The following is a 63,182-nucleotide window of genomic DNA, read 5'->3' as shown; positions in this document are numbered from 1 at the left end:
CCCACCTGAGGCCTCTTGGCTCTATCGGCTACCTTTGTTGCAAGCTAGCTCAGCTTGCCTTGGGTATGATTTGCATTCTGTCCAGTTACGCTTGGGCTTTAGAGACGCCTGGTTTGGAAACGTGGCCATTGAGCCGACTTTTCTATGACACATTGGCGTTACTAAATGACATCGCTGAAATATAGCTGAAGCGGTCTAGGACTTAAATTAGCGTCAAAACAAACCCGAAGCAGGAATAAAAACCGCGAATTTTTGCACACCAAAGTCCCCGCGGAGGCCTTCACCTACATTGTTAATTTTGTGACTTTACATGACGCTGGAAATAACATTTTACAATGCGCGGAACATCACAATAGGCTCTGGAAGCTGTATTGACCGAACTGGAACCATTTATCTTTTTTAAACACATCAGGCTCAACCGTTGCTCCTCCAAACATTCACTTGACCAGGCGCGTGTTCATCTTTCTTTTTGAGCTTTCAGACAGAGCAAACGCAAAACGTGACTGCTCAAGGCAGACACTGAGGATGCTAACGTCGACGGCTTGATTTTACATTTGATTTCCTTGGTGCGCATAACTACGCTGCAGACAGAGCCGTTAAGAACTGATTTAGTTGTTCAGTGTGGCCATGGTATCACGGCTGCGGAACTATGAATTGGAAACAATGTCAAGGGTAGAACAGCCGTTATCATGCGTTTCAGGACAGGTCGGCCGGGTCTTGGGTCTTCCACTCTCGTCTCTCGGATTTTGACTAACTTGGTTACGCAAGAAGTCAATAGCGTTGTACACGCCATTGACACTTGATCAGGTACTTCACCTCAAACATTTCGGATTTGCAGCTCCCAACAGTTTCGTGCTGAGCTGTTATGACAGTAACAGTAACAGTAACACAAGTTATCTCTCAGCGGATATTCATATTTTTACTGTTGCATATGGAAGGCCATGTCTTGAGCTGCTAACAAAGATATTACAAAAAGGCGGCATTTGACACGGAAAAACTGCTCCCTAAGCGCTTCAAGACGACACCAAAATAAACCTCGATTTTTCGCGATATTAGCGGAGATTCGTGGACTGCGCGGTGGCGCAAGTGCAGATGCGTTACATCTGTCATCGGTGGGCTGTCAACGCACATCACGATGTACTTGCCTTTATTTGCCGGTCGACCTCCATGGATCTGTCTGAAAAGGTTCCATGCTGCGATTTAGTGTGTCCATTCCTTAAATTTTATGTCTCGTTGCAAAAATGTTCCCTCGCTGGATTTTAAGCATTCAGGAAACATTGGCCACATCTCGTTTGGTCTGAAGCTTTGATCTCGGTGTGATGACCACCTACACCCTCTGCAGACAGTACCAATGCTGTGGCTTCTATTGCGTGCGGTGCGTAACTGCCGTATGAAACAAACTGCCGTATAAAGTCATTCACATTTCACAACTGTGACCTGTGCGGGTATATGACCTACAGAAGATCATTTATTTCGTTAGCCGCACACGCAATGTAAAAATAATAGCAGACAAAAAGACAACAACAGAAAACGTAATCGAGACCGTTTATGTATTCATAGTGCGATGTTTGGATAACAAACAGGTCACATAAACTTTGCGCAACAATAGACCTAAGGCCGTCGTTTTCATGAGTCAGTAGTGTTCCTCGGCTTGCCTAATGACGATGTAATGATGGATCAAAAACTAGAATCGCGAGCTATACAGATAAAAACACGGTATCAAAACGGAAGCTTACATTACCTACCAAACGTGTCTTGCCGTTCCTCCTGGCTGGGTCGTAATGACCAGCCAGCGTTTAGGGCTCGGCAGGAGTAGTAGACGCTGTGCTCGGTGTCGTTGTAGATGCTGTTGTAGAGCTTGTCGTGGTTGAATCAGTAGTTGTGCTTGGCATGGTGGTCGTGGTTGGAGCGGTAGTTGTGCTTGGCGTGGTGGTCGTGGTTGGAGCAGTAGTTGTGCTTGCCGTGGTGGTCGTGGATGGAGTAGTAGTTGTGCTTGGCGTGGTGGTCGTGGTAGATGTAGGCGTAGTGGTCGTCGTTGTTGTAGTTGTGCTCGTAGAAGAAGACTCCCTCTCCCTGCTGTTCTTCTTCGGGCGACATCTTCGCTGCTTGGAGCGTCCTCCGCGCCTCCGCTCCCGGGACTCCCGGGACTCTCGGGACTCTCGGGACTCCCGAGACTCTCGGGACTCCCGAGAGTCCCGAGAGTCCTCATCAGAGTCCACCGGCGTGTCTCCGTCTTCTTCATCCTCGCAGCTTCCTCGCCCTCGCTCGCGCGAATGCTTTCTGCGTCTTTCCTTGCTGCCGCGCCGGCGCATCGGCGATCGTCGCCGCCGCAGCTCCGCCCCCTCGTCTTCGTCTTCGTCTTCGTCCTCCACACTGTCGACCTGCAGGGCGCCTGCGTCCTCCAGGCGGAGGCTGAGGTCGGGCAGGAAGCGCCGCCGTCGCTCCAAACAGCCGTCGGCTCCGGGGCAGAGGGCTGCCGACTTCAGCGGCCGGGCGACGCCCGGCGCCGCCAGCGCGGCCACCGTCAGCAGCAGGCAGGCACTCAGCACGGCCATCTCGCCTCGTCTGCGGACCACGGCGGCCGCGCGCCGTTTTACGGGCCACCCTGGCCCAGGCTCTCCGACTCGGCTGGAGGTGGCGGCGAATGCTGTCGCCGGCCGCCTCCGGTGCCGGTTTTTCCGATTGCCGCAGGCCGCCTTCGGTGCCGGTCTTTCCAGCTCCCAGCGCGACGTGAGCAGGCACCAAGATGTTAACAACTCAGACCAGAAGGTTGAATACTATTCCGCCCAGGCCTGCATGTGGCCACGGCCAGCCGGTGCATGTTTGCACGTTTGTTATGCAGTGATGGTAACTTGGCTCTTGATATGCATCAGCAGTCTTCGTCCCAGAACTCTCCGTGCTTGTGATGCAGAAGGCGGCGATGATCTCAGGTGCAAAACTGTCGACCACTCGCACGAAGTTCACGTAAGCATAGGCCTCTATAAAGCCACGAGGACAGTAATGCTAGATGCTGTACACTGTAACCGCACCATGATGTCATGGGCCTCGTAAGAGTGAGCGGATTGCCTTTCGCTGGTGGTCTCGGCGGCAATTCATGAACCCAACCGCATGAACCCATGAAGTAGCATTATCTGGAATGGGGTGGTGGACACCCAGGGGATCACAGGGTCTCTATCCTACCCTCGCCTTATTCAGAACCCTCATGTGGGCTTTTTTGACTCTAGATTGTGATGTAAGCACATCTTCACCCCCAACCATAAAACCTTAGCTCACACCTGTCTGGAACTATGACTTTGGCTTTACCGTAAATCACATATCTCAAATTAGGAAAGCTTTTGGTTTGAAGTTTGCCTTCGGGTCAGGTGCGACCGTTCAGATTTACCGTTTGAGGTGAGGCATTATTAGCGGATCTAAACAATGTGGCAGCTTTGGCTCCTATCCCGCAACTGTACCGCCTTCGCATGGGCAGTTAAACATGAAAAAACAGGGAGTTTGTAGGATCTATAACGCCTGAATGCTGCAGAAAACTTTAGACATCTGTGAAAGTTTACCTCAGTCTCTGTCAGTCGGTTGTTTCTGACCTCGCCAAACAACCTCGACAGTGCAAAAATACCTAGACCGTCATGGGTACGATAATTAATGAAATAAATACGTATGGGGTAATAGCAAAAGGCCTGAGGTGTGGCTCTATCTTGGTCTCATATCAATATCATGAACAGCGTTCGTGTTAAAAAAGAATGTTTCATTTGTTTTAGCCTTTCTAGCGCAGGACTGAGTGGCCTGAACCGAGAAAGACTGAGGCCTTGAATCATTTATCGTGTTTTGCCGTGCACTGGACTAACATCAGCAAAGGGCGATACGGTGTTTCAAATTAATATAAAATTGACTCTTTATATTAGCATTGCGAGTTTTGATGAACTCTCATATGCGTTACGGCATAAGAGCGCCGGCATACACTCTCACCGATAGGAGTGCTATGGCAATAGTGATACGCGACGTTACCTTTACTGCAAAAGCTTACACAGACCAGGCATAAATTTCTGGTAACTTGATCTTTGTGCAGACTTTACTTATACGTAACTTTGCTTATTCTGCAAAAACTTACACACAAGATGAGTGCTACACGATAGAACGGGTGCTTTGAAAACTCATATACGTCATGTTATTTTCTGAAAAACTTAGAAAGTCCTTAATTATACGGACATTGCTTCTATTGTATATATATATATATATATATATATGCATATATATACATGCATATATATATATATATATGCATATATATATATATATATATATATGCATACCTATTTAAGACACTAGTGCTACACCACAGAACTAATACTTAAAATAGCTCCGTCTGTCATTGAACTTTTGCTAGCTTTTGCTTTTACTTTTGCTTATGCATCAAGCACTGCAAATCGACAAAACCACGCACCATACTGAACGAACAACTTTTCTTTTCAATTTCTTGAACATTTAATTTCAGCATTGCCAAGGTGGGATTCCTTCATAACCTGTGCATTGTTCATTCACCCTTGACAGGTTTTCACACGCATGTCGCCCTCCACGGCAAGCATTAACAGTAGAGTTAAAGCTGCGTATATGTGAAGACGGTACATTTTTTGCAGTAGAAATAACTAAAGATCTACATTTATTAAGCTTCAGTTTTGTCGCGCAGCACTAGTGTCGCAAATAAGTTTTTTTAGTAAAAGCAATGCCGTGTATAAGCCATGGTGGAATATATTTTCCCAGTGGAGACCATGGCGGGAATAAGCTTTTGAAGTATAAGCTTTCTGATGTACCACTTATGTCGAGTTCAAGTTTTTGTGGTAGAAGTAATGTCTTGTGCAATCAATGATTGCATACGTTTTTGCAGTAGAAGTAATGTCGGGTTTAATTGCTTGAAGTACTAATTTTGTCATGTAATATTAATGTGGCGTATAAGGCTTTACGGAAGAAATAACGTCACGTATAAGCGATTGTTGTATACGCTTTTGCAATAAAGGAACGTCGGGTATAATTTTTTTGTGGCATGCATTTACTAGGTACCACTTGCGTCGTGTACTTAAGTATTGGCAGTAGAAGTAGTGTCGGAGCACTCCTGTCGGTGGGAATGTTTGCTGTAGCAGTAATGTCGTGGAACCATCATATGCCAGCAAAGTTGTTAGCGATGTTATGTGTGAATTGGCGAAGGAATTCTGGATCAACGGATCATCTTATATTAAGTAACCACTCAGAGTATACAATTCAACGCCTTGTCATGTCTTGTGGCACCCGTTGGTACCCGGACATCTCGGGATGTCCGGCTCCGTTGGTCTAATTGTTCACGCCACGCAAGACGTCTTACTTCCAATGTTATCTTCGTGACTACCTCTTCGTAAATTGTAAACTTCCTATCCCAGAGTGAAAGCTGCTGTAAGAAAACACCGATACGGTGTCTCATCTATACCAGTTCAAAATCAAGGCCCAAGACCGTCTAGAGCCAGCTTTCCTCCCCCATTACGAACTTGGGTGCCCCCTTTATAAACCAGGGAGCTCATATTCTGGATGGAGAGTAGAGAGTTGTTTATATATATATATATATATATATATATATATATCAAACGGCCCCTTTCTAAAACATGACACCCGTTTCAAGTATTAGCACGCCCGCAAGGAGGCCAAAATTCCTAGGGAGTGCACCAGGAAACAAACAAAAGGTGGACACTCTGCCGCATAGGCGGATCCTGGGGGGGGGGGGGGGAGCATGGCTCCCCAAAACCTCTGAGAGTATGTTTTGCCCCCCCCCCCCAAAACATTCCCAGAACTTCATACAAGTTTTTTTCTACTCACAGTCTGTTTTAACTTTGATGGTGCGGTATCAAACATTTCTTTCCGTTTCGAAAGAAACTTCACGAAGAAAAGTTAGCAGGGATTCAAATATCAAAACAAAACGCATGTTCATGCGGCTTAGTCATACTCGGCGCAAACATCGTGTCTGATAAGTGCACTGGCCCTCGGATCCCACACCAACCAGCTAGCAACGAACGGTTGCCCCCCCCCCCCAAAAAAAACCAACACGACTCCAGGCTCGATCCGCCCCTGCTCTGCAGACAAGATCCTTTTTCTTGACTGCAACAATGCTGATTCCAGCTTAACTAACGGTTCTTTGAAGGAACATTCAACACCTCAAGCGAGCTCGGCGACCTAGGGGGAGGAGCAGCGATTGCGATGCAAGGTCGGAACAAAATGACGCTCAAAAAACGTTGTCAATGCCTTGTCTTCCAAATGCTGCATGGCGCATGCTAGATACATACATGGAATGGAAACGGTAGGCAAGAAAAGGCAGACCAAAGGCTACAAAGTTACAAAATTGTAAAACATTTGCTTCGAAACTTCTTTGCGTGGATAACATTCTGCGTCGGAATATGCTTTGGCTATTAGTTGATTCATGATCAGAAGGGTGCATCCACCCGGCACAATGTGTTGAAATTCGAAGGTTGGGTGACTGTTTTCGATCTCATTCCATTTAAATATAATCGATACCGAAATTGGGAGTTAAAACAACACTACAGGTCGCGCATTGGCCTAAACACTTGCAATGTTTCCTCGGAAATGTGGCTAAGATCGGACAAGTTTACTTCTAAGTACGTGAACACTTGCTGTATGGGTACCTAACTGACACCATCGTTGGGATAACCTATTCAGCCTTCATTGCATTTGCCTTGGCTAGTTGACTTAGGCTAGTTAGTGTCAAATTTTGCGTATTCTTCGAAATGACGCCCTCATGCATGTGAATATGAAAAACGATTATGCAGACACATGGTTTCCCTAACGGTACTCCGTTTGATAGTTATGCGTCGGCACGGCTAAGATTTCCCTTACCAAATTCATCCGGTACCCCAGGGGTTGTGCCTAAAATAGAGGCCCTCGCGAGCAAGGTTTCACTATACCAATCTCCTCGTTATCCATGCGACTGTTCTCTTCCCTCCGTTAGCAATCTCTAACCTGTCATGACCACGCGTTAACCACTCGTTTCCCTTTTCCAGAAATTTATTTATTTTTTAATGGAATGTCTCATCAACGTTCGTATCCTGCACGCTCCGTTGCATTGGTAATTGCAAAATATTATCACTGGAACGAATGATGTGAAAATGAAGCTTTAAGGAGCAGCATTGTGTAGTTTTTATTTGAGAAACTACTCAACATTTCCCAGACGTCTTGCCCATACCATTTCCCCAATCTGTGAACTACCAGCCCACCCTGTTACTCGCAGCACATGGGTACCCACGTGTTTACCAATTCCATGAAGTCTCACACTCACCCATCAGCCATGCCCTATAAGTTCTACCTACAAGCTTTCCGCACATTTGCATTTCATTTTTACAATACTTAAACTCTACATTTTGGAGAAGTTTCCAGAAAGTCGTTTAAGCGTTCGCCTTCCAGTTCAACCGCCCGTGACGGGCTGGGTTTCAATCCCATTATGCACTTGTCAGTTGCCTGATAACATTGCACATGTCCTCCGGCATGTGGCAAAAACTGCGTCTATGTTCGGGTGATGTTGGAGGGTAGGACGGGCCGTGCCAAGCATTGTACCATTCAGGCTTTCGCCGCCACATTCCGTTTACCCGAAAATCTTCGATTGGACGGTGGGGTCAGCGCTCACGCAACAACTCCTGCTTGATGCGTGTGCTGGTCCTAAAAATGAATATAATCAAAGCATTCGGATTGCGTTTTAACAATGGCATAAATATTTTTGCTAAACGTCCTGGTTTGCGTTGATGATTGTTAAAGTAATGCGCATTAAACTAATCATGACGAAAAAAGTACAAGCGGTAAAATTACGTGGCATCAGTTTAATGTAGTTCCATAAAGTTTGTAAAGGCCATGCCCAGACTTGTGCCGACGCCCGTAGTTCCCCCCCCCCAAATCTATACAAACCCATGTTGTTACCAATTATATTTTGATACCGATGGGTTTGTCCCTGTCACTCAGTATCTCCGCCATGATTTACATGCTGCCAGTCCAATGGAATGTAAAACTCATTGAGAGATGCTTGCAGAAAGTCTGGCCACAACATTACTTCAAACATAAATGCATTCGCCGGCTCCTTCCTTCTAGGATCTGATGGCGTCCATGGAAAGATATCAAGCTCGGAAATTCCTTGTTTAATGGCCTGTTTCTAAGTTCGGAAACTCTATTGACGCCGTTGAGTTAGTACCATTAAATCCCGCTTGGGGGCCTGAGTTCGAATCCCGGTCGCGCCATAGCCCCTGAGCGTTAATATGGCCACTGCGGCCGTTTTGTCTCCAGTATATGTTGTGTGGCGACGTAAGTCACGTCACCTTAAAAAACAAAAAGGAAAAGGGAAAGTGACGCTGTCAACGTTAATGTCAGCTACTGAGTGTTCTTGATCGGTCAACCAACCACCTCAATAAGAGGCACCAAACTAACCATGGCGCATCAAGTTTCTTCGTTTTTGTCCAGGCCGCTCATGAAGGATTTTTTGCCCTTGCCGCTCAACTCGGCGACAGCCGAGAAGCGTGCAAAAGAAACGGTAGGACATGTTTTGACGTTCTCGAACATGTCACGCATAAAGACAATATCTCACCTGTTAGTGCCTTCGTGCGATGCCTTAATCTGCCCGTCAATAGAGGCACAGTTTTTTAGCCTGTTTGTGCGTAAACGGCTACTTCGTTTTGAGGTGTTCATAATCGCACTACAAATATTCTAACGATCGCATGTCATAGTTGCCAAAAAACTGCCCCAGTGAAAACTATGCAAGCAAAATGCAGTCATATTTGGAATAGGACAAAACGTAACCTGGAGAGACAGACAAAGCAACAATGATTTTACTAATTAGAATTACGAAATGTGCGCCAAATTAGACAATAACAGCGGCATAGGAGATGCCATCACAACGCAGAATGAGTGCGATGAAAACCTTTTTGTTCATCGACGTCGATATTATGCCTACGAACCTCGTGTAATGTTCAGCAAAATGCATCAAGCACAGGTTTTTAACTAAGCCCAACGAGTATTTATCCAAAAAAGATAGAACAATAGCAATGTAGCAGTCATAAAACGTAAATTTCAATTCACCTGTTGCGAATGTTATGACAAGTAATTTCAGCCAAAAAACTTGAGCTGCAGTAGTTGAATTTACTGGCTCCAGCTCTTATCATCAGGCGCCAGACACCCTAATCATAATGACACGCGCTTTAACACTCGCCCGGGTGGCCGGTTAAATGCGATGCGCTCAGCTGGAAAGAGGGTGGTTTAACCCCCTAATATTTCAAAAATTGAAAGTTAGAGAAAGAACGCTTACAAAATAGCTAAGCCTGTATGTGAACCGATGTGTGTCAAATTTTGAGGTTTGAGGTCATAAACTTCAAGCATAATAAGATCAAATAAGTTCGAAATCCAGTCAGTATCCGAATCGTCGTTAGACCTCTTCATGCAACCAACTTTAACCCAGATCCATTGTTGCAGCAGATTGAATAATTCCCTATGCCTTACAGGGTACATCTGTTTTGTCTTTACCAAATGATCGGCCGTTCATCTGCCTACAGGCTGACGATGCGTGACGCGGCTACGCCGTACCATTCGGAGGATATCCCCGCGGTGCCCGTGCTTCCCGCCGGGGTGGGAGGCAGGCGACGCCATGTAGCCTCAGCAGCTGAGTGCGCCGTAAAAGCCCCAATGACACACACACACACACACACACACACACACACAACACACACACACACACACACACACACACACACACACACACACACACACACACACACACACACACACACACACACACACACACACACACACACACACACACACACACACACACACACACACACACACACACACACACACACACACACACACACACACACACACACACACACACACACACACACACACACACACACACACACACACACACACACACACACACACACACACACACACACACACACACACACACACACACACACACACACACACACACACACACACACACACACACACACACACACACACACACACACACACACACACACACACACACACACACACACACACACACACACACACACACACACAACACACACACACACACACACACACACACACACACACACACACACCACAACCACACAACACACACACACACACACACACAACACACAAACACACACACACACACACACACACACACACACACACACACACCACACACACACACACAACACACACACACACACACAACCACACACACACACACACACAAGCGCGCGCGCACACCATTCGGAATTGGGGGGGGGGGGGCAAACTCTCGCCACCCAGGCGCGTGCTACGAATGCATGTTTTGTAGGTGCTCCGGACACATCTATGTTTGCTTAACTACCGATGTGGATACGGTATTGCGCATAGAGTTGTGGGATAGAAACCAAGGCTGTCACTCTGGATTCAAAATCCCACCCTTCTCGCGCCCTAGCTCTGAATCTTTGCGTCTGAACAGAAAAGTATTTTGATCCAAAATGTCCACCCTTTTTGATAAATTGAGCGCAAGACTCACCGAGCCAAAGTTACGCATCGAATCACAGCCGAATACCTGCTAATCGCAGTGTAACGGGACGCATTCAATGAGCGATGCCATGCTCAAAATGAGGTGCAGCGCTGAATCCTGCTTGGAGGCATCTGGTTATTGTCGGCACTGTCGGACGGAAATAAATTGCAGACCAAATGCCAGCGGACTCTGTTCAAATATGTTCTGTATTCCGCAAACTAAAAATATATTCTCACCAGTGTGTAGCAGCTTTTTGAACAAATCAGGCTAGGCTTGCCAGTTTATCAAATGTTTAATTTAAGTAAACTAGCTATTATTCTCCGATAGAGTCATCGAGCTTGGTTAAAACGATTGCACAGGTGCCCATGAGCCACCTATCCTTGCCTGACTGCAATTTGCTTCTCGGCCACTTTAGTGTATAGCCATTTAATTGCTCCATAAGTCGGCTCAGCCGTGCACTCTCTTAGACAAGATCACCAGCAGGGAGCGGCGAGGATGGATGAGTTCCTGGATGCAAGCCGTCACGACTCTCAAATTTACGGCAGCAGTTGTGGGCACCCATGTGGCGCTATTTGATATGCAGGAGCACCGGCCAAGGTTGCCTGGCACGAGATATGTCCTCCCACCTGGTGCAGTCGACGTGGAGAACCTTGAGATGTAAAGTATGCACGGCTGAGGCGCCGATGGTGTTTGCACTTGGGGCCCCTGGCAAACAAACTGAACTGACAGTGGCAGGCTCCGGTGGAGGCAAGTCATGGCTTCACAGGATATGGCATATCTAAACGTGAGCCGGCGCGTTACTGTCGTTAACGTCGTGTTTTCCTCGCTGATTCATAGTTTATGGCTGCCATTCAGTTGCTTCATGCTAGGGACAGCCTGCACCCCTTTTAAATTAGAACGCCAGCAGGGAGCGGTAAAAATAGAGGATTTCCAGGAGGAGAACCACCACGACTCGCAAATTTACAGCAGCGCGACACTCGAATTTACTTTCGCATAGTGCACGAGGGTGTTTGAGGCCAAAGATAAGCATAATTGCTCGCGCGTAGCCCTTGCAGGATTGACGTTTTTGTTAACGTCGTGGTTCGAGGATGGTTTTACAAAGGCTATCGTCAATATCGTCAATCGCCATCATTCGCCAAATCAGGCATGCCAAATAGTCAAAACTATTTAGAAATAGCTCATATTTAGCTATTAGAGATATTTCACCGTCAGTCTTTGGGTGAGAAACTGAAACCAGTTTAATTTGCACGGGAACAGATATCACATGCCCAGCGAAAGGTGATCTGAAAATCATCTGCTTGCATTAGCCGACCGTGGACTGAGCGTCGGCAGAGTGTTGGTGGGGTGAAAAGTTGGCTGCACTTTAATGTTTCTGAAGTTCTGTGCTTTTTATCAATTCTAACACACAATTGTTTTAGCTGGACAAAGAGGACCGTTTTGAATGCATGGCATGCCTGATTTGGGGAACATTGACTGATTGGAAGTGAAGTGTGTGAAGCTACCTATATGAGCAAAATTTCTGTTTTCCCCGCGCATTGGAGCGTATGGATGTGTTCACGTCGTGCTGATCTTCTGCATATCACATCTTGAGCATTTTTGAAGGGGCCGCTTCTATGGGGCGACCGTAGGCTAGGGGGGGGGGGACCTTGGGCCAAGGGTAGTGAGAGTGTATTTTTTGTCGCCGATCGAATTTCTGCAGATACCTCTGTCGCCAGCAGCGTAACGCGATACCATATGACAAGAAATGGCAGTGACGTTTATGCCCAGCAGCTTAATCAGAAACCAACGTATCACCAAAACCCTCTTTTATCACCGCAACTTGCAATATCATGTACGCAACCAAAACGTCCACTTATGCAATGCCATTCAACGCGTGCCAGGATAACTGTTGCTGCACAGAATGCAAGCACACCGGTCCTACACAATGGGATAGTTCAATCACGAATGCAGTCTTCTTCCATACTAGGGACGTGCCGTGGCCTCATGATCAAGCTTGATCTACGAGTGGATTTGCTATTCTCGACCGCGAAAAAAAAATCGGCGAAGGACCTCGACAGGCTCTGACAGGCTCTGAAGACATGACAAAATTCCAACCGGTGGCGGGTAGCACTGGGAGATGACGTAAAACATGGGGGCCTCCTCGAGGCTTGTTCTGCTATTGGATACCACGCGCGCCCTTCGAGCCGCACCTGAGGGAGGAACGGCTGAGGCAGGATACGTGTCATTTCTGTATCAGCTCTTACTCTGTTGTTCTTGACAGTACTAAGCCGTTCTCTCCATTTTTCCTTTCCCTGCATCACGCCTTTTCGGTGTAGATGATTACAAGTTTCCGCGCCCAATGACAACCGGTGTTTCCGGGATTCCCACATCTCTCTGACATATGGGAGTCCGATCATGTTGATCACGTCATGATTAACGGGAAACAAGGTCGCAAAAACTTGTGTGTGGGCTACACAAGTTATTTTCTTTTGATTGTTGGACGTGGGAATTTTCACGTTGAAAATCTAACAATCACCAGACGCATGTAAAATATGTGTGGTTGTGACGGTTGTTAACGCATCACGAGTGGTGCCGTGGGCACACCCCTAGTGTTTTTGTAGTGTTCATTCATGTTTTCCTTGCGCTACCGCTATGTTGCTGGACTCCACCTACAGTGACCAATCCAGTTTCAGTCTATGTCGTTTGTGGCTTGTCCTGCCCAGTTCAGCTCAGTCTGCGGATTAGGCCAAAACTCATGGGTTTAACCAATCCATAAACAGTGAGTTGCGAAGTGCATTTGCGAGGAACATTATGCACATAGCCAAGACAGTCGACATAAGACGGACAGGTGAGTAAACTGAAAAAATGGTGTGGGATGATCGGCAGGCAATTTTGAATTCACTTCTGCTATTCGTTTCGATAACGGCATGTTGCCGAAATATCAATGCAGCTTTATCTCAATTTTCTTAGTTTTTCTCTGAGCAAGATGGCTATCGCTACTGTCTTATCTAAATCGATGTATGGCTACAGTTTTAACACCCACATCACATACACAAAATAAATGAACAACTAAAATATCACTCGACTAGGAGTGTGAACCCATGCTCCTGTGGCTACAGATGCATAACATTGATATCTGCTATGACACTCAACATTCACAACCAAAAGGCTGCGCTAAACACAAAACACACAGGAATGTTAAACCAGGCCCTCATATATTCCCGCCACTTCGTATTGCACAGTACAAATCCCACCAAGGCATTACACAAAATTACACAATGAGCTTGTGTAGTGCATATCCATTGCACCACAGTGAGTAGAAAAATCCCCGCGTGGCTGGCTCCGTCTCTGCTTGGCCTTGGCCTTGGCGGCCTTGCGCTTCAGCGCGTCTCTGGCCGGCTGAGTCAGCAGCGGAGGACCAGGCAGCACCACGGCGGGCCGCCGCTCGCCCAGCAGCGCCACCTGCCGCAGCGGCACCGCAGTATCAGTACGGACGGCGGCCAACGACGGCAGCGACAGCGGCGAGCGCGGCCAGCCCGCCGCCGGTCCGGGCCTGCTGCACGTGAGGTGGCGAAACGACGAGGGAGGGTAGGGACACACCAAACGTCATAATATGTAGCTCACCGCTCATTTCTATTTGCGCTCTGTGTACTTGTTCAGCGCTTACGGACGGTCGCGCAGCGTTATTAGAATAACACTGCGGGCGAGATATGGCCGCGTTTGCTTTCTGGAAAGCAAGGGTCCAGGGCCATTGCCACCATGCCTCTGAACTTGGGAATGTTTGACGTTGGTGCTGAACGGTTCCATCAGCCGCTGCGTTGTCATCGACCGGTATCCACTGGACTGGAACGAATCGCACCTCACCGGGCCGCGCGCCCTTTCATTGACCTGCACCTCGGTGCTGGCGACTGCCAGGTACGGCGGCACGTACGCCTTGGCCAGGGTCTGGCCGGTGTTGTGGCTGTAGCACCCGGAGGTCGTGTTGCCGACCACCTGCCGACAGCGAGGGGGGGGGGGTGGCACCGTCAGCAGTAGCGGTCCCCGCAAGAGATGTCTCCCAGAGCAGGCCGTTCAGTGTTTGTTTTGGTCCGAAATGCATAATGCGTGCCACAGCCTCAACGTTGAATAGCTCGATCCAGAGGATCCTGAGGCTAACACGACCTTTCCCCATCTTCAGGATTTACAGCCGTGGCAGCCACACATCTATCCCATATCCCGGTCTGAAGCCTGTTGGAGTATCTGGTCACAGTCAGCTGCGAGCCTGCCGTTGTTAGAGCAGCGATGTGGGCAGCCGAGGTCTGCAGTGGGCATAGTGGTCACTGTGTGGCTGTGATGAATCATAACTTGACCACCGCTGGCCAAAAGTATTGGAATCAAAAACAGCCGACTTACTGATCTAGCTGATGGTGCGACATTTGATCAATACCAATGTGTTGAATCGGTCGGCTGATCATCGAGATGTGTGGTGGTTGATCATAGAAGACGGCATGCCAACAGACATACCGCCCTACTGCAGACAGACATACCCCGCTGTCCGCATTACCAATAAAGTGGCCGAGTCAAATGACTTCATTCGGGTCCCAGTCAGAATGCTGGTGTATTCTCCGAACCTGATTTTGGTTGGCATTCACTTTTGATATTAGAGTCTAAGTCTAAGTCAAAGCACGAATCAGGGTATAAGTGTCCTAAATCTGAGTCTCATCTCCCGGTCCGAGTATTCTGTCTTTTAAACTGTTCATTTCGAACCAAGCCCGAATCCACAATTTTAGACTAATTAGGGAGTGCTAGTTCGACTGACTCGCATCAGATCCCCTTGACAATCAGAACAGCTCACTCGCGTTCGGGCATGAAAAGCTCTCGAGAGCGGACTCAGGTCGAGTCTGGACTGAGTCAATACGCATACATAACTACACTCAAGCATACGCGACACCATACAGCAGACTACACCGAAAGGCTAGTCTAAAACGACTGTTACATAACCAACCTGAGGTCATGGAACTCGCTGCCCGTGCCGGTGATGATGAGGAACTTCTCATCGGGGAGAGAGGTCAGGGTCAGCTCGGCCATGACCTTGCCGCCGGGGGTCAAGTAGTGCGCGACGCAGGTCCTCCAGGTGGCGGGTATCGTGTTCGCCGTGGCGTACTCCAGAAGTGCACGGGCGTCCGAACCTAGGTAGCGGAAGAGGGTGTTGCTGTTCAGACGGCTGTGACACCTGCAAATTCTTGTCAGTTGCGCCGAAGTACAGTCAGGTTGATCTGGGAAGTTCTGCAGATCTGCTATTGCAATCGTTGTGTAATTTGCTCGTTATTTGCGTCGCTACATGTACAAAGTAAGCAAGCTTTCTGTTTCCGTCTTGATCGTTTCCTAATCCTCACGCGTCGCCAAGTCCGGCCCAAACCCTGAAACGTAAAGTCTGTCCCACCCGAGAGGTAGAACTTGGCGAAGGGCGTGATGTCGATGACGCCGACCCGCTCCATGACGGTGCGGCACTCGTCGCCGACCCGCTCGTGCCAGTTGGTGCGCTGGAAGCTGGGCCTGTACTCGGGCTCGGTGCCGGGCTCGGCAAACCACGCCGGCTGCTCCCACCCGGTGTGCTGCTCCATGGAGGCGCCGCGCGCCACCAGCTGCGCGTGAGCCCCGCTGACCCGGCTGGTGGGCCGACTTGCGATGAGGGGTCACGGTCACCGCCGGCCCGCGCCGCCCGCTGGGCATAGGTCGGTGGCGGGGAGGACGCAGAGTGGTGCAAGTCCGCGGGGGGATGTTAGTCTGCAGGCTAAAGTGGTAGCCGAGGTCATTACGTTACCATGGGAAATATGGGATGGGTCATGTAGCAGTTTGTGACCCGCGGGTGCCTGGTTTAATGAGCAACGCTCATCGACAGATGTCAGTAGGTTTTATTTTCAACGTAAATGAATGGCTGGTCGCAGGAAATCCAATCATAGTTAAACGCGAGATGTCATACTTTATTCCGTCTTCCGTCTGTCACTCAACCCGCGACGCTATTGCCATCCGGAGCCCAAATCTAGACCAGAATGTCCCGGTCTGGACCATCTAGTCCCGCCCGGTTGGACAACAGGCTGTGCGGGCTATGAACACCCCGACAACACACAGACGTTACAACGAACATCCGAGCTGTTCTGATTGCGGCAAGGGCAGAGCCGAAAGGCAGCCGGTTCAGCGGGGGGGGGGGGGGGGGCGGGAGGCCCCACGCGCCAGTGTCCCGGATCACGCACCTGCCCAGCGCTCCTCACGCGGCAGGCCCAGCGCTGTGTTCATGCCGTAGCTCTCGCGACACTTGGCCAGGCTGTAGCTGTCGGTGGTCCAGGGCCCGTAGCGGCATGGGTCCACCTCGATCAGGTCATACGGCGGCTCGCCCTGCTGTATCCAGTCGGCCAGGAACTTGCCCACTCCGCCGCCGTGCACGATACCGTACCTGGCAAGTGGCCACGAAGGGGGGGGGGGGAGGCGGTGTTAGGGGCCACGAACACGATACCGTAGCTGGTGATGGGCTCGGAGGGATGAACAGTGTTACGAGCTGTGGAACACGATACCGTAGCTGGGGAGGGGCTCGGAGGGATGAGCAGTGTTATGAGCCGCGGCACACCATGCCGTGCTTGGTGGGAGTTGGAGGTATGAGCAGTGTTCGAGCCGCGGAACACCATGCCGTACCTGGTGAGGGGCTCGGAGGGATGAACAGTGTTATGAGCTCTAGAACACAATATCGTACCTGGTGGGGGCTTGGAGGAGTGAGAAATTTTCGAGCCGCGGAATACAATATCGCACCTGGTGAGGGGTTCGAAGGGAAGAGCAGTGGGTGCGAGCCGCGGAGCACGATACCGTATCTGGCGAGGGTAGGGGGGGGGGGCGGAGGGGTAAGCACTGGTTACGAACCTTCAACATGGCCGGGAAGGCGAGGGTGTGATATTGCATCTGTAAAAAGCCTTCAGTGGAGCAAGCGGTCCAGTTAAGCATTTCATTCGGTAGACGCACAATCCAGTCAGACAACACTCCCAGTCCAAATACAGGCCCAGCATCTTTGGCAGCATGCCCGCTTACACTGGAGCAATGCAATTTGTTTGGGGGCAGGTAACATACAACAAACGTAATAGGTACGCAGCGGTTGTGTGACGGTGACGAGCAGGACTGCTCCGCGTGTAGCGGCGTCTCTAGGGAGGCCAGCGCAGTCGTCCGATGGAATCGCCAGCTAACTGTCCAGCCGAGTCTACTTTACCAACCGTCTGCAATTGTGGCATCTGCTAGTCACCGTCTGCGGAGCCAGCTGTTCAAGGATGTTTGACCGCAGCCTGCCACCAAAGCCAGGACATACTTCCCACGTGGTGTCAGTGTTAGACTGTCCAGCATTTGTCCAATCTCAAGGCATTGCACCTCTTGTTCAAAAATAGCCTCTTCGTCTTCACGAAATACCCGAGCAGCTTCCCTCCTCATGCGCCCATTTCTCACCTGAAGCCGACGGCGGCCCACATGTTGGGCAGCAGTGTGGGGCCCACCATGGGCAGCACGTCCGGCGAGTAGGTGATGGGCCCGTTCACCACGCTCTGGATGCTCGCCTCAGCAAAACAGAGCAGCAGCTCCATGGCCATTTCTAGGTTGGGCTCAATACGGTCCAGATCCGGCGGGAACAGTTCGCGACCGAACCCTAGCGGCAATAAACAGAAACTATTATTGCCACAACGGACGGCAGGTGTCGACAAAGTCATGACCCTGTGAGCATGTGACATTACCGGCATGCAAGATCGCCACGCCCTGTTTAGTTCCGCAGACCCATGTAATGTGGGTGCTGATGATGATGATTGGGGTTTTAGGGCGCGTCGACTTCTAAGGTCATTTTGCGCCCATGACAGCTAAGTGTTTATCGAGATGTATAAATGGCTGTGAATCCGACGCTTCTCAACGTGAAAACAGCTGTCCGGTGCCAAGCATGCGAGAATCGTCACCAATAAGGTCTGAAAAGGTAAGACCTGACGCATCTCGTCCGAAGTAAAGTGCCCGCTCTTCTCTGAACTGCGGGCAGAAGTGAATGACGTGGCGAACCGTGAGTGGCGCATCACAACGAGGACATATAGGGCGTTCTCCGCCGCACAAAAGGTAGCTATGTGTTGCGTGCGCATGGCCAATTCGTAATCTGCTGAGGGTTAATTCTTCACGTCTCAACTTACGTGAGCTTGACGGCCATGGATCCAGTTGCGGCTTGGACGCCTTTAACTTATTGTTTACAACGGCATCCCAGCAGCGTTGACATTTCCCCTTCACAAAGGTCGCGATGGCAGTGTAAAAGTCCCTTGCCGGCAACGGTAAAGAACGGGTACAAAGTGCACACGCTGCCCCTTTTGTGGCCGATTCAGCACGCTCATTACCTGCGATACCCACTTGATTCGGTATCCAATATGACGAACCACTGAGATCCAGCGCTGTCAGGCGAACTAAAATATCCTGTATAATGGGACAAGGTGGGTTAAAGGCTGTCAGGGCCGACAGGCTACTCAAAGAATCGGATAAGATCACGTGTGAGTTGCTCTCACCAACTTCGATGAAGCGTAGGGCTTTACTTATTGCAAAGAGCTCGGACGTTTAAACGGAGGCGTGTTTCGGTAAAGAAAAGGACTGGGTGGCTTGGTCTTTTACAAATGCAGCACCAACGCCCACCCCCGTTTTGGACCCATCAGTGTATGTGGCTTGAAAACCTATGTACGACCCGATGTGCTCCAGGGCCTTCGATCTCAAGTCGCATAGGATCGCTCTCTGTTTGCTGGTGCATGAAAGGGATACATCCACTTTTGGTGAGATTAGCTCCCATGGAGGCACTAATACGGGACGCGACCTTAGCACACAACGCAGACTTATGTCACTTTCCCGGAACAGCTTCTTCATATGGACACCAAATAGAACAGCGGACGGCCTTCCGCTTCTTTAGAACTTGCTTTCCACATCACGTGAAAAGATTGCTCGGTGAGTCGGATGGTTCGGAAATTGAGCCAGCTTGCAAAAGCACCGCATGCCAAGCAATTCCCTTCTCAGTGCCAACGCCGGTTCATTAACTTCCATGGTAAAGCTAGCAACTGGCGACGTCCTGAATGCCCCCGTCACAATGCGTAATGCGGTATGGTGCACGGTGTCTATTAAACGTTTGGAGGAACTCGGCGCGCGGTCATGAATAAAACAGCCATAGTCAAATTTCGACCGTATAAGTGAGCGGTGTAGCAGTAACAGTGTTCTTCTGTCCACTCCATAACTTGTTCGAGACACATACTTCAATGTGCTCAATGCTTTAAAGCAGTTGTCACGTACGGTTTTCAGATGTGACGCATACGCTAAACGGTTATCAAACTGCAGACCCAAGAAGCCGGTACTGGATTCGTTCGGGTTGGTCTGACCGTATAGCCTTAAAGCCATGGCGGGGCATTGACGAAGTCGTCTGCAAAAATGCATAGCGACTGTTTTCGAGGTTGAGAAACGTAGTCCGTTTACAACACTCCATCTCTCCAGGCTGATCACAGCCAACTGCAAGCGACGCTCCAAAGAAGCAAAGTTTGACGAGGCATACCAGATGGCGACATCATCCACGAAGAGAGAGCGACTGACCGACTTTGGAAGGGAGTCGCCAATATCGTTTATCATCACAGCGAACAAAACGACGCTCAGAACTCTGCCTTAGGGCACGCCGTTATCTTGTTGGTACCTATCCGAAAAGTGTGAGCCAACGCGAACTCTGAAAAAACGATCGGTCATAAAGTTCGCTAAGAACGTGCCCCTGGCTCCTCGAGTGCCATGATGAAAGAGCTTTTTCAGGATGCCGTAACGCCACGTTGTATCGTAGGCTTTTTCAACATAAAAAATATAACGCCAACATGTCGTTTTTCCATAAAAGTGGTGCGGGTGTTTGTGTCGAGAGCTATAAGATGGTCAATGGTAGTGCGATTTTTCCTGAATCCACATTAATCAGCCATAAAAGCATTGTATCGCTCCAAAAACCACGACAAGCGTACATTTACCATACGTTCCAACAACTTACAAATGCATGATGTCAGTGAAGTAGGGCGGTAGTCGGCAGGGTCAGCCCCACTCTTACCATGCTTGAGCATAGGGACAATGTGTGACTCAAGCCAAGACTCCGGAAAACCTTCATTCGCCCAGAGTTTGCTGTACGTTGCTAAGAGGGCCTCAACTACTGAAGTGGGAAGTTGCTTAAGCATGACGTTGTGAACTAGATCCGGACCCTCTGCCACGTTGCGCAGCGATCCTATCGCGGAAATTAGTTCGGCCATTATAAAAGGTCGGTTGTATGACATCTGTTCTGTCATGCTGAAGTCGACAGGGGATGCCTCGCAGCGGATCCGGTGACCCATAAACTGTGGGAGGGCATTGCCGTCACCACATCACTCGGAGAATACGCGGGCTATTTCATTTGCTACGTCAGCTGGGTGAATAATGTCACGTCCAGTGATACGGAGCACAGGGCGTGGTGCAGACGAGTGCTGTCCCGCAATGCGTTTGATCCGTGACCATACGTTGGATGCAGGTGTTTGGCAGTTTAGTTGGCCGACGTACGATCGCCACGATGCCCCGCTTAGCATCTAGAATGGTGCGTCTAGCAGCTGTTCGTGCTCGTCGAAGTGCAATTAGATAGTCAGTTGTGGTCCGACGGTCAAACTTTCTAACGGCCCTGTAACGCGCACAGATGGCGTCCCGGCACTGCTGCGTCCACCATGGGACAGGAGGACGACGAGGGCAGCCCGACGTTCGCGGCAAGCACCCTTCTGCAGATCGCAAAATCAACGAGGTCAAATCCTCTGTTGAAGGGTGTTCACTCGCTGGTTGCATAGTAAGGGAATGCTCGATCCTCGCTCGAAACTCGATCCAGTCGGCTTTTCTAAAATTACAGCGCTGTGGTCGAGAACCAAGGAAAACGTCAGCCCGGTACTTGATCCAAATGGGGAAGTGGTCACTTCCCACTGGATCGTCTGACACCGACCAGTCAAAATGGTTGATCAGTTGTGGGCTCAAAAGACTTAAGCCGATTGCTGAAGCCTGTCCTGATGGGAGTGTAAAATGGGTACGCGTGCCCGTGTTTAAGAGGCACAGCGATTCTTCATGTATGAGGGCTTCGCAGCGTTTCCCGCGAGTGTTTGTCTTGGCACAACCCCACGCTGAGTGGTGAGCGTTAAAATCACCCAATATGAGGACAGGCGGCGGAAGCTGAGCCACTGGTGAGGGGTGTCTGTGATGAGGAGACCGGTGGTTTCTCAGACGAAGGAATACCGGACGGCGCGCGAAGGCTGCAGCCACGTCGAACCGTTGTCCAGCCGTCATTTGTTGGCGATCCAACTGGTGTCGAGGAGGCCGGCAGCACGGCGACCACCTACTGCTCGGTTGGTGGGAAGGGCGCTTAGAGTGCTGGCTGCGAGTCCAGGGCGCGTGTTGAGGGTACAACTGATAGGCCAAATGACCCTAGAAGTTCCAGAAATTGAACAGCCGTCATTTACTCGATCGCATTAGTGTCCGGCAACGAAGCTTTCACTTTCGATGCGTACGATATTTTTGGATGGGTTTCGTTATAAAATTCTCGAGCCTCAAGGAAGGATACGTTTTTAGAAGTGATTGATATGATTTCCTTCTCCTTGGCGTAGGCTGGACATGCACGGTCGTGCGACATGTGCGGAACCTGGTCCTTGCCGCAGTTGACACGGTGGGGTTTGTCAGAAGTACAGTCTTCGCTCATGTGCTCGAGGGGCGCACATTTTCCACACGCTGCGTGGTTCCGACAGTTGGGTTTCGTGTGACCAAATCGCTGGCACTGATAGCACCGCATGGGGTTAGGTAAAAACTGACGTACTTTCATGCGGACGTATCCCACCCGTATCTCGGACGGTAAGTCAGGGCGACAGAACGTGAGTATGAGGTTGCTGGTGGGCACCAACTCTCCTCACCTTCTAACGAGGATCCGTCGAGCGGCGGTCACTTCAAAATCCGAGAGCTCCTCCACGATCTCTTCCTCCTCAACGTCACGCAGATCAATACAGTTCACCACGCCCCTGGACGAATTTTTGGTGTTGTGTGGTGTCGCTGACATTGACACTGTGTTTCCCACGTTTACCAGCCCCATCTCGAACACTGTACGTAAATTCAGTTGCTTCCACAGCCCGACTTGCCTCCAAATCACCAGCAAATTCAACTTTTATTTTTCCATCCAGGAGCTTCTCACGTCTGATAATTTTTTTCAAATTTGTCACGCTATTTTTTCTCTGAAACGGTGACAGGGACGCCACCCTAATTTCATGACTTTCGAAGACGAGGATCCGTGGTCCGGAGATAGCAGAGTCTTTTCCGCACCCTTGGGTTATCGTGGTCTGACCCCCTTTCGGAGGACGGGTGTTTTTAGAGGTAGAGGACGCCATGCAAAAAGTGGTTTTCTTTCGGCACCGGGGCTCCCCACCCACCACGGAGCCCAACTGGGGGACAACCCAACACTTCCTCGGGAGGTGGTCACCGCCAGGGGCTACTCCGGCGCTATAACGGGGCGAGCGACGCCTCCGACACGGCCAGGTGTAACCGGGGAGATCCTTTCCCGTCCTGACCGTGGTTCAGCGCCGCCGCCCCTTGACCCCTTAAGCCGCAGCGCGCGGCCAGGCGCCCCGAGCGGAAACCCGCAAGGAGCACCCAACCGCACGCGAGCGACAAGCCGCTAGAACCCGTGCGGGGCCCCACAGGCCCCCCGCGCTCCCGGATATCCTGGCCGAAGTGGAGTGTTGGGACCGCCGCGCGGCTGACCCGCACGACGCGCCTCTCAGCCACCAGGATCCGATCAACCCGGGGACGCGGGCGAGGGGGCACGGCGACCCCGATACAACGAGGATGAGGAGTGGTGATAGGGTCGGATGCGGGAGTGCGGGTAATGTGAAGGGAGCAGGCGGGACAAGAAGCAGGAGCTCATGTACCGGCAGTGTCGCTACGGCCCTGAGAGGAACAGCTTGCGCTGTCCACCCGTTACCGGAGCTGGGACCCGAAGGGGCGCTAGTCCCCAACACCGGCCGAAGCCGGTGCCCCTGCGAGGTTGATATGTAGGTTGGAGACCAAGGCATCAACATTGTGACAGGCCCAAGTGAATGTGACATCAGCGACGAGTGAACACTTTGCTTTCAATCGGCTTCAGCCTGTTTATCCTCAGAGCGCTCGGCAAGCTGTCTTCACGCGCGTCGTTTCGCACCGCGCCCCTCCGATCAGGAGGCGCCCCTGTCCCGGCGCGTACCTGGCCGGACGCCCCTCAGGACCCAGTCCTCGGAGAGACTCATGCGGTCCGGATGCTCATAGGGCCCGATCAGAAGGCCGTCCCGCTCCTGACGGACGTGGTAGGAGCTTTCCAGGTGGCGCAGCACCGGAAACTCACGCTTCAGCGCCTTGACCTGGCGACCAAACAGCGCGGGTCAAGACCACGGCGGATAGCCGGCGTTGAGGAAATTAAGATGAAGAGGGGAAGAGAGAGAGAGAGAGAGAGTAGAGAGAGAGAGAGATCTCCCACCCCCTCCGAGAGAGAAGAGAAGAGAGAGGAGAGAGAGAGAGAGATGAAGAGAGAAGATGATGAGTGAGAGAGAGGCCCGAGAGAAGAGAGAGAGAGAGGCGAGAGAAGAGAGGGAGGAGAGAGAGAGGAGAGAGAGATAGTAGATAGATAGATAGATAGATGGATATATATTATATATATAAGTATTGTTATATTTGTATTAAATCTACTTAATGTATATATATGTGTATATATTATATATATATACATATATAATATATAATATATCTTATATCATACATAGGGGGACATTGCTTGATGGGCGCTGATTACCAAAAAAGTTCCTTTCCTTACGTCAAAACCAGAGCGTCAGCACATCTATCGAATTCAGCGTAAATATGCAGATGAAACGCTGGCCGAAGATGTGAGGCACTGACACAGCACGCATGGCAGTTTTCGCCTGTAAATTTTAGTGAAATATCGCGCTCGCTGCAGACACCCATCAAGCAAATTCACAAAGTTTGTTCCGATATGGTTGGGGGCTCTCCCGCCATCGACGCCCACGTCTCAAGCCGTCACACCAGTACGCAATATCCGCGGAACTCTGACGCAGTCCGTCCCGCGTGTTTCCAAGAAGAGCGGCTGCGTCTTCCGGTGGGAAGATAAGGGCGCGGCTTGGTAGGCCTAAGGTCGTGCTGAGGCAGGTCTCCGTTCTACACAACGCTTTTCAGCTCAGTATTGGGAGTAGGCGCTGCGGACGCCGGCACTTGGCTCCCTTCGGCGGTGCGCCAGCCACGTCACGAGCGCCGACCCGACCGGGGTTGCTCGGCGATCGTGGTGAACGGGCATTCTGACTTGCCTGGCTTTCACTAAAACGCTATTGTTAATTGCTGTACTGACACTAACGCTAGTCTATCTCTCCTATTTTCCTGTTTGTTCTACCAGGGATGAGACTATCAGTCCCGTGTTATTTAAATGCATGATGCTCCTTGCAGATGTTCTTAAGAACTTGAGTAAAACGCTATTGACCTAATTGGCTGGTAACTGTCGCATTTTACGTCACATTGTCTTGTTGATAGAAACACCAAAAGCTTCCTAGCCCCGACGCTACTTTTTTAAGCACGTGAGCAGGTTCAATTTCACCCTTCCCCGCAGCCGTGCTAAACTTTGCTGCATACTGTATGTCATTGAGTATCTATCTCACGCCTGGCTACGTCGTGGCTTGGTCATACAGTACGATTGCTGCACGGAACTGCTGAATTGCCAGCTCGTCCAATCACAACTATCGTGTTGTGCACACCAGATAGTGGGGTAGATAGTTACAACAAATAACTCGGGAATGCGTCTTACAGCTTGGCGGTGCATTCCTTGGTGGAGCGCGAGTTGCTAACAACTCGCACTCGAAAATTATATTTCATCCTGAGTATAATGAGAAAAGGACAAAGTATGGCGTAACTGAACGCACTGGCAATTGCTACTCAAACATGTATGTTGTCAAAAACAATTGGAAAAACTAAAACACAAGTTGTTCAGTGCATTAGCGAGTAACATTATTCATATAGATAAGACAGTATTATCAGCCTTATTCCTCGGAGAAAAACCAGGAGAATGGATATATAGTTGGGGTGATATTGCGGCAACATGCCTTTATCGAAACAATAGCGGAGGCTTGCTATTGTGCCACTACAAGTGCAACCGATGTCACTACAAGCCCAGCCGACGGGGCCCATTCGCTGATTGGAGCCTTTCTATTGTGTCACTACAAGTGCAGCCGATGACACTACAAGCCCAGCCGACGGGGCCCATTCGCTGATTGGAGCCTTTCTCGGACCCCTGTTTCGTCTCCGCCAAGGCTATCACACTTGAACCCAAACGAAAGGTACCATGAACGACCTGTTTTAGTTCGGGAACTAGAACGTTTTAAACCTTAGGGGAGTGGACCATATCGTCATGGACATGGACCATATCGCCTAATTTTCATCATTTCAATTTGTTTAAAGCACGCAGCAAAAATATGAATCTGCAGCATTGTAATTCCGAAAAACTGACGATACCTGACCGGTCACCATTTTTACGCTTCGTTTTTGGATGCACGCTGTAAGCCATAATCATTTCGATGATATACACTAAAACCCTGGCATGACAAGCGGCGGATCCAGCCAATAATCTCTGAAATTGAGTCAGGGGGCTGGTGTTTGTGATGTGGTGGTGGTAAGCGCTCCCCGCCACACCTGACACCTGACGCTCCCTGGCTGAGGGACGCCTGACACATGATAGCCTCCAACTAAGTGACACCTACACAAAACATCCTCCGGCTGATGTACACCTGACACCGGACACCTGTCACCCTCCTGGCTCAGCGGCATCTGACACCTGACACTCTCCGGTTGCGGTACACCTGACACCTGACATCCTCCGGCTGAGGTACACCTGACACCTGACATCCTCCGGCTGAGGTACACCTGACCATCTTCTGCACAAGACCAACATATGGTGCTAGTTGCACTGACGTCAAGCGGAACAGTGAAACTTAAAGCGTATTTCAGCGCCATGGGAAGACGATTGGGAAGGCCGACACGCCCCGTTGCTTCACCCCCTTGGTCCGCCCTTGATCATTATGAAAACGTCATCACCCAGTACTCAGCGACACCCGAGCCCTACACGCCGGCACGCACGTGTCGGTAAGCTCGCCAGCTGGCCAGAGGGGTGCGCAGGTGGAAGGGGACGGGAACATTGCGGCGCGGAGGGGAGGGGGATTTCGCATTGGCTGGTCGGGAGGGAGAAATGGTGGTGTGGCATCATTCACACCGTTGACTTCTACCGGCTTGGAATTTGAAGAAAAACGCGTGAACGATTTCCTTTGCTTTGAACGACGAGCTTGGATAAATTTGTGGGTGGGCAGATATAAGGTACAGATACACTTATTCACTCGGAGACATTTAGAAGAAGTCAGAGGGCGGGGTGTATTGCCCCACCCGTTTCCAGTGCACGTGCTAATGCTTATGCAGCTGTACCAGTTATAATCGGAAACATCCCGAGGTCCATGTTTACCTTCCGCCAAAATATTAGTCCAATGTCTGGGCGACATACGGCCATCTGCCACTCGACAGGGTTATAATGCGGCTCCTGGTGAAAAGGACGGTTTCAGGCACGTAGCCGGCGAGAGGGGGACAGACCATGGTACCATTGTTCCTGAAGCATATCTACATATATACACACACACACACACACATATATATATATATGTATATATATATATATATATATATATATATATATATATATATATATGTGTGTGTGTGTGTGTGTGTGTGTGTGTGTGTATGTGTGTGTGTGTGTGTGTGTGTGTGCTTATATGTGTATACCTACATATATAGATAGATATAGATATAGATATAGATATATATATATATATATATATATATATATATATATATATATATATATATATATATATTATATATAGATGGATAGATAGATAGATAGATAGATAGATAGATAGATATATAGATAGATAGATAGATAGATTACAATTTCGTGCCTTCGGTGCGTCCAAATCAACAAACGAACCGCTGAGCTTCTGTATGTAACGGGTAATTGAAACGGCTTAGAATCGGCGATAGCAGGTTTGTGTCGTGTTGGTAAAACCACATGTCAGTTCGTTGGTCAAACAGTGAGAAATCACTAGGCCTTAGCCCAAAATTTCTGGTATCTTCCGTTCATCAAAGCATGTCACAGTCTCCTAAAGTTGGGCTGCAGCCCCAAATGATTGTTTTCTGTCGCTTCCTTTTTTTGTTTCTTTGGTTCTGCTCAGCGTGACAAGCATATGAAACAACCGGTATTTGTTGTCTCCAAACAGCTCTGTAATCCCATCTTTCCATGACCCCGGTACATCCTTCCAGCATGCCTGTACTACCCCCTGCATAGCATTTGCGCACTCGCCGTCATCTTAATTTGAGCCCAACCACGAAACACAGATATTGCTCGTCCCTTTCCAGGCAGCCTAGAAGCCCTGTTTAAACATGTAGATACAAACTGCTGTGGCGCATCAAAAGGTGCCCATCAGGCAACACTGTCGCGCCGGGCTTGGAGCGTGCCTGAGGTATGGTGGAGACATGATGATGGCTGGGCTGCGGCTCGGAGGGCGCGCGTGGTTTCCATAACGGGGCAAGCCTCGAGGAGGCACGCATGTTTTCCGTCATCTCCCAGTGCTACCAGCCACCGGTTGGAATTTTGTCATGTCCTCAGAGCCTTCTGCTCTGAGGACATGACAGCCTGTCGAGGTCCTTCGCCGATTTTTTTTCGCGGTCGAGAAAAGCAAATCCACACGTAGATCAAGCTTGGTCGTGAGGCCACGGCACCTCCCTAGTATGGCAGAAGACTGTATTCGTGATTGAACTATCCCATTGTGTAGGACCGGTGTGCTTGCATTCTGTGCAGCGACAGTCATCCTGGCACCAGTTGAGTGGCATTGCATAAATGGACGTTTTGGTTGCGTGCATGATATTGCAAGTTGCAGTGATAAAATAAGTTTTTGGTGATACGCTGGTTTCTGATTACGCTGCTGGGCATAAACGTCACTGCCATTTCTTGTCATATGGTATCGCGTTGCGCTGCTGGCGACAGGCGTATCCGCAGAAATTCGGTCGGCGACAAAAATACACCCTCACTACCCCTGGCCCACGGTCCCCCCCCCCCTAGCCTACGGTCGCCCCTATAGAAGCGGCCCCTTCAAAAATGCTCAAGATGTGATATGCAGGGGCTCAGCACGACGTGAACACATCCATCCGCTCCAATGCGCGGGGAATAGAGAAGTTTCGCTCATATAGGTAGCTTTACACATTTCACTTCCAATCAGTCAATGTTCCCCAAATCAGGCATGTCACGCATTCAAAACGGTCCTCTTTGACCAGTTAAAACAATTGTGCGCTAGAATTGATGAAAAGCACAGAACTTCAGAGACATTAAAGTACAGCCAACTGTTCACCCCAACCAACACTCTGCCGACGCTCAGTCCACGGTCGGCTAATACAAGCAGATGATTTTCAGGTCACCTTTCGCTGGGCATGTGACATATCTGTTCCCATGCAAATTAAACTGGTTTCAGTTTCTCACCCAAAAACTGACGGTGAAATATCTCATCTAAAATTACATCTCAGCGAATGTGGTCGTGTCGCACCTCAAATGACTCTACATGACGAGGTGACCTCCAATCTGGGCTTCATTTCTATGCGTACTTCGTGTTCCGGGGTTGCAGTAACGTGAAATCGGTATTTCACGTTCAATAATTCATTTCTTCAGCCCATGAACAAAAAGCGCACATAGAAAACGAAACCCATATCTGGAATCAGTAAGTCACGCCGAGTTGTTTGAAGTGCGACATGACCAGCTTCGAGGAAACGTGATTTTGGGTGAGATATCTTACCGTCAGTTTTAGTGACGAGAACCTTTTTCACCGTCCTCGGTTCCATGACAACTGACGTGTCAAATGTCAAGCTACAGTTAAGTTGAAAATCATCGAAATCGTAAGGCCGACAAAACCAGGCCCATTGACTTCCATGCATATCTCTGTTGCATTGCGTGAAAACTGATTTCACATTACAGTATCTAGTAACTCAGTATCTAGTTACAGTATCTAGTAACTCCAGAACAAAAGGTTACATCAAAGTAAAGCCCAGATCTGCAATCAGCTCATCATGCAAGGTGTTTTAGGTGCGACGCAACCATTTTCGGCGAAATGTGATTTTGGGTAAGATACCTCATCAGTTTTTTTTTTAGAACCTGTCTTCCCCAGCTTAATTTGCATGGTAACAGATGTGTCACAGGCCCAGCAAACGTTTTTTTCTGAAAATCATCTGCTTGTATTGGCCGGCCGTGCGCTGAGCGTGGGCAGAGAGTTGGCTGTGGCGAAAAGTTGTCTTTATTTCCATGCTTCTGAATTTCTGCTCTTTTCTATAGATTTTGACACACCGTTAACTTAACTTGGCAAAAACCATAGTTTTGACCATTTGGCATGCCTGATTTGGCGAATGATGGCGATTGACGATATTGACGATAACCTTTGTAAAACCGTCTTCGAGTCACGACGTTAACAAAAACGTCAATCCTGCAAGGGCTACGCGCGAGCAATTATGCTTATCTTTGGCCTCAAGCACCCTCGTGCACCTTACGAAAGTAAATTCGAGTGTCGCGCTGCTGTAAATTTGCGAGTCGTGGTGGTTCTCCTGGAAATCCTCTATTTTCGCCGCTCCCTGCTGGCGGTCTAATTTAAGAGGGGTGCAGGCTGTCCCTAGCATGGAGCAACTGAATGGCAGTCATAAACTATGAATCAGCGAGGAAAACACGACGTTAACGACAGTAACGCGCCGGCTCACGTTTAGATATGCCATATCCTGTGAAGCCATGACTTGCCTCCACCGGAGCCTGCCACTGTCAGTTCAGTTTGTTTGCCAGGGGCCACAAGTGCAAACACCATCGGCGCCTCAGCCGTGCATACTTTACATCTCAAGGTTCTCCACGTCGACTGCACCAGGTGGGAGAACATTCTCGTGCCAGGCGACCTTGGCCGGTGCTCCTACACATCAAATAGCGTCACATGGGTGCCCACAACTGCTGCCGTAAATTTGAGAGTCGTGACGGCTTGCATCCAGGAACTCATCCATCCTCGCCGTTCCCTGCTGGTGATCTTGTCTAAGAGAGTGCACGGCTGAGCCGACTTATGGAGCAATTGAATGGCTATACACTAAAGTGGCCGAGAAGCAAATTGCAGTCAGGCAAGGATAGGTGGCTCATGGGCACCTGTGCAATCGTTTTGACCAATCTCGATGGCCCTATCGGAGAATAATGTCTAGTTTACTTGCACTAAACATTTGATAAACTGGCAAGCCTAGCCTGGTTTGTTCAAAAAGCTGCTACACACTGGTGAGAATGTATTTTTAGTTTGCAGAATACAGAACATGTTTGAACAGGGTCCGCTGGCATTTGGTCTGCAATTTATTTCCGTCCGACAGTGCCGACAATAACCAGATGCCTCCAAGCAGGATTCAGCGCTGCACCTCATTTTGAGCACGACATCGCTCATTGAATGCGTCGCGTTACACTGCGATTAGCAGGTATTCGGCTATGATTCGATGCGTAACTTTGGCTCGGTGGGTCTTGTGCTTAATTTATAAAAAAGGGTAAACATTTTAGATCAAATTACTTTGCCGTTCAGACGCAAGGATTTAGAGCTAGGGCGCGAGAAGGGTGGGATTTCGAATCCAGAGTGGCAGCCTTGGATTCTATCCCACAGCTCCATACGCAGCACCGTCTCCACATTGGTAGTTAAGCAAAGATAGATGTGTCCAGAGCACCTACAAAACATGCATGCATAGCACGCGCTTGGGCGGCGGGAGTCTGCCTCCCGAGGGTTTTTCCAGAATAACTTCCGAGTGGTGTGTGTGTGTGTGTGTGTGTGTGTGTGTGTGTGTGTGTGTGTGTGTGTGTGTGTGTGTGTGTGTGTGTGTGTGTGTGTGTATGTGTGTGTGTGTGTGTATGTGTGTGTGTGTGTGTGTGTGTGTGTGTGTGTGTGTGTGTGTGTGTGTGTGTGTGTGTGTGTGTGTGTGTGTGTGTGTGTGTGTGTGTGTGTGTGTGTGTGTGTGTGTGTGTGTGTGTGTGTGTGTGTGTGTGTGTGTGTGTGTGTGTGTGTGTGTGTGTGTGTGTGTGTGTGTGTGTGTGTGTGTGTGTGTGTGTGTGTGTGTGTGTGTGTGTGTGTGTGTGTGTGTGTGTGTGTGTCTACATGGCGTCGCCTGCCTCCCGCCCCGGCGGGAAGCACGGGCACCGCGGGGATATCCTCCGAATGGTACGGCGTAGCCGTGCCACGCATCGTCAGCCTGCAGGCAGCTGAACGGCCGATCATTTGGTAAAAACAAAACAGATGCACCCTGTAAGGCATAGGGAATTATTCAATTTGCTGCAACAATGGATCTGGGTTAAAGTTGGTTGCATGAAGAGGTCTAACGACGATTCGGATACTGACTGGATTTTGAACTTATTTGATCTTATTATACTTGGAGTTCAAGACTTCAAACCTCAAAGTTTAACATGCATTAGTTCAGATGCAGGCCGATCTATTTTATAAACGTTGTTTCTCTAACTCTCAGTTCTTGAAATATTTGGGGGTTAAACTGCCCTCTTCCTAGCTGAGAGCATCGCATTTAGCCAACCACCCGGGCGAGTGTTAAAGGGCGTGTCATTTTGATTACAGTGCCCGGCGCCTGATGATAAGAGCTGGAGCCAGTAAGTTCAACTACTGCAGCTCAAATTTTTTGGCTGAAATTACTTGTCATAACATTCGCAATAGGGGAATTGGAATTCATGTTTCATCACGGGGACATTGACATCGTTCTTTCTTTTTCGGATAAATGCTCGTTGTAGCTTTGTTAAAAACCTATGCTTGATGCATTTTGCTGAACATTACACGAGGTTCGTAGACATGATATCGACGTTGATGAACAAAAAGGTTTTCATCACACACATTTTGCGATGTGATGGCATCTCCTATGCCGCTGTTATTGTCTTATTTAGGGCATATTTCGTAATTCTAATTAGATCATTGTCGCTTTGTCTGTCTCTCCAGGTTGCGTTTTGCCTTATTCCAAATATGACTGCATTTCGCTTGCGTAGTTTTCCCTGGTGCAGTTTTTTCTTGCAAGGTTTTCCCTGGCGTGGTTTTTGTCAACTATGACATACGATCGTTAGAACATTTGTAGTGGGATTATGAACACCTCAAAACGAGGTAGCGGTTTACGGACAAACAGGCTAAAAAAAAACTGTGCCTCTATTGACGGGCAGATTAAGGCATCGCACGAAGGCACTAACAGGTGAGATATTGTCTTTATGCGTGACATGTTCGAGAACGTCAAAACATGTCCTACCGTTTCTTTTGCACGCTTCTCGGCTGTCGCCGAGTTGAGCGGCAAGGGCAAAAAATCCTCCATGAGCGGCCTGGACAAAAGTGAAGAAACTTGATGAAACCCGCCATGGTTAGTTTGGTGCCTCGTATTGAGGTGGTTGGTTGACCGATCAAGAACACCCAGTAGCTGACATTAACGTTGACGGCGTTATTTTCCCTTTTCCTTTTGTTTTTTTTTTTAAGGTAACGTGACTTACGTCGTCACACAACATATACTGGAGATATAACGGCTGCAGTGGCCATATTAACGCTCAGGGGCTATGGCGCGACCGAGATTCGAACTCAAGGCCCCAAGCGGGATTCAATGGTATTAACTCAACGGCGTCAACAGAGTTTCTGAGCTTAGAAACAGGCCATTAAACAAGGAGTTTCCGAGCTTGATATCTTTCGATGGACGCCATCAGGTCCTAGAGGAAAGAATCCGGCGAATGCATTTATGCTTGGCTTAATGTTGTGCTCAGACCTTCTGCAAGCAACTCTCAATGAGTCTTACATTCCATTGGACTGGCAGCATGTAAGTCATGGCAGAGATACTGAGTGACAGGGACAAACCCATCGGTATCAAAATATAATTGGTAAGAATATGAATTTGTATAGATTTTGGGAAAATTACGGGCGTCGGCACAAGTCTGGGCGCAGGGCTTTTGCAAACTTTATGGAATTACATCAAACTGATGCCACGTAACCTTACTGCTTGTACTTTTTTTCGTCATTATTAGCTTCACGCGCACTACTTCTACAAATACCAACGCAGACATGGACGTTCAGGCGCAACATAAGCAAAAATATATATGTCATTGTTGAGACGCAATCCGAATGCTTTGATTATATTTATTTTTAGGACCAGAGCACGCATCAAGCAGGAGTTGTTGCGTGAGCGCTGACTCCACCGTCCGATCGAAGATTTTCGGGTAAACGGAATGTGGCGGCGAAAGCCTAAATGGTACAATGCTTGGCACGGTCCGTCCTACCCCCCAAACATCACCCGAACATAGACGCAGTTTTTGCCACATGCCGGAGGACATGTGCAGTGTTATGAGGCAAATGACAAGTGCATAATGGGATTGAAACCCAGCCCGTCACGAGCGGCTGAATTGGAATGCGAACGGCTAAACGACTTTCTGGAAACTTCTCCAAAATGTAGAGTTTAAGTATTGTAAAAAATGAAATGCAAATGTGCGGTAAGCTTGTAGGTAGAACTTATAGGGCATGGCTGACGGGTGAGTGTGAGACTTCATGGAATTGGTAAACACATGGGTACCCATGTGCTGCGAGTGACAGGGTGGACTGGTAGTTCACAGATTGGGGGAAATGGTGTGGGCAAGACGTTTGGGAAATGTTGAGTAATTTGTCAGATGAATACTACACAGTGCTGTTCCTTGGGCTTCATTTCCACATCATTTGTTCGAATGAGGCTACTTGGCAATAACCAATGCAACAGAGCGAGCTAGATACAAGCGCTGCTGAAAACATTCCATTAAAAAAATTGATTTCTGGAAAAGGAAACGAGTTGATGACGCGCGGTTATAGCGGGTTAGAGATAGCTGACGGCGGGAAGAGCACAGTCCCATGGATAACGAGAAGATTGGTATAATGAAATCTTGCTCGCGAGGGCCTCCATTTTGGGCACAGCCCCCGGGGTACCGGATGAATTTGGTAAGGGAAATCTTAGCCGTGCCGACGCATAACTATCAACCGGAGTAACGACAGGGAAACCCCATGTCTGCATGCTGGTCTTTCACATTCACATGCATGGGGCGTCATTTCGGAGAATACGCAAAATTTGACACTAACTGGCCTAGGTCAACCAGCCAAGGCAAATGCAATGAAGGCTGAAGGGCTTATCCACACGATGGTGTTATCTACGTATCCATACAGTAAGTGTTCACGTACTTAGAATAAACTTATCCAATATTAGCCACATTTTCGAGGAAACACTGTAAACTTTTAGGCCAATGCGCCACCTCTGGTGACTTATCAATTCACCAATTTTGGTACAGATTAGGTTTACATGGAATGACATCGGGAACAGTCACCCCACTATGAAACTCCAGACATTGTGCCAAGTTGATGCACCTTTCTGATCATGAATCAACTAGTAGCCAAGGCCCATCCCGGTGCAGAATGTTATCCATGCAAAGAAGTTTCAAAGCAAATGTTTTACAATTTTGAAACTTTGTAGCACTTGGTCTGTCTTTTCCTTCCGTTTCCATTCCATGTCGGTATCTGGCATGCGTCACTCAGCATTCATAAGACAAGGCATTGACAACGTTTCTCGAGCGTCATTTTGTCCCGACCTTGTATTGCAATCTCTGCTCATCCTCGAAAGCCGCCCAGCTTGCTTGAAGTGTTGAATATTTCTTCGAGAACCGCTAGTTAAGCTGGAAACAACATTGTTGCGGCCAAGAAAAAAAGATCTTGTTTATAGAGTGCCCACCTTTTGTTTGTTTTCTGGTGCACTCCCTAGGAATTTTGGCCTGCTGATGGGCCTGTTGATACTTGAAACAGGTGTCCTGTTCCAGAAAAGCGGCCGTTTTGATATATGTGAGGGGCTCCTTTTCATCCAGAATATGAGCCCCCTAGTTTATAAAGGGGGCATCCTAGATCGTAATGGGGGAGGGAAGCAGGTTCTAGAGGGTCTTTGGCCTTGATTTTGAACTGGTGTAGATGAGACGCCGTACCGGTGTGTTTTTACATCAGCTTTCACCCTGGGATAAGTAGTTCACAATTTACGAAGAGATAGTCACGAAGATAATGTTGGAAGTAAGACGCCTTGCGCGGCGTGAAAAATTAACCCAACGGAGCCGGACATCCTTAACAACGGGTACCACAAGACATAATAAGGCGCTGAAAAATGTACTGTGAGTGATGGTTTAACACAAGATGATCCAATGGTCCAGAATTCCTTCGCCAATTCACACATAACATCGCTGACAACTTTGATGGCATATGATGGCTCCACGAATTAGTGCTGCAGCAAACATCCCTAACGATAGGAGTGTTCCGACATTACTTCTACTGTCAATACTTAAGTACATGATGTAAGTGCTACGTAGCAAATTGATGCCGCAAAAAATATACCTGACGATCCTTTATTGCAAATATTATACAACCATCGCTTATACGCGACATTATTTCTTCCGTAAAGCCTTATACGCAACATTAATGCTAAAGGACAAAATAAGTACTTCAGGCAATTATACCCGGCATTGCTTCTACTCCACAAACGTATGCAATCATTGATTGTACACGTCATTACTTCTATCACAAAAACTTGAACGCGACATAGTGGTACACCAGAAAACTTATACTTCAAAAGCTTATTCCCGCCATAATCTCTACTGGGAAAAATGTTTGCAACCATAGCTTATACACGGCATTGCTTTCACTAAAAAGACTTCTTTGCGACACTAGTGCTGCACGACAAAACTTAAACTCAACAAATGTAGAGCTTCCATTATTTCTACTGCAAAAGTTATAACCGTCTTCACATATACGCAGGTTTACTTCTACTGTTGATGCTTGCCGTGGAGGGTGACATGCGTGTGAAAACCTGTCAAGGGTGTAGGAACAATATGCAGGTTATGAAGGAATCCCACCACGGCAATACGGAAAAAGTTTTTTGTTCAGTATGCTGCGCGATTTTGTCGATTTGTAGCGCTTGGTGTATGAGCAAAAGTAAAAGCAAAAGCTAGCAAAAGCTCGATGACAGACGAAGCCATTTGAAGTATTGGTTTTGTGGTGTAGCGCTAGTGCCTTAAATAGGTAATTGCAATATAAGAAATATCCGTATAATTAAAGACTTCCTATTTATCCCAGAACATAATATGACGCGTATGAGTTTCTAAAGCGCCCATTCTATCGTATAGTATTTATCTCGTGTATAAGTTTTTACAGAATAAGTGAAGCTACGTATACGTAAAGTCTGCGCAAAGATCAAGTTACCAGAAATTTATACCTGGTCTGTGTAAGTTTTTGCAGAAAAAGTAACGTCGCGTATAGCTGTTCCCGTAGCATTCCTATCAGTGGGGGCTTACGCTCTTATGCCGTAACGCATATGTGAGTGCATCAAACCTCGCAATGCTAATATAAAGAGTCAATTTTATATTAATTTGTAACACCGAATCGCCCTTTGCTGATGTTAGTCCATTGCACGGCATACCACAATCAAATGATTCAATGCCTCAGTCTTTCTCGGCTCAGGCCACGCTGTCCTGCGCTAGAAAGGCTAAAACAAATAAATCATTCTTTTTTAACACGAACGCTGTTCATAATATTGATATGAAACCAAGATAAAGCCACACCTCAGGCCTTTTGCTATTACCCCGTACGTATTTACTTCATTAATTATCGTACCCATGACGGTCTAGGTATTTTTGCACTGCCGAGGTTGTTTGGCGAGGTCAAAAACAACCGACCGACAGAGACTGAGGTAAACTTTCACAGATGTCTAAAGTTTTCTGCAGCATTCAGGCGTTATAGATCCTACAAACTCCCTGTTTTTTCATGTTTAACTGCCCATGCGAAGGCGGCACAGTTGCGGGATAGGAGCCAAAACTGCCACATTGTTTAGATCCCTTTATAATGCCTCACCTCAAACGGTAAATCTGAACGGTCGCACCCGACCCGAAGGCAAACTTCAAATCAAAAGCTTTCCTAATTTGAGATATGTGGTTTACGGTAAAGCCAAAGTCATAGTTTCAGACAGGTGTGAGCTAAGGTTTTATGGTTGGGGGTGATGATGTGCTTACATCACAATCTAGAGTTCAAAAAGCCCACATGAGGGTTCCGAATAAGGGGAGGGTAGGATTGAGACCCTGTGATCCCCTTGGTTTCCACCATCCTATTCCAGATAATGCTACTTCATGGGTTTATGCGGCTGGGTTCATGAATTGCTGCCGAGACCACCAGCGAAAGTCAATCCGCTCACTCTTACGAGGCCCACGACATCATGGTGCAGGAGTGTCTTAGAATGGCCGACTTTGGGTGGAAAGCAACATCCTATGAGGAGGAATTTTTCACTCCTTTTTCCCATATTTTATGTGAATTTTTCACTCCCGCATGACATTGTCTAATCGCACATGCCAAACCCTTATTTCCCTTTCTTAGGTTTTCAGATGTCATCTAAAACCAAGCTCACTTGAAACCACCAAGCATAAACAAGGCTTCACAGAACCTGGACACCTGTGGCTATGTCCTGCCTCACCTAGATCTGAATCATGTCTATGTATGCACAGAACAATGGCGCCACACCTCCAAGCCCAAGAACCCCAGCGACTCCAGCCGCTTGCACGGATGCAGTTTGGTTTGCTTACAAAATGCATTACAATCGGCAGCTGTGTGCCAAATGCAAAGTTTTCATGCATCTCCTATTTTTTCGTCTCACCACCACACGACGAAAGCAGAGCTTGGTGCAAATGTATTTGGTGTACCGTGTGCATTTCTAGTTTGATTTAGTGCTCGCTTCCCGTTTGTTGAGTCACCCAGTTTGCTATTATCTTGAGGTCTAATTTAGTGTTGGTCAATCCATGCTATTTTCATATTCATTTTGTATAGCAAATTTTTGTCTCTGTTCTGTCTGTTTCCGCTCCGTTTAGTTCTAGGTCCAGTCTGTTCATTTCCGAGGTTTCGTTGTTTCTCTGTCAGCGTCCACGAGGAGTTGAGGCGCGGTGTTGGCGATGGGCGGTCATGAAATATAGTGCACCTGAACCCTCGGTGTCTTCGATGTGGCGGCCGTCTACAGCTGATGGCAGCGGTGGGATGGGGGGCCCACGCCGCGACTACTGCCGCGTCGACGAGGTTTTCGCGCTCATTCGCCTGCCCGGTGACGCCTGCCTTATTTGGGGTCGCTGAGCTCGCCTCTGTGACCGCCCGCCGCCACCCGCCCGCCGGCCGGTCGAGTGACCTCCGGTCGGGTCGGTCTGGTGCGTGCCTCCTGCGCGAGACGCCGCGCTGCGTCTGAGCGGACGGCCGGTCCGGCTCTGCCGTGCGCAGCAGCGGGAGTAGGTGTGGCTGATGGCTGCCGGGTGATACCGGGCTGCTGGCGACACTGTCTGGCTGCCGGCTGTGTCTGGGTGCCTGCGCTGCTGCAATGGTCGGTTAAGTACCTAGTCTTGCTTCATCAATTTTTTTTGGACTGAATTGCTTTCCTGACAGCATGAACTCTAAGCCTCCCGTTTCGGCTGATGTGGCTCCTGCTGCGCATTTGAGATCCGAGATGGCTGGTGTGAGGATGTCGAGTTTTGATGGACGTGGTTCGCTGAGACGTTTTCTTGATGATTTTCAGCGGTATGCCATGCTCCGGGAATGGACCGGGGAGTAAATGTCAAATGTCTTCCCGCTGTCACTCACTGGCATTGCTCGTGACGCATTCGATAGCTCGCCCACTCAACAGGCTGCCACCTTCGAGACGGCTGCTGCAGGGTTGAGAGGTGCTCTCGGTGCTAAGACCGTGACAGAGCATCACCTCGCCTTGCGTGAGTTGGCGTTTAGTGTGGGCGAGAGTCTCGATGCGTTTGTCATCAGATTTAAAAAGCTGATGGCCATGGCTTTTCCCACCCTCACCGATACGGGTTCACTGATGTTCAGCCATTTCCTGGCCACCTTACCCGCTGACTTACATGCCGCTGTTATTGCGGACGGTATTTCGTCCTTTGACGGCGCCATCACTTAAGTGCGTAACCTGACTGCTCCACAGGCATATCTGAAGCAGTATCAGCCCAGTGCCCGCCGTCTCGACTGTGACGGTGAACTGGCTGTGTTAACGAAGAGAGTGATGGGCTTAGAGGCCGCAGTTCAGGCAGCCTCTCGTCCCGGTGGCACCTCTGCTGGTCAGAGAGACCGCGGCTCGCGGTTCTGTCTGTGCTGCGGTGGGCAGAATAATGTCCGCGAGCGCTGCAGAATGCAGAACTGGGAGTGCCTCAAATGTCACCCAGTCGGCTACATGGCCGTGATGTACCCCAGACATGTCCTGAGCAGTCTTTTCCGCAGGGAAACGAGTTGGGGTCCGGCCGCCGAGAGAGCAGTCTCCAGCGAAGCGTTCCACCACCGAGCGACCGGACCGCTCAAACTCCGATGGTGTTCAGTCTGAGTCACCATCGAATGTGATATCACTGACCGATGACATGCGTCTGACTGCGCGCCTCGCTGGTGTGGATTGTCAGTGCCTTCTTGACACAGGTAGTTCGATGAGCGTGTTGCATAAGTCCGTGTTTGATGCAATGCCGAACATGACACTGAGGGAGACATCTGTACAGGCCCGTACTGCGTCACATTCTGAGCTCCCACTTCTTGGTCGAACTGTGGCGTCTTTCGACATCGCTGGCGTTAAGTGCACCGTACCATTTTTCGCTTCTGATGTTACTGACGTGCCTTGTTTGCTCGGTGTTGATTTTTTTGCAGCATTGCCCCTGTGTTATTGATTTGCGTGCCAAACAACTATTTGTTACCCCCGCCGAGGCCGTTCGTTCAGTGTCCGCTCACGCTGTGACGGTCGGCGATGTTTCTTTGAGTGCTGACCGAGTCGTCTTTCCTGGCACCGAGGTTATTTTAAAAGGTTTTGTGCGGAATAGTTTCATAATGGCCCTGCTCTCGTCGAACCCGTTGATGAACTGAATGGTTTGCTGGTCATCAGTGTACTCGTGACTGTCGCTGGCTCCAGAGTGCCATTTGTTGTGCGGAATGTGATGACTGAGCCCATTACTATTCCCAAAAAGCGTGCCCTGGCCAGGTTGGAGGTTGGTTTTTCCGAGCAGCCACACGGTTCGAAGGATGAGCTGAAGACTAAGCAAGCTGTCAAACTGCGGTCTGACCAGTGTGGTTCCGACCTGTCGCCTGAGCAGAGAAATAAGTTAGAGTCGCCACTCGAATGACACGCTGACATGTTTGACGGAGAGATCGGGTTTACGGTTCTGTTCACCCATGAGATTGATACCGGTGACCATCCTCCTATTCGTCAGCCCCCCAGGCGTGTTCTACCTCACCTGGCGGACGAACTGCATTCTCAGCTCCGTGGACTAGTCAGTCAAGGTATTTTGGAGGGGTCTGATGGTGCATGGTCGTCCCCCACCTGTCTGGTGAAGAAGAAATCTGGTGCATACAGACTGGTCGCTGATTTGCGCCGCCTGAACGCAGTGTCAAAGGTGCCAGTATATCACATACCGAGAGTTGATGATTCGCTTGAGGCATTGGCTGACTCTGGCACATTTTGCCAGTTGGATATGAACAGCCCATATTTTCAGGTTGCCGTGGATCCTAAAGACGCGGACAAAACTACCACTACCACGCCATTCGGCACGTATCGTTATACTCGCATGGTTTTTGGTTTGGCTGGGGCACCTGCAGTCTGTGCCCGTCTTCCTGACGTTGTTTTGGAAGATGTGACCCCCGCGAGACTGCGTTAATTATTTTGACGATATCATTGTACATGGCTGTGGATTTGATGACGTTATTACCAAACTCGACACGGTTCTGCAACGTTTTGAGAGTGCTGGCCTGACCCTGAACCTACAGAAATGCTCATTTTTCACCAAAAATGTTAATTACTTGGGACATGTAGTGTCCGTTAATGGTGTGTCCACCTACCAGGAGAAGGTCCAAAAGGTACTGGACTGGCACTGCCCGAAGACACAGAAGGAACTAAGCAGTTTCCTGGGGCTGGTTTCCTATTTTCGCAAGTGTGTACGAAACTTCGCTGAGATCGCTGCCCCCCTGTTCCGCTTGACCCAAAAAGACACAAAGTTCGTGTAGACTGAGGAAACGCAAAGCGCGTTTGACATGCTGAAGCGAGCGCTGTCGTGTGCGCCTGTTGTGTCATTTCCGCGTTTTTCGGCTGGTGCCGGAAGGTTCCGTCTCGATACTGACGCACCTGACCTGGGAATCGGGCGACCCTTTTTCAGGAGCTGGACGGTGAGGACCGTGTGATTGCCTATGCCTCCCAGAAACTGAGCAAATCACAGCGTAATTACACCACAGCCCGCAAAAAGCTTTTGGCGTGTGTCGTGTTTGCCGAACATTTCATGCATTATTTGATTGGAAAAGTTTCGAGCTGCTCACAGACCATGCCAGCTTGCGTTGGCTCCCGACATTTAAAAACCCTACTGGAATTTTGGCGAGATGTTTTGAAATTCTTTCTGCATTTGATTTTGAGGTAGTGTTCAGACCTGGTGTTGAGAATGTCCCTGCCGATGTGATGGGTCGATGTCCCCAAATGACGTGTGACGCCGAAACCGAGACTGATGAACATGTGTGTACAGTGTCTGCGAATTCCTGGTCTAACAGTTTCCTGCGACACGAGCAGGATCATGATTCTGCGATTTCTGAGATTGCAAAACATTTATCTCTGGGCAAGAGACCAAGATCCTCTTCTATAGACACTGAGTCGATTCCACTTTTGCTCCAATGGCACCGTCTGAGACTTATCGATGGTGATGTCTTCCGCTGCTATCGGATTTGCGCTGGTGGTGAAGACCAGCTACAGCTGGTTGTCTCAAAACAGTTGATACCCGGTATGCTGACGTCCCTACATGCCGGCCCTGCTGGTGGCCATTTTGGCTCAGGGTCGCTGACGTCAACGGCGAGACGCAAGTTTTGGTGGTGCGGGATGGAGGTTGCCATCAAGGATTTTTGCAGCCGGTGTGAGAAGCGCAACACACGAGCTACCCCTATTCCGCGCTCAAGGGCTTTAATAGGTGAATTGCTTGCCGACGAACCTTTTGCGACTGTGTCTATCGATTTTCTATGTGGCCTGACCACGACGGTCCGTGGGAACAAGCATCTTCAGGTGATCTGTGATCATTTTACTCGCTGGTGTGAAGTGTTTCCGGTCCCCGACATGACTGCCACCACTGTTGCTGATGTGATTGTCAACAAATTTATCGCGCGTTTCGGATGCCCCCGCCGCATTCATTCAGACAATGCTGCGAATTTCTCTGGCACTCTTCTTGCTGAGGTTTGTCGATTGCTGGGCGTTGAGAAAACGCATTGCTCTGCTTTCCATCCTGAGGGGAATTCAAAGTGGGAGAGAATGATGCGAACGATACTGGACATGCTGGCAAAGTACTTGGACGAGAACCATGGCGACTGGGACGCTCACTTGCCTCTGCTCATGCTCGGATACAGAGCCAAGGTACATTCTTCACTGGGAAACTCTCCATATTACCTGATGTTTGGCAGAAATCATAGGTTACCAGCTGCGGTGCAAATCCAGGCACCATCTGCTGTCCCCAAATGTGCCACGATTTCTGAGTATCTGTCCAAACTCACACAGCAGATCAAACTGTCTCACAAGTTTGCGCTGCAGGCCTCAAACAAGCGTCATGCGCGCAACAAGAGATTGTTCGACGAGAAGCTGACCATGTACCACTTTCAGGCTAGTGACGCGGTGTATCTTTTCAAGAGTGTAGCTCAGCGAGGCCAGTACTACAAGTTTATCAGGCCATGGAGGCCTGCGGTGGTTTTGGCTAAGCTGTCTGACCTCAATTACAGGGTGGGGTGTTGGGAGGGAAAAAGTCTGTCGTCCACCACAATAGACTGAAACCTCGTTCCGATGACCCCTCAGTGCCTGTCGCAAGCCCAGACATGACGATTCCTGGCTCGGCGTTATCCGCGGACCCCGAGGTTGGAGATCAGCCTTCACCCCGATCACCTCAGCCACCAGATGGCGCGTCACCGGAGGGCGACTCGTACTTGTCGCCACTTGCTCGTGGCACATTTCCAGCCGGCGAGAATTCAGTGACCGCGGCTGTTGCTGTGGGAGGCCCGGCGCCTCTCTCCACAGGGATGCCTGTTCCGTCAGAGGTACAGGATTTGTCCGCTGGGGTTCCGGAGGGACATATGTGCGAGAACATCCCTGATGTGCTTGATGTTCCCGTTTCTGCTCTGGATGGTGGAGATGAACCACTGACCGCACCTGTGTTGATGCCGGATGGTCCCGTGACCGCCCCTGTGTTCGTCCCTGATGTGTCTCCGATGGCCCCTGCTCCTGTGCCAGCCCCCCGGCGCTCTGACAGAGCTTCTAGGCCACCGGATCGCTACTGTCCGAGTTAAGTCGTTAGTTAAGATTTGCTTAAGTTTGGCGAAATGTGGCTGAAATGCAATGGAAATAGATGAAATGCAATGGGATTATGTCAGGACAAAATGTACTGTCTGGGTGCCATTCTGGTGTCGTGTTTGGCAATGTATTCGCAGGCATAACGGTGGAGCGCTACCGGTTGGTGTGTCCTGTTAACGGGACAGTGCACATGGGCATGACATGTCATTGGAGTGTTCCTCACTGACCTCACGAGCCCTGTTTCCCAGTCCCCAGTCATGCTTCAAACCGAAGCTGTCCTTTATTATTCCAGTTAGTGAAGCTGAAAGCCACATCGCACGCGGCCCGAGGATTGTGTGCGATGTGGGTTAACTTACACCGAACTGTGGGCTGCGTGTGCTCTGCATGTCGTGTGTTTTGCCTAGCGTTCGCAGATGGGTTGTCGCTGCGGCCGTGCTGCCCGCGGTTGTGCTGTCCGCGGCCGAGCTCCGCGGCCGAACTCCGTGGCCGTGATGTCCGCGGCCGTGCTCCGTGGCCGAGCTCCGTGGCTGTGCTCCGCAGCCGAGCTCTTCGGCCGAGTTGTATGCGGATGAGCTCTCCGGGCGAGCTCTGCGTCGGTGTTCTGCGGCCGAGCTCCGCGTCGGTGTTCTGCGGCCGTGCTCTGTGATCGTGCGTTGCGACGGAAGATTGCAAAGTGATGTTTTCTCTTTTGTTGACGGGGTCGGGTGTAGCCGGTGCACCGTTTGCATTTCTAGTTTGATTAAGTGCTCGCATCTCGTTTGTTGAGTCACTTAGTTTGCTATTATCTTGAGGTCTAATTTAGTGTTAGTCAATCCATGCTATTTTCGTATGCATTTTGTATTGCTAATTTTAGTCTCTGTTCTGTCTGTTTCCGCTCTGTTTAGTTGTAGGTCTAGTCTGTTCATTTACGAGGTTTCGTTGTTTCCCTGTCAGCGTCCACGAGGAGTTGAGGCGCGGTGTTGGCGATGGGCGGTCATGAAATATAGCGCACCTGAAACCTCGGTGTCTTCGACGTGGCCGCCGTCTACACACTGCACCAGCAAGGCCTAGCAGATAATTTTACTCCTTGTATTTCTTTTTCCCCGAGGAGACTTGACCACCAACTTACATCACTCCCGAAATGCAGGAGTGAAGGATTCAAGAAATGTCTTCCAAATTAAATTTACAAGACGTATATCACCGTTTGAGCACTTATTTTGACAGCTTGTAAGTCAAATTAGCTGATTACAAAATTTTGCCAGAAAAGTAACGGTCTTTATATCTATTTAACTACTTTTACTTTTCTTGGTATCATATGAGTGTGACTTTATTCTTCCTTTATTTTGGATTGCATTTAGAGGTACCATCTGTTGCCTAAAATGTTGACCAATTTGTCTGCAAGATTCTCCAACTGCAAACTTGTACGCATTTCATACATAGATTGGATTAATTCGCCAGCCGCCCAAACATGTTTGATATGCACCCAAGAGTAAACAATTCACATGGAACGAAGGAGGCAATTTGAAGCACGGAGCTTATTTCTACCGCCATTTTTGCCCTGTTAAACCCTGGTTTAACCTTTTTCTTGGTTCATGGCGGTACTCAATAATGATAAATCTACGGCTTTCGGGTGTCTAACTCACCAGGCTACTTGACAAGGCCATCGTAATGTTGCCATACAGAGCTTTGGGACAGACCTGAAACAGCTAATGCAGAAGTGTTTGATGGCAAAATTCTGCCCCCCGGAGATGTTTATTATGCACACCTCTTATTTGCTTCACATTTTAATCTCGAAGTTGGTGGGCATGATTGGTATTTATATTTGGGGGGGGGGGGAGGGGGAGTGGGATGACTCTGTCTGCCAGCATACCATGCAGAAGGTACTGACTTTCTGTCTTGGGGAGCAGGAGGAAGCCAGCAAGCCTCCTGTGAACCGAGTAATTGCTTACCTTACCTGCTTTCAACACACGAGTGGTAACCAGAGTTAGCCATTTTCTGTTTCAATCAATCGAGTTTTGTCAGAAGACAAATTATGATGCCACAAGGCATGCAATGGGCTTACTTTGTTCCATATTCTTGGTTATTTGCCCCAAATTTCTTGCAGTGGTCCCTCATGGTTACTTTAACCAGATAATTTTTATAGTTGTCATGGTTTGCTGACTGGCAAATGACTGTACTCTACATATGCACTCTATTTTTAACACAGGGATACTCTAAGCTGCATAGCAATTATTATATGACTTAAGTATTAGTATGGAACAAATAGCCAGACCAGACCATTTAAAATGTGAAGCCAACATGTCAAACTTTGTCATTAAATATGAATAAACAAGCCCAAATAGGTGCATTTACAACAACTGAAAAGGCAAGCAGCAATACTGGCATGGCCATCTAAAGGTTATGTTACTTTTGGAGAAGAGATTGTTTTGTGGAGCATGCCCATCATTGCCCTTGACATAGGTCAACCATGGCAATCACAATAAGTTGTTCGAAGTGATTTCAAGTATTTGGATTTGTGTGTTGTCAACTTTGTCTGATGTCAACAGGCATGCACAAATAAACTGAATGAATAAACAAATCATGTTTTTATCACAAGTACTGCTGTCAACAGATAGGTAAGTTGGGATGGTGTTCAACATATGGCCTACTCTAAGTTAGGTTAAGTTGGTTAGGTGCATGGCAAGTGGCAATAGGGATTGTGCAAGAATCAGATACAACTTCTGCTGTGATACAAACAGGTTAGACAGGATGGGAGGAAGTAAGGCCTCTTTAGGTTAGGCATAGTTACGCTACTTGCATGGGAATAAACATTGGTATTTTGTAAGAAACAGTGACAGAACGTTTGTTTGCCCTGACCCCATCTTAACAAAAGCCAAAGGTATGTCTATTGTGTTTGACTTGGTGATGGGCTGATGCGTAAGAGTCCGAGGTTTTTTGTTTGAATGTTTTGTGCTTGTTGAATTTTCTGTTATTTTGTCATTGAATTTGTTTTGCTTTGTTTTGTGGTCAAGTGCTGTGGAAGGGAAGTGCAGAGTACGCCATCAAATTATTGGTGTTAACAATTGTTCATGCTCATTACACTGTTATGAAATTACTATGATTTAATGTATTCTGTTCCACTTTAATGGCTTAACATGTTAAAAACAAAAAAGCTTTGTCAGGTTTAGGATATCACGTCCAAGCCAACTTGAAACAGATGTCTCTGTTTGCTGATGCATCAGTCACGAGCTCATAAGCTCCATCTTTTGTTAACTGATTTTTTCACTTGCACGGTCTTTTTGCGATGGAATTTTTCACTCCCACGCTAGTTGAAAAGCAATTCTAGCTTCCTGTGGTGCAGTTACAGTGTACAGCATCTAGCATTACGGTCCTCGTCCCTATATAGAGGCCTATGCTTACGTAAACTTCATGGAAGTGGTCGACAGCTTTGTACCGGAGATCATAGTAGACTTCTGCATCACAAGCACGGAGGGACACAAGCTTGGGACGAGGGATGCTGATAAGAGCCAAGTTACCACCACTGCATAGCAAACGTGCAAACATGCACCGGCTGGCCGTGGCCACATGCAGGCCTGGGCGGAATAGTCTTCAACCTTCTGGTCTGAGTTGTTAACATCTTGGTGCCTGCTCACGTCGCGCTGGGAGCCGGAAAGACCGGCACGGAAGGCGGCCTGCGGCAATCGGAAAAACCGGCACCGGAGGCGGCCGGCGACAGCATTCGCCGCCACCTCCAGCCGAGTCGGAGAGCCTGGGCCAGGGTGGCCCGTAAAACGACGCGCGGCCGCCGCGGCCCGCAGACGACGCGAGATGGCCGTGCTGAGTGCGTGCCTGCTGCTGACGGTGGCCGCGCTGGCGGCGCCGGGCGTCGCCCGGCCGCTGAAGTCGGCAGCCCTCTGCCCCGGAGCCGACGGCTGCTTGGAGCGACGGCGGCGCTTCCTGCCCGACCTCAGCCTCCGCCTGGAGGACGCAGGCGCCCTGCAGGTCGACAGTGTGGAGGACGAAGACGAAGACGAAGACGAAGACGAGGGGGTGGAGCTGCGGCGGCGACGATCGCCGAAGCGCCGGCACGGCAGGAAGGGAAGGCGCAAAAAGCATTCGCGCGAGCGAGGACGAGGAAGCTGCGAAGACGAAGAGGACGGAGACGCGCCGTTGGACCCTGATGAGGACTCCCCGGGCTCTCGGGGGGCCCGGGAGTCTCGGGAGTCCCGAGAGTCCCGAGAATCCCGGCAGTCCCGGGGGTCCCGGTCCCGGAACTCCCGGTCCCGGGAGTCACGGCCCCGGAAGTCACGACCCCGGAAGCCCCAGTCCCGGGAGTCCCGGTCCCGGAAGTCCCGGGAGCGGAAGCGCGGAGGACGCTCGAAGCGGCGAAGATGTCGCCCGAAGAAAAACAGCAGAGAGAGGGAGTCTTCTTCTACGAGCACAACTACCCCAACCACGACCACCACGCCAAGCTCAACTACTGATCCAACCACGACCACCACGCCAAGCACAACTACTACTCCATTCACGATCACCACGCCAAGCACAACTACTACCCCAACCACGACCACCACGCCAAGCACAACTACTGCTCCAACCACGGCCACCACGCCAAGCACAACTACTACTCCCGCCACGACCACCACACCAACCTCAACTACTAATCCAACCACGACCACCACGCCAAGCTCAACTACTGATCCAACCACGGCCTCTACGCCAAGCTCAAATGCTGATCCAACCACGACCACCACGCCAAGTACAACTACTGCTCCATCCATGACCACCACGCCAAGCCCAACTACTGATCCAACCACGACCACCACGCCAAGCTCAACTACTGATCCAACCACGACCACCACGCCAAGCTCAACTACTGATCCAACCACGACCACCACGCCAGGCTCAACTACTGATCCAACCACGACCACCACGCTAAGCTCAACTACTGATCCAACCACGACCACCACGCCAAGCTCAACTACGGATCCAACCACGACCACCACGCCAAGCTCAACTACGGATCCAACCACGACCACCACGCCAAGCTCAACTACTGATCCAACCACGACCACCACGCCAAGCTCAACTACTGATCCAACCACGACCACCACGCCAAGCTCAACTACTGATCCAACCACGGCAAGCTCTACAACAGCACCGACTGCTTCCGCCACGACAGCATCGACTGTTTCAAGTACAACGACGCCGTCATCTACGACAGCGTCTTCCTCGGCACCTACATCTCCAACGACACCGAGCACAACATCTACTACCCCTGCCGAGCCCTAAACGCAGGCTGGTCATTACGACCCAGCCAGGAAGAACGACAATACGCGTTTGGTATGCTACGTAAGTTTCTGTTTTGATACCGTGTTTTGATCTGTATAGCTCGCGACTTAAGTTTTTGATCCACCATTACATCGTCATTAGGCAAGCCGAGGAACACTACCGACTCATGAAAACGACAGTCTTAGGTCTATTGTTGCGCAAAGTTTATTTGACCTGCTTGTTATCCAAACATCGCACACTGAATACATAAACGGTCTCGATTACGTTTTCCGTTGTTGTGTCTTTTTGTCTGCTATTATATTTACATTGCGTGTGCGGCTAACGAAATAAATTATCTTCTGTAGGTCATATACCCGCACAGGTTACAGCTGTGAAATGTGACTAATTTTATACGGCGGTTTGTTTCATACGGCACCGCACGCAATATGAAGCCACCGCATTGGTACTATCTGTAGAAGGTGTAGGTGGTCATCACACCGAGATCAAAGCTTCAGACCAAGCAAGAGGTGGCTAATGTTTTCTAAACGCTTAAAATCCAGCGAGGGAACACTTTTGCAACGAGACATAGAACTTAAGGAATGAACACACTAAATCGCAGCATGGAACCTTTTCAGACAGATCCATGGAGGTCGGCCGGCAAATAAAGGCAAGTCCATCGTGATGTGCGTTGACAACCCACCGATGACAGATGCAACGCATCTATACTTGCGCCACCTCGCAGTCCACGAATCTCCGCTAATATCGCGAAAAATCGAGGTTTATTTTGGCGTTGTCTTGGAGCGCTTAGGAAGCAGTTTTTTCGTGCCAAATGCCGCCCTTTTTGTTGTACCTTTGTTAGCAGCTCAAGAATGGCCTTCCATATGCAACAGTCAAATTATGAATATCCCCTGAGAAATAACTTGTCAATGGCTGTACATGGTTTGCTTGGTTATCTTGGGTTATTCACGTGTTATAATCTGGCGGACGCAATGCATGAGGTTGTTACATTTGCCTGGTTTCCGTTCGTCAATACTGTTATAACAGCGCAGCACGAGACTGTTGGGAGCTGTAAATCCGAAATGTTTGAAGTGAGGTACCTGATCAAGTGTCACTGGCGTGTTCAACCCTATTGACTTCTTGCGTAACCAAGCTAGTCAAAATCCGAGAGACGAGAGTGGAAGACCCAAGACCCGGCCGACCTGTCCTGAAACGCATGATAACGCCCATTCCGTCCTTGAATTTGGTTCGTACTCGTAGTTCCGCGCCGTGATACCATGGCCACACTGAGCAACTAAATCAGTTCTTAACGGCTCTCGGTCTGCAGCGTAGTTATGCGCACCAAGGAAATTAAATGTGAAGTTAAGCCGTCGGTGTTAGCATCCTTAGTGTCTGCCTTGATCAGTGACGTTTTGCGTTTGCTTTGTCTGAAAGCTCAAAAAGAACGATGAACCCTCGCCTGGTTCAGTGAATGTTCGGAGGAACAACGGTTGAGCCTTATGTTTTTGAAAAAGGTACTATGATTTAATTTCGGTCAGTACAGCTTCCAGAGCCTATTGTGATGTTTCGCGCATTGCAAAATGCTATTTCCAACGTCATGTGAAGTCACAAAATTAACAATGTAGGTGAAGGCCTCCGCGGGGATTTTGGTATGCAAAAATTCTCAGTTTTTATTCCTGATTAAGCTTAGTTTTGACACTGATTTAAGCCACAGACCGTTTCAGCCATATTTCGGCGGGGTCATACGACGTCATGAAGAAGCCACGCCATTTCCACATAGAAGTGGCACACTGCAATGATAAGTAACGCCAATTTGTCATAGAAGTCGCCCCAATGGCTACGTTTCCAAACCAGGCGTCTCTAAAGCCCAAACGTTTCTGGACAGAATGTAAATGCAAATATCTAAGGCAAGCTGAGCTAACTTGCAGCAAAGGTACCCGATAGAGCCAAGAGGCCTCAGGTGGGGCGAAAGTGGCCCAGGTAGTCAAAATATGGCACCGAAACCAGGCAGCTGTGTGGCTGACCCGTAACGTCATCTGATCGAGATCGATAAGCGATACCCACCTTAGATCTATTTGAGTCACTTTCAGAGAGTTTAAGTCAGTGCAGAGGTTTTAAGCGATTATCTGCGCCTGCCAGGAAAGGCAATTTAACTCGTCTCGGTGCGAAAGTTTCAATCGCTTCTTGCGCGGTGCCGGGGTAGTAAAAGTGTACTTTTTTTCGCCGACCGAATTTCTGGAGGCAAAATTGTCGTCAGCAGCTTAAGGCAAATCACATGACATCAAATGGTAACGAAGTCCGTGCCCAGTACGTCATCAGGAATCATCCTATCACCGAAAACATTTTTCATAACCGCAATTTTAACATGATGCACAGAATCAAAACGCTCAATTATACGATGTCCTTCAGCTAATGTCACGATAAGTGCTGCTACTAGCAAAACAGGCGCACCTGCCCTAGATTATAGAATAGCTCAATCACCACAGCAGATTCCTTCTACTCTCGGGCTTGCCGGGTCCTCACATTTAAATTCGATCTACGGCTGAATCTGCTTTCCTCGCCCGCGAAGAAGCAGCGAAACACCTCAAAGCCAGGACGCCAGAATACATTGCGGCATTCGAGCCAGTGGCAGGCGGCACTGGAGATACGTCCAATATCCGGGACTCATCGAGACCATGTCCCTTATGAAAATTGTGCGTACGCTTCGAACCTCATCTCAACCGCCATCAAACTGTCCATCATACCTTAGGCATGCTCCAGGCCTGGCGTGACATGTGTTGCCTGGTGGGAGCCTTTCGCAGTGCCCCAACAAGTAAATTGCATTGCGATTTGCTAATAGCTTCACATCACGCTGATAGTTTTTTTTCTAAACAACATACTCGCCCTAATCGGAGGGAAGGTGGGGCCATGCAAAGCCCCCCCCCCCCCCACCCCTCCCTTAAGGTTTTCTGAGGATGCCAATCCGGCATATTGTGCAGTCGCGCTCAAATCCTTGGCAGACCCTGGGCCATCTATCGCGCGTATGTTCATGCGAAAAACAAGTCCGTAGTAATTCTGGTCTCGGAGGAACCGTGTATTTTACGACTACTGCAAGACAATCCAAGGGCGACGGGGGCGGCGGGCGGCAAACGACGATTCTGCGGACTGCGCGCTGAAGGCTCACTGCTACATTCACAAAGCCCTACATTATAAAAGGGCTCGAAAAAGATAAAATTGAATACCATTGTGCTCTTCATTAAACAAGGAACACGTCATTTTCTGTTTCGTGTCTCTACGCTGCATGGTTTCATGCATATCAACGTACAAAGCTGGAATAGCTTGATTTTCAAAAAATTTGACCTTAGAGTTGGTCTAGTGGGGTCAGTTAGCCACACAACCCTTTTTGCCAATCGCGAGACCTCATCAAAGACAGTTTGCTGTTGTATTTTGCGGGTTTGCGAAAAATAACAGCAAACCTCCTTTAGCTTGCAGTCAGCAGGGTATCGCCCCCCCCCCCCCCTCTCAGACCGCGTTAAGATAGCCAGCGAATCAGTTTGCGGGTTAAACTTGTTGGCTACCATCATTTAAAAATTATTTTATCTACACTGGTGTAAACATGTGCATTCTAGATCACAAAAAAACATCAGCTAGTACAACAGAATAGCACATTTCGTTACCAACATCCAGACAATGGAAGAAATTCACTAAGCAAACCAAAATTACTCTTGCATGCAAAGTAGCATCGAATCTTACGATACCGGCGATACTTGCCGTCTGTGATGTAGGAGTGTCAATTTAAGTTAATGTCCGGGGCCCTCCCCAGATCTCATGTTTGGTTGGGCCCCTCAGTGTCGGTTCTTTCCTCCCTCCAGCACTTCTAGCTGGAAGGTTTCAAACATATATGAAAAAAGCAAATCAAAACACAAAACCATCTTCTCAGAACTCAATGTACTGATCTTGACCCATAAATTGCTACCTTCCCCTACACATGCATGGAAATTAGCACTTCTGTCATCATGCCATCATCACAAAAAAAACTATGTTGATTTATACTATCAATGTGAGCTGCATAGTAGGCTGTCTGGCTTCACAATCTGTTCTTGATGTACAGTGCGATTATGCCAGGGTTTCCTCTGGACAATTTGCAATGCAATGTTTGCAAAAACAGCAATATTTGCATCCATTCAAGTGTCATGCTCACAAGTACAAAAAAAAACTGGATAGTATGAATGAGCAAGAGTCCCTTTCAGAAGACGCTATCATCAGCAAACGGCCAACATTGTCTTCAGAGACAACCAAATGCTAATATTTCACTAAACTCATAATACAGTTGGACCACAATACCACAAAACATCCTGCTATTTGAAGCTGCACTCATCAGCACTCTGTCATCAATCCACCATCACAAAAAACTATGCTGATTTATATTACCAATGTGAGCTGCATATAAGGTAGGCTGTCTGGCTTCACAAGACGAATACGCTATCATCAGCGAACAGCCAACATTGTCTTCAGAGACAACCAAATGCCAATCTTTCACTAAACTCATAATACAGTTGGACCACAATACCACAAAACATCGTGCTATTTGAAGTAAAACTCTTGGTAAAGTAAGATGACAATGAGACCTGTATGCCCGTACCTCCCCCTAATTGCCTGCACTTCCTGCACGACCTCACTCCTCACTTTGCATTGCCTTCTCATATATCACTGTTTATCATCGTTGGCTATCATATCCATTTCCAGCAACCAAGATTTATAGAATAAAAAGTATAAACTGTGAATAACTGTAAAAATCCTAACAAAACATTGATGGGATAATTGCATTTCAAGCAGGGCCATAGTTTATGTGGGTAGACCTGTGCAGCAGTGAAACATCATGCAAACTACCTCCAAAATATGGATGTCTCCCAGATTGGCACAACTCTTCACAAACTTTGGGAGAGAGTTGGGGCCCTGAACCGAAAAGCAAACTAGGTACATCCACGATAGTGAAAACAGCGAATTTACCGACCGGTCGCACCATAGGAAATACGCGACTTTGTCGCCGACCTGTCACCAAAGCGAGCGCCCAACTAAAAATCGCAGGATATTTTTGTCACCGAGTTGGGATGAAACTTAAAAATATACCATAGTGCCGTAAGATACGGTAAAGAGTCTACGGGAAGGTTTGCTTGCGTTGTGTGGCGAAATGCATTTCCATGGATGCACGTCTATGTATGGAGACTTTGTGTTGGTTTTACTGTGGGTGCTCCGTTATTTCTTCGCGGCTGTCACCGATATTTTCTGTCAAAAACATTTTTGACACCAAGCTGCCCGTGAATATATGCATTTTTGTCGCCGACCTTATCCACCAAGTTGGCAGGATTTACCCCCCCCCCCCCCCGCTGTACGATGCATACATATTCTGCAATTGTAAATAGCGCAGGTCAGGTTGGTGCATTGAGCTGTTCTAGTTAAGTCCGTAATTCCATTTGAATTGCTTAAGTGTGTGCATTACTTGGTCTAGCCGTACCGGTCAAAAATCTAATATCAGGCGACATCATAACGCCAAGAGGGCCAACGGAGACGAAGTTGACAGGTTCTACTGACCCCGATCGCAGGCTTTCTTGTAAAAATAAACACATCGCTCTATCATCTGATACACTTCATATATCTACCAGTGTTCAAAAATTAGTTTTTGGTCGGGTGTGCAGATGTAGAAAAGGTTGAAAGGATGTCGATATATGATATCAAAACGGGCATTAAAAAAGCAACTTAATCGCTGAAATGATAGCATGTATACAGAACATATAGGACCTCCGTATTTTGAACTTCTTGTAAAGATAGATGTATTTTCATATGACCATTCTTTCAGGTGGATATATATATATATATATATATATATATATATATATATATATATATAGGGATTAGTTAGAAAGAGAGAGAGAAGGAGAGAGAGAGAGAGAGAGAGTGAGAGATAGGGATAGGAAGAAGAGGAAGAGAGAAGAGAAGAGAGAGAGCGAGATGAAGAAAGAGAGAGAGAGGAGAGAGGAGAGAGAGGCGAGAGAAGAGAAGAGAAGAGAGCTCTGATGGGAGGCGGAGCTCTCCTTCTCTCTTCTCCCTCTCCCTTTCTCTCTCTCTCTCCTCTCGCTTCCTCTCCTCTCTCGCTCTCTCTCCTCTCTCTCCTCTCTCTTCCCTGCTCCTCTCTCTTCCTCTCTCCCTTATAGAGGTCTCTCCCCTCTCTAGAAGGCTCTGGAGGAGAAGCCTTCTCTCTCTCTCTCTCTCTCCGAGGAGGCAGTCTAGTTCCCACCACGTGATGAATTCACATACAGGCCTACCTGACCTGTGACTTTGGTGATTCCCTCGTCTCTTTGCCCCCCTGCCCTCCCCTGGACCCGCTGCTGGTGGTAGTATATTATTTGGTTTCCACGCAGGAACTGATGCAGGGTGCGACGTTTGCTTACAAGTGTAAGCCACATAAGGACAACATCCGCAAATGGCCAAAAATGTTGCAGGTTGTTACTTTGACGACATTTTCCGGCCGCTCTTTGAAATCTGGGGGAAAGTCCGTCGTGTGCAAAGTATGCACATTTTGATTCTGCCTGTTCAATAAAATCGCATGGAGTGTCATTGGCACTTTGTTAAGCGAAAGATTTGTGGGTTGCATTACATATTCGAAGTAACTTTAGGCTTGCAAAACCTGTACATCAGTCGCGTTTGCATCCAGTACGAGCTTTTCGCGGCTCAGTCATTCATTCCCGCTGGACAAGCAAAGTCGACGGTATTTACCAGGGGCGCGGATCGCTTTCTGGACGCAATGCTTGTCGTTTCTTGTTTTTTGCACGAGATGCGTTGATTAATACATCACTTCAGCGAGATGTGAGTTATCTCTGGAAAAGGCTGCCATTTCATCACTCCGCTGTTTCGTATGGTGCGGTCATTCAGCAGAATATCTCTGATGCGCATGGTAGTTGGTCATTAACTACACTGTTCAATGTTCGATCCTGACGACTTGTCCCATGCTCTTGTACTACCCATTATATGCATGAGTGCATTTTTAGTGATGCACGATGTCTCAAGCATGGTTACGTTGCCACTACAACATCCCTGACCGTGCGAATTGTCAATGACGAAAAGCATGTGAAAAGAACTGCGGCTGCGCAATGCTGTTGACGGCCGTTGCCCTTCAAAAAGTCTCGTGGAAAAGTTTCAAAAGAAAGGTAGAGAAAGCGAGTGCTACAAATATGCCACGATCAACGCATTTCAGTTCAATGACACAAATGTGCAGATACCATATGCTCGATCATTGATATCATATCACGGCTCGCAACGACCAGAGGTAAACCATGCGACTCACAAAGACCGAGGAACTTCGTCTCACAAGGATGCGACTCACAAAGACCGAAAGCGTCGGAAAGAAGTATGCTGACGCGCTTGCCTTTCGCTGTTCTTTGACAACTTACTGGCTAAAGTTATCCGGAAAAACTGATTTTTTATCTTGCACATTTTGCACTACCTATATGCGCCTTATGCCCTCTGACACAGCTTTTCTGAGCGAAGGGAATCTTGCTTTACGCATTCCATTTGCAAGGGTTCATACTGCCCGGCGTGGTTTGTTGGTACGCAGCCTACGCTGAAAAATTTGACGTTTTAATTATAGTATGTTCTGTCTCTGATAGACTCCACGTGACCAGAGCCGCTTTCAGGTCATAGAAAAGGTTCCCGCTTGCTCCGCTGTGCGACAGGGTGACGCTGCTAGCGTTGGTAGCTCCGCCGCCAATGACTTAACGTCAACTTGGGTCTTTATAATATGACGTGGATCGCCATTAACACAGGCATATAGCCAAAATTATTCTCAGAGGGAACAACGCACTTTGACCGCTGTGGAATGACCTAGTCCCTGGTGTAAACACCGCGACGCATGGGGGCCATGGCTCACATGCCCCGTCCCTTAGCTATGTTCATAAGCTAGCATTTATAAACTGTTAGCATTCAGGGCTCACTTCTTCCCACTGGCCGAGCACCGATCTTGTAGGCGCTAAACTCGTCCATGTTCGAGCCTTGCGTCACCTTGGCTCTCGCATAGCTTGTTTCTCCTACATATGCGCAACTTGTGTTCCCAACGTCACAGTATCGGTACATGTACTTGTGTTGATATCGGTGTCGGTATCGGTATCGATACCGGCATTTTTTTATTTCTCCCACATACCACGAAGATACGATGGTTTTTAAAAATTGCAGTTTCATTTTGCTTGACTTCAAATAAGGCTACTTCACGTCCATAACTCTGGTGCAGATGATGTTAAGCAGCGAACCACGTGCCACTTTTGGGGCGACTACTGGTTGTTTACCATGGACACATGTATCTGCGAGGAAATAGCGATGCTATGTGATCACTGTTTGGTTTTTACGGGAACTGGAGCGAGAGGCCCTGTGCAGGGTGTGCTCTGAGAGTGACCTGCAGAGGAAAGACGCGCAACCAATCAAAAGCGACGCCAGCAGCTCAGAGGCACAGGCGTGTCGAGGAGTCAGCACAGGAGAGACTGCTTGACCTGTTTGCCCGGCTTCACTCACCAGCCACTGCTCTTGAAACACTCAAGATGCAGCTGCAGGACGAGCATGGCAGTGACTACGTCTTTGTCGCGGCCGATCACTCCGTCGTGCCTGAAACACGCTTCGTGTACAGATTAGTTAGCGCAAGGTATCACGAAAGTCAACAGGATTTTCTGAAAAAGATGGGATGCGAAAAACTTTCATTAGTCCAGTTTTGTCATGTAACTTAACGGTCCTAACATGAATATTCTAAAATGATGGGGATGCGACAGCATCACATAAAACAACGAATCCTATTGCAGCGACTGTTAACAATGCGAGCGCATAAAACAACGAAGCTGCAACAAGGATCACAACTGCAAGTGAACGGTTGGCTGCAACGTGCAACTGCTTCCTGTCATGGTTTCCCGGAGCTGGAGCTGAATGTTTTGAGTAATGGTATGATAATTGCATGTGTATAATCTTGCATATCACCACCTGCCAGAGAGCTGGCTCCTTGATTCAAGTTACTGCACTGAATGGGTTGTCTGCGTGACATGGCCATGCTAAGTGTTCTCTGACACCGTTGCTTCTGACAGGCTTTTCATGTTGCGAATCTATTCGAAGAGCGACCATTGGCTTGACTGTATGTGCGAGGTACGTTAAGAAATCCAACTGTCTCAGATTGTCTCCGGTAGGTGAGCATAATCCGCAGGCTCAACATACCGCCTGCTCCCGACTCACTGGCTTACGTCGGCACATGTGCAGCATGGCGCTATTGTACGCGTACTTCTGGTCGGCAGGCTGTAGCAATTTCTCCAACTCAAATGCGACATTGTATAATTACATTCCTGCGACTAGCGCATCGTCGACTTTTGTTTTTTTCTTCAAAGTTGGCTAGATGGTAACTGATCACAGCACTACCCTCATGCGTCTTACACTGCCACCTATGTCTGGTTCACGTCGCATTAGACGACCGCATGCAACATATAATGGCAAATGTACTGAAAGCGCCACTACATCAGACGACGTACGCAGCACGCCACGAATCAGGCATGATTGCTTTCCATCGTCAGCCAGTCCATGTCCAGCTTGGCAGTGCATCGAGAGAGGGGATCAAGCAGCTAGAGGGGACGCAAGGTGCCCGGCCGGTGGTTGTTAGGGAGCAGGGCGAAGCCATCACCGCGGCGATCAGCCCGCTCACGGAGCGTGCTCACACGCTGGGTGATGCCGCAGATGTGCTGTTCATTCATACTTCGGGAGGGATGGACCGAGAAGGCGTCCGCCTGCTCCCGGTGATGTATTGGAGTCCTGCCGTCGGCCTCCCGCTGGCCGTCCTTCTTCTGACGTCGGAAGCGGAGGACATTGTCGCACGAGGCTTCGAAACTCTCCCGGGCATTGTCGCACGAGGCTTCGAAACTCTCCCGGGCATTGTCGCACGAGGCTTCGAAACTCTCCCGGGCATTCTTCCAAGCGGTAGGTGTAATCATGGTCCCCGATGGGTTCGCCGACGTGTCTTGAGTGATAAGGACACGTGGTATATCGAAATTATCTCCACAGGTAGTGATGTCACACATATACCATAAGACGCTGCGCAACGTGGGCCAAGAGAGGTTGGAACGGGCGCGACACTTGCTACTTTCTGTCACGGAGATCATTTCTGACACCAGGTATCGGGTCAGACACCTTAGACAACCCATAGCCATGGCTTTCATTATTGCGCTGGCAGATTAGCCTTTGCTAGGGGCTTAAGGGAGGCTCCCCTCAGGTGTGATGTTCCTGCGATGGGTCATAATTTATATTGCCAGCAAATCGCCGATAAATTAAATTGAATATGCACTCAAGCACCTGGCACGTATAAAGAAACAAGGCTGAAGACACAAAAGCCCACATTCCGGTTTTCAGACTGACACCCACATTCTAGGACATTAAGTCACATTTTCGATCAGTCATATGAAACGCACCTTCCACCTTGACGTGTTGTGTGAGCCCTGGGGCATCCTCATGTAGTCTTCACATCTCTCTGCGCGCTGCGCAGTTCACTTGACTATGACGGGTTGGTGAGACTGTGGCCGAAGATGCCACGTGGCTTGGAATTCAGTTCCGAATGTGATTTGCTGCCAACACCTCTTTGCATTGTGCTGAAATCGCCCTCGGTTCGGAAATGCCCGAGCGCCCGTTCCCACGCCGCTTGCCAGCTCTGCTTTCCGCTCTTGCCGTGCGTGATACGCCACAGGTCAATGTTTTTCCACAGGTGCGTCTGGCGGCCGTGGCTGCCGCGGTCCGGCTGTCATCCTCACTGACGACTCACGAAGTGAATGGAGCGCCCTGACCAGACGTGTCCACAGTCAGAAGCAGCCAGCCGCTGCTGCAGTGGTGGCACGAGCTCGCGTTCGAGGGACTGCTGTGGGTTTCAAGCGACAGGCTCAAACACAGCCCACGCAGTCTTTCAGTTAGTTCACTGTCAAACTGACGCATTGATCTCTTTGTGACCATGCAATATGCGATGTGGCTGAGAAGGGTGTGAGGCGCAGTGTTCATGTTGAGTGCTCATACCTTCACAAACTGGTGCCGCCTGCGTTCGTCAATCCTTTTGCACCCTGGCATCCTAGCTCTCCACTCACCTGGTCTGTTCGTCGCAGAGAGCAGCTTCTGTGTACGGGTAACTTGAGAGCTGTAGCCTAACCCGGCGCGGCATGCGCAGGAGTATGTGGGTAAGGCGGCGGCGGAGCGGAGTCGCCGGATGGGCCTGCAGAAGATGGTGGTGCACCTCAGCATCGACAGTGATAACGTCGACCCAATAGGCGACGAGACCGTGTACCTGCACGACAAGGTGACGTACGGTCAGACGCTGAGTCAGTCCAGACTCGACTTGAGTCCGCTCTCGAGAGCTTTTCATGCCCGGACGCGAGTGAGCTGTTCTGATTGTCAAGGGGATCTGATGCGGGTCAGTCGAACTCGCACTCCCTAATTAGTTAAAAATTGTGGATTTGGGCTTGGTTCGAAATGAGCAGCTTAAAAGACAGAATACTCGGACCGGGAGATGAGACTCAGATTTAGGACCCTTATACTCTGATTCGTACTTTGACTTAGACTTAGACTCTAATATCAAAAGTGAATGCCAACCAAAATCAGGTTCGGAGAATACACCAGCATTCCGACTGGGACCCGAGTGAAGTCATTTGACTCGGCCACTTTATTGGTAATGCGGACAGCGGGGTATGTCTGTCTGCAGTAGGGCGGTGTGTCTGTTGGCATGCCGTCTTCTATGATCAACCACCGCACATCTCGATGATCAGCCGACGATTCAACACATTGGCATTGATCAAATGTCGCACCATCAGCAAGATCAGTAAGTCGGCTGTTTTTGATTCCAACACTTTTGGCCAGTGGTGGTCAAGTTATGATTCATCACAGCCACACAGTGACCACTATGCCCACTGCAGACCTCGGCTGCCCACATCGCTGCTCTAACAACGGCAGGCTCGCAGCTGACTGTGACCAGATACTCCAACAGGCTTCAGACCAGGATATGGGATAGATGTGTGGCTGCCACGGCTGTAAATCCTGAAGATGGGGAAAGGTCGTGTTAGGCTCAGGATCCTCTGGATCGAGCTATTCAACGTTGAGGCTGTGGCACGCATTATGCATTTCAGACCAAAGCAAACACTGAATGGCCTGCTCTGGGAGACATCTCTTGCGGGGACCGCTACTGCTGACGGTGCCACCCCCCCCCCCCCTCGCTGTCGGCAGGTGGTCGGCAACACGACCTCCGGGTGCTACAGCCACAACACCGGCCAGACTCTGGCCAAGGCGTACGTGCCGCCGTACCTGGCCGTCGCCAGCACCGAGGTGCAGGTCAATGAAAGGGCGCGCGGCCCGGTGAGGTGCGATTCGTTCCAGTCCAGTGGATGCCGGTCGATGACAACGCAGCGGCTGATGGAACCGTTCAGCACCAACGTCAAACATTCCCAAGTTCAGAGGTATGGTGACAACGACCCTGGACCCTTGCTTTTCAGAAAGTAAACACGACCATATCTCGCCCGCAGTGTTATTCTAATAACGATGCGCGACCGTCCGGAAGCGCCGAACAAGTGTCCCAACGCAAATAGAAATGAGCGGTGAGCTACATATTATGACGTTTGGTGTGTCCCTACCCTCCTTCGTCGTTTCGCCACCTTACATGCAGCAGGCCCGGGCCGGCGGCGGGCTGGCCGCGCTCGCCGCTGTCGCTGCCGTCGTTGGCCGCCGTCCGTACTGATACTGCGGTGCCGCTGCGGCAGGTGGCGCTGCTGGGCGAGCGGCGGCCCGCCGTGGTGCTGCCTGGTCCTCCGCTGCTGACTCAGCCGGCCAGAGACGCGCTGAAACGCAAGGCCGCCAAGGCCAAGGCCAAGTAGAGACGGAGCCAGCCACGCGGGGATTTTTCTACTCACTGTGGTGCAATGGATATGCACTACACAAGCTCATTGTGAAATTTTGTGTAATGCCTTGGTGGGATTTGTACTGTGCAATACGAAGTGTCGGGAATATATGAGGGCCTGGTTCGACATTCCTGTGTGTTTTGTGTTTAACGCAGCCTTTTGGTCGTGAATGTTTTGAGTGTCATAGCAGACATCAATGCTATGCATCTGTAGCCACAGGCATGTGGGTTCACACCATTAGTCGAGTGATATTTTAGTTGTTCATTTATTTTGTTTATGTGATGTGGGTGTTACAACTATAGGCATACATGGATCTAGATAAGACAAGAGCGATAGCCATATTCCTTGGAGTAAAACCAGGAAAACGGAGATTAAGCTGCATTGACATTTCGGCAACATGCCTTTATCGAAACGAATTGCAGAAGTGAATTCGAAATGCCTGCCGATCATCCTACACCATTAGATCACCAGATCACCTACACTTACCTGTCTCTCCTATGCCGACTGTCTTACCTAAGTGCATAATGTTCCTCGCAAATGCACTTCACAACCTACTGTTTATGGATTGGTTAAACCCATGAGTTTTGGATTAATCCGGAGACTGAGCTGAACTGGGCAAGACAAGCCACAAACGACATACACTGAAACTGGAATGGGCACTGTATATGGAGTCCAGCAACATATCGGTAACGCAAGGAAAACATGAATGAACACTACAAAAACACCAGGGTTGTGGCCACGGCACCACTCGTGATGGATTAACAACAGTCGCATCCACACATATTTTACATGCGTCGCGTGATCGTTAGATATTCAACGTGAAAATTCCCACGTCCAACAATTAGAGAAAGTGACTTGTGTAGCCCACACACAAGAATTTGTGACCTTATTTCTCGTTAATCATGACGTGGTCAACATGATCGGACCCCCATATGTCAGAGACATGTGAGAGTCCGGGAAACACTGGCTGTAACTTGGGCGCGGAG

The 63,182-nt window shown here is 49.0% G+C and overlaps 4 protein-coding genes across 4 annotated transcripts; 2 read left to right on the top strand and 2 right to left on the bottom strand.

Annotated features, from left to right (window-relative positions):
* Positions 1-1,872: 1,872 nt before the first annotated feature.
* On the bottom strand, positions 1,873-2,620 carry LOC119097402 (uncharacterized). Its single transcript, XM_037220445.1, has 2 exons — positions 2,223-2,620; positions 1,873-2,163 (listed from the first exon to the last, which is right to left on the bottom strand). The coding sequence occupies exons 1-2, from the start codon at positions 2,553-2,555 to the stop codon at positions 1,873-1,875; spliced, it is 624 nt and encodes a 207-aa protein (XP_037076340.1). The 5' UTR covers positions 2,556-2,620.
* A 10,646-nt stretch (positions 2,621-13,266) lies between these two features.
* Positions 13,267-41,003, bottom strand: LOC119097401 (dimethylglycine dehydrogenase, mitochondrial-like). Its single transcript, XM_037220444.1, has 9 exons — positions 40,986-41,003; positions 23,802-23,955; positions 17,999-18,194; positions 16,771-16,970; positions 15,960-16,199; positions 15,522-15,705; positions 14,402-14,498; positions 13,870-13,936; positions 13,267-13,271 (listed from the first exon to the last, which is right to left on the bottom strand). The coding sequence occupies exons 1-9, from the start codon at positions 41,001-41,003 to the stop codon at positions 13,267-13,269; spliced, it is 1,161 nt and encodes a 386-aa protein (XP_037076339.1).
* Positions 41,004-47,775: 6,772 nt separating this feature from the next.
* Positions 47,776-49,563, top strand: LOC119096223 (integumentary mucin C.1). The gene has a single exon (XM_037219027.1). It carries the CDS (start codon positions 47,840-47,842, stop codon positions 49,301-49,303), a length of 1,464 nt encoding a protein of 487 aa, XP_037074922.1. The 5' UTR covers positions 47,776-47,839; the 3' UTR covers positions 49,304-49,563.
* Positions 49,564-60,498: 10,935 nt separating this feature from the next.
* Positions 60,499-62,318, top strand: LOC119096224 (dimethylglycine dehydrogenase, mitochondrial-like). The gene is made up of 3 exons (XM_037219028.1): positions 60,499-60,608; positions 61,529-61,633; positions 62,059-62,318. Exons 1-3 carry the CDS (start codon positions 60,519-60,521, stop codon positions 62,170-62,172), a joined length of 309 nt encoding a protein of 102 aa, XP_037074923.1. The 5' UTR covers positions 60,499-60,518; the 3' UTR covers positions 62,173-62,318.
* The last annotated feature ends 864 nt before the right edge of the window (positions 62,319-63,182 follow it).

Source organism: Pollicipes pollicipes, unplaced genomic scaffold (assembly GCF_011947565.3).
Source record: "Pollicipes pollicipes isolate AB1234 unplaced genomic scaffold, Ppol_2.1 Scaffold_4295;HRSCAF=5057_pilon_pilon_pilon, whole genome shotgun sequence".
Taxonomy (NCBI): Eukaryota; Metazoa; Arthropoda; class Thecostraca; order Pollicipedomorpha; family Pollicipedidae; genus Pollicipes; species Pollicipes pollicipes.
The sequence above is the reverse complement of the archived record's forward strand: the minus strand, read 5'-3'. Positions and strand labels throughout refer to the sequence as shown.

Excerpts from the sequence above, each read along its gene's own strand:
- LOC119096223 (XM_037219027.1), top strand. The coding sequence starts at position 47,840 with ATGGCCGTGCTGAGTGCGTGCCTGCTGCTGACGGTGGCCGCGCTGGCG.
- LOC119097401 (XM_037220444.1), bottom strand. Across the intron at positions 15,706-15,959 it reads CGCCAAGTTCTACCTCTCGG|GTTCGGACGCCCGTGCACTT; the intron begins GTGGGACAGACT and ends TCCGCTACCTAG. Across the intron at positions 14,499-15,521 it reads AGCGAGTTCCATGACCTCAG|CCACAACACCGGCCAGACCC; the intron begins GTTGGTTATGTA and ends CGGGTGCTACAG.
- LOC119097402 (XM_037220445.1), bottom strand. The coding sequence starts at position 2,555 with ATGGCCGTGCTGAGTGCCTGCCTGCTGCTGACGGTGGCCGCGCTGGCG. Across the intron at positions 2,164-2,222 it reads ATGAAGAAGACGGAGACACG|CCGAGAGTCCCGAGAGTCCC; the intron begins CCGGTGGACTCT and ends GTCTCGGGAGTC.
- LOC119096224 (XM_037219028.1), top strand. The coding sequence starts at position 60,519 with ATGGGCCTGCAGAAGATGGTGGTGCACCTCAGCATCGACAGTGATAAC. Across the intron at positions 60,609-61,528 it reads CCGTGTACCTGCACGACAAG|GTGGTCGGCAACACGACCTC; the intron begins GTGACGTACGGT and ends CGCTGTCGGCAG. Across the intron at positions 61,634-62,058 it reads TCGCCAGCACCGAGGTGCAG|GTGGCGCTGCTGGGCGAGCG; the intron begins GTCAATGAAAGG and ends CCGCTGCGGCAG.